This window comes from Erigeron canadensis, chromosome 2 (genome assembly GCF_010389155.1).
Source record: "Erigeron canadensis isolate Cc75 chromosome 2, C_canadensis_v1, whole genome shotgun sequence".
In the NCBI taxonomy this organism is placed as follows: Eukaryota; Viridiplantae; Streptophyta; class Magnoliopsida; order Asterales; family Asteraceae; genus Erigeron; species Erigeron canadensis.
Genome location: NC_057762.1, coordinates 38,759,908 through 38,831,996, shown reverse-complemented (window position 1 = coordinate 38,831,996; position 72,089 = coordinate 38,759,908). Strand labels below are relative to the sequence as shown.

General features: G+C 34.2%; 2 protein-coding genes, 2 long non-coding RNA genes and 1 pseudogene across 5 annotated transcripts; 3 read left to right on the top strand and 2 right to left on the bottom strand.

Moving 5' to 3' along the window:
- Nucleotides 1-23,102: 23,102 nt before the first annotated feature.
- Nucleotides 23,103-29,459, top strand: LOC122587261 (kinesin-like protein KIN-4A). 2 transcript variants are annotated; one of them, XM_043759377.1, is made up of 25 exons: nucleotides 23,103-23,470; nucleotides 23,845-23,991; nucleotides 24,104-24,253; nucleotides 24,352-24,605; nucleotides 24,715-24,893; nucleotides 24,974-25,098; nucleotides 25,230-25,266; nucleotides 25,374-25,573; nucleotides 25,660-25,773; nucleotides 25,857-25,935; nucleotides 26,031-26,143; nucleotides 26,294-26,392; nucleotides 26,476-26,589; nucleotides 26,667-26,783; nucleotides 26,862-26,942; nucleotides 27,065-27,136; nucleotides 27,229-27,319; nucleotides 27,428-27,471; nucleotides 27,544-27,641; nucleotides 27,715-27,813; nucleotides 27,884-28,105; nucleotides 28,193-28,358; nucleotides 28,439-28,594; nucleotides 28,679-28,994; nucleotides 29,068-29,459. In XM_043759377.1, exons 1-24 carry the CDS (start codon nucleotides 23,318-23,320, stop codon nucleotides 28,904-28,906), a joined length of 3,138 nt encoding a protein of 1,045 aa, XP_043615312.1. In that variant the 5' UTR covers nucleotides 23,103-23,317; the 3' UTR covers nucleotides 28,907-28,994; nucleotides 29,068-29,459. The 2 variants fall into 2 exon arrangements, with proteins under 2 accessions (XP_043615312.1, XP_043615311.1); XM_043759376.1 differs by having other exon boundaries at nucleotides 23,105-23,470; nucleotides 29,073-29,459.
- A 1,236-nt stretch (nucleotides 29,460-30,695) lies between these two features.
- Nucleotides 30,696-34,575, bottom strand: LOC122587262 (annotated as a pseudogene).
- An 18,658-nt stretch (nucleotides 34,576-53,233) lies between these two features.
- Nucleotides 53,234-53,785, top strand: LOC122586604. Its single transcript, XR_006322047.1, has 3 exons — nucleotides 53,234-53,256; nucleotides 53,340-53,395; nucleotides 53,663-53,785. It is a non-coding gene; the product is annotated as an uncharacterized LOC122586604 (long non-coding RNA).
- A 1,793-nt stretch (nucleotides 53,786-55,578) lies between these two features.
- On the top strand, nucleotides 55,579-58,274 carry LOC122586691. The gene is made up of 5 exons (XR_006322055.1): nucleotides 55,579-55,894; nucleotides 56,024-56,182; nucleotides 56,344-56,540; nucleotides 56,776-56,891; nucleotides 57,704-58,274. It is a non-coding gene; the product is annotated as an uncharacterized LOC122586691 (long non-coding RNA).
- Nucleotides 58,275-64,595: 6,321 nt separating this feature from the next.
- Nucleotides 64,596-67,783, bottom strand: LOC122586690 (probable WRKY transcription factor 7). Its single transcript, XM_043758675.1, has 3 exons — nucleotides 66,952-67,783; nucleotides 66,754-66,879; nucleotides 64,596-64,941 (listed from the first exon to the last, which is right to left on the bottom strand). Exons 1-3 carry the CDS (start codon nucleotides 67,653-67,655, stop codon nucleotides 64,779-64,781), a joined length of 993 nt encoding a protein of 330 aa, XP_043614610.1. The 5' UTR covers nucleotides 67,656-67,783; the 3' UTR covers nucleotides 64,596-64,778.
- Between the last annotated feature and the right edge of the window lie 4,306 nt (nucleotides 67,784-72,089).

Sequence of the window (72,089 nt, the reverse complement as noted above, 5' to 3'; positions counted from 1 at the left end):
GATCTGGGCTACGTCACAGTGGGCTAGTGCATCCCCACTGTGGCGCAGTGAACACTTGTACAGAGCCTCTTCTTTCGATCTCGATTACTCGTCAAACTCTGCCGTCTCTTCCACTCAATTCAACTCTCAACATCATATTGCACTTCCGGGCCAATAATCATCCAAAAATGTACCAAATGAACGCGTATCCTGTTTAGAGCCTGTAAACACTAACAAACACCATAAACGCGCCAAATGCATACAAAAACGACTTAAAACATATAGTAAAATGGCCAATAATGATGTGGGTAATGGGTATAAATTAGTCACATCAGTGGGTTATGTTGGTTTATGTCAAATGATGTTAATTGGTGCTTCAAAACATGTCTTCAACCTTCCTAGATCGATCCTTGGGTCAAAAATGAGGTTTTGGAGCGTTTTGGTTCGTGTTTGGCTGCAGAATTTCACCCAACCGCGCCGCTAGGAACTAGACTCGCGCTGCAATTTTTGGTGTCCCTCGATCAGAAGTTTTCTCGTGCCAACACCTCATGCCGCGAGGTCTCGCAGCGAGTTTTGGCCTGCTTTGCACGTCAGTTTTCAAACATACATAACTTTTGATCCGTAAGCCCAATCGAGTCATATGACCTATCGTTGGAATTGTGAGAGGGTCTAATTTCTCATGGTATAGCCCTTTTGGTCTGAAACCTTGTCCATTTCTAAAAATGTCGAATCAAATTGTCTTGTTTATACTCGAGAAGGTTGTTTAAGCGCTAGTGAGTTTGTGACTCGACTTAAACTTGATAGGCCGACTTGTTTAGGGTCTTTAGAGTTGGACTTGATTGTATTGTGATGTACATTGTTAGGTTGTGGACACGTGGCGGTTGTTGGACATTATGGCTCGATATTAACTTGGCGCTTTGCTTGGAAGCCAAGGTGAGTTCGTAGCTCTCTACTCGGTTGAGATTAGGGCTGAAAAGTATACAACCTTTGTGTGTTAACTTGTTTGTTTGTGCAATTATGTGTTTGCCTTCATTGATGACATAGTTCAATTGTGCATACGTTTGATTTCCTTGATGATGACATAATTTGATTGTGCATATGCTTGAGTGTCTTGAGTGATGACATTGTTTGATTGATGAATTTGTTGACGTGTAAATACGTGGTTGTTATATGATTATTGTATGTGCATGTTTGGTTGATTATTAGGTTAGTTGTGTATATATGGAAGACGGTAATACCTCCAAAAGGTTGGAGATGTGGTGGGAAGGCTGCGGGTGACCCTATATATAAGCATCAAAGGCCTTTCAAAAGTAGTATCGTACGAAGTATATACACATGGTGTTTTGTTTCTGGGTGGACATTGATGGTCATGAATGAACAACTTACGTGCAATTGAGTACAATGAGGTATATTACGTGCAATTGAGTACAATGAGGTACATTACGTGCAATTGAGTACAATGAGGTACATTACGTGCAATTGAGTACAATGAGGTACATTACATGCAATTGAGTACAATGGGGTACATTACGTGCAATTGAGTACAATGAGGTACATTACGTGCAATTGAGTACAATGAAGTACATTACGTGCAATTGAGGGACATTGATAGACATGTTTGGCATTATAGAACTTGTTAGACACTTATTGATATCATTATTACTTGTTCTTGTTTACTATGCGTATTTTAAATACCTTGCGTAGTTCTTTATGTGAGTACATATGTGAGGGTCATTGATGGACATTGATTGATTATGGATTGTTTGAGTATGATTGATTTATTTACGATTAAGATAGTTGTACATACATGAAAGACGATGATACATTTAATGAGTTGCAGATGTGGTGGGAAGGCTGCGGGTGACCTTGTATACAAATATCTATGATTCCTTAAATGTAAAGTCGTATGAAATGTATGTGCATTGTGTTTGGTGGAGTTTGATGGAGGGTGGACAATTGAGGCGCAATGTGTGCAAGTGCAATAAACGGGTACTGTATGTACTTAATGAGAATTGAATGACATGAGAACAATTGAGGGACATTGACGAACTTGTTTGACATTTAGAACTTAATGGATACTTGTCGATGTTAACATTTTGTGTTCTCGTGCATTACACGTGTTCTAGCTATGGTATAGTTTGTGCAATGGATACGTGTGGGTCTAGGTTGCGCTACGAGCCAATCTAAATTGAATACTTGTGCCTTTTAAGGACTTATTGTAAGTGTGTTCCTTGTTCATTATCTTTGTTCATATTGTGAATGGCTTTGGCATTAGATTCCAGTCATTTGCTCCTACGAACTCACCAACCTAGTGTTGACTTTGTTTAGTACACTTTTCAGGTATTTCAAGAGAATCCAAGATGTGTCGGTTGATTGATGCTTGTGCTAGAGTTTGGGCTTGGACTTACATGGATCCAGGATTCATTTGCCCGTATTTTTGCTTTATGCATTATGTACTTGTTTGTTGATGTTGGGTTCACCGAATCCCCTCTATTTTATATAGTTCATGTTTTACGATAATCTCATGCATACGCTATATCTTTTCAATAGTATTTCGAGCCTAGCTCGGGGTGTTACATTAATACATTACAATATATCTACAATAAATACTTGCGCGTAATTATAAAAATATATATTTTCAAATATCCTGACTCTTACAATTCGAGTTACATTTTGAGTCACGAGTCAAAAAATCAAATTTCGAGTCGAGTCGAGATTTACGAGTCGAACACTATTACTGCAACCATCTATATAATGGTCAAGTACGTTAGTAATTTAGTATAACGTGGGTTACAAACTAGCAAGGAAACAAAGAAGGGGTCCTGTCCTCAGCGGACCCACCAAACAAAAAATGGCAATTCTGACAAGTTAATTTAGCCCGTGATATACCTGCTTCAGTGATCCCCGTAGCTGAATTGCACATAGTTTTTTTATCGATATGTTTTTATATTATTCCTAATATTGATATTATGTACGGTAGTTATATAAATTGTATTATAAGAAAATTCGAATATGTTTCATATAAGATTCGTGTGTATAAAATAAATTGTGGTTAAAAACTGATAAAGAAAGCTAAATTATACTGTAATAAACAGTAATGATGAATATAGTATATGTTAGTTAGAGTCTTGGATTTACCTAATATTTTACAATCACATTTAAATCAGAACTTATATGCACAGTGGATGACAGCAGATAGCCTTGTGATTTATGATCGAAAAACTCAAAATTTTGAAATCTTCATGTTAATAACTTATTATAAATATACTTATTATAACCATTTTTTGCAACTTCATGATAACTTATAGTTATATAAGGGTTAAAGGTGTAGTCGGCAACTTTGGTAAATTGGTAACTTTTGGCAAAAAATGAGTCAATAGGAACATGCCATGTGGCTATACAAAAACTTGCCAAAACATTGCCAAAAAGAGCCAAATATGAAGGTGTAGTCGGCAATTTGTAGGATGCAATCGGCAATTCGGCATATCGGTTCCAACGTTCACTTTTCTGCCAAAATGGCCACGTGGCACTTGCCCAACGTTCACTAGCATCGGCCAAAACTAGCCGATGTAACTTGTCGATACTAGCCGATGCATGTGCTATAGCCTTGCCAAAGAGCCGATGTTAGCCGATCTTTTTTTCCGATAAAACTTGCCAACTACACAATTGGCCCTAATATATCACACGTGAATGACATCATTCACATGTAAGCATACTAAAACTACTATGAAAGAATTATTATTATTTTTTTAAAGAAATACATATCTTTATCTTTACTACTCCTTCCGTCCCATCAAATGTGTTCACTTTTAAGTTTTCAAAGTCAATTTTTTACAACTTTGACTTTGAATATTGTTGATTGTTTTATATAATACTCGATGAGAATTATACAGATGTAAACATATGTAAAACTTAATTAGTTCATATAATTTTCATCAAGTATTATACAACACAAACAAAGATATTCAAGGTCAAAGTTGTAAAAAATTGACTTTGAAAATATTAAAGTGGACACATTTAGTGAGACGGAGGGAGTATTATATAATGCAAACTCTTTTTCTTTTTTCAACTTTCTATCTTTAAAATACCAAAAATGTCTCTTTTTTTTTGTAAAAACTTTCTTTCTATAATTAACTCATATACCTAAAAATGTTTTTAATACAATACATTATAATATTTATTTTTCAACACTTAATATAATTACATTATAGAGAAACTTAATTCAAATCTCACTTTAAGATGGTTGTTAGCCGTCTCAGTAAGGGTAGTGAGCAAGTTTAGGTTTAGGGGAATGATTCTTAGGAAGCGAAACAACCTCTTCTCTTTGCGGGACTCCTTCTTAAGGTGTGAAAGTATTCCATCGGGCTTCCCGCTGAAGGATGTGTTCAAGTCGCTTCTTTTCCGCTTTCATCTGAGGCCTATAAAATCGAGCGCCAAGCAACGCCATTGTTCGGTGTTGATCGGGATGTCCTGCCCAAGGGGCAAGTCCAGATTCCTCTTTTTCACCCACCATCAACAGGAAAGTGTGGCATACTATTTCTATTATATACAATTAATGTGCAGCTAGGCTACTTATGAACTTTCTAACTTTTCTTTTATTTCAATCACATTTGCATCAATAACTACGTCGTCACCACTGCTATCACCACAGGTTGTTGCCCCCCATAACATTATCGTCGCTGTATCGTGAAGACATCCGTCTACTTTAATATATATGTTAATATGTAAATGAGTTTGTTTACATATATTATTCACATATCAACGTATCAAGCTATATGTAATTTTATATTTTTTAATAAATTATTTGTTCACTTATGACTTTTCAAATGTAATACATATTTTAAAGTTTTCGTGGTTCTAAAAAAGCATTTCTCCCAAAAATATTAGTCTATAATCAACAAGAAAAAAAAGATAATTGGATGAGAATCCCCTGATTCCATTTACCATTTAGTACTCAATTTGGTACCCAGTAATCTTACAGCCAGGCTAGTGTCAAGGTATCTTACAGTCAGGCTAGTGTCAAGGTGAATTTCAACCACTTAATAATGCTCTAATTATCTCAAATTTACCTATGAGAAGACTCAAACACAGGATCTCTCTGGAAAGTGACGGCTGGCAGTCACTAGACTGTTACCCGTTAATATTAGTCTATAATCTACACATTTATTTTTCTATGATATAAGTTGCTTCGAACCTGTTTAAATGATACTCCGTATTAAAACATGTAATATAAAGTCTTTTGAGTATTTAATGAAACAGTTGATAATGACACCGAGTAAAACTTACGGAGCAATATGAAAATTATTGTTAGATTTATATGGTAGATGGGAAATGATGGGCCTTAATTAGTTTTTAAGGATCAAAAGATGTTTCAATGTTAAAAAGTTATGAAAGATAAAAACGCTATAAAACATGTGGTAAAACTTATATAAGTTTTACATGTTAGGTCTTTTTGTTATGATTTATTATATAAGTTTTAGGTAAAATAAAACAAGTATTAAAGTAAAATAAATAAAACATCATGAAAATCACCGTGCATCATGAAAATCATCATGCATCAATTGCTTCGTGAATCTTCGTACATCAATTTAACCATGATCTAAAAGTCTAGATCTTGTCTTATTTATTTTACTTTAATATTTGTTTTATAATACTTAACCCCTATATATCTATCATTACTCTTAACACTCGGTGCTAGTTTTCCCACACCTAAAGTTGGACGTACAGTAAAACCTCTATAAATTAATAATGTTGGGACCGGGATATTTTATTAATTTATCGAGATATTATTATATCGATAAATTAATGAACTATTAATTTAAAGAGGTTCATGTATCACTTTCAAAATTTTCATATTCAATGTACATTCACACATTAAATGAAACATGAGTCCAAAGCAAATTGCTTTCGACACGATAAAAATTCGATTAATGAATTCAATCGGCTCAAGTAATTTAAACAATGTAAACTATGGAGAAGATAGTCGTGAACTTGAGAGCTTGATTACGGTATGTATTACTAGCACAAAATAGATGTGAATGAGTTGCAGGATTATCCTAGTGATAATAATGAATGTTAGTGAGGTTCAAAGTATTTAAGAAATTGTGATGGATACTGTTCAAAATCTAGTTGAGAATGATAAGTAGTTTTGAAATCGATCACTCGGAAAGAAGCATTGCAAGCGGCAAACAACTAACAACTTTTTGTTGCGACAATGTCTTAACTCATAAATGCAATGTAAAAATATAAAGATATATTCAATATAGATTTAAAGTGACTATAGATTCAGTTTTTACTAAACCATATTAAAATTTTAGAATATTTAAGAAATTATTAATTTATAATTTTGATGGGACCTATATATTTACCTTGGGGTTTCAAAAAAATTATTATCTTATTAGTTTATTGATTGGTGTCCAATTTTGTACTGGTCCCAAGTTGGGACCGACATATTATTTGTTTTATCGAGGTTATTAATTTATCGAGTATTAATTTATAAAGGTTCTACTGTATTCAACACTCGGTGATTTATTTTAAATAATCCAGTTTAAAGGCTAAAAGCCTAAAATATACTTAGGGGTTGTTTTTCTAAAATTTTGTTTTACGTTATAAGATGGAAAGAAGAATGAGAGAAGAATTGAGAGAGGAGAAGAGCTATTCTTATTATGTGAGGTATTACCACCAAAGTCTCGTATTTATAGGCTAGAGAATACATAAATATGAAAGTGAATATCTATCTATTTTTAATATTATAATACTCTCCCTTAGATATTCACAATATATTATACGCAATGTGATACTTGTTGCCTCATTAAAAACCTTACCAAAAAAAACCCAGTGGGATAAAAACTCGGTGAAGGAAAAAAGAGTGCAGCGCGTATAATACTCCTCCTCATTTGAATATCCGTCTTTGAAAATATCGAATGTCAATCTTGTATAAATGAATCAATAATCTGCCAAATTATTGCTCGATCAGGTTTGATGAAGATTGAATATGTCACCGTCTGTTGATCATATGTCGAGATTGACTCTATCATTGTTTGAGCTTGAACTATATACACCACATTATCTTCAAATGATAATGTTGAACATTACTTGCTAGTCTTGAGGTTGCATTCTTCTTGGGTGTCTTCATTATTGATCTTTGACTATGACCATCTTCATAGCTAGATGATATAGTTGTTAACGAGTGCTTGATCTCCAGGAAATCTTGTAATATCATCACTTGTGAAAAACTAAACTATTCATGACTGTGCTTCTAGCATCAACATATCCAATCACCGCAAGTGAACTCTTTTGATCAAATAATCTCATATCTCATGCATCAAAGTATGTCTTCAGTTTCATCCACCGATAGCTTGTTGATTCGGAGTCATTTATTGTTAACACATCTATAGAATGATGTAATATCGGGGATATGCAATAATCGTTAGTACTGATAAAATACATCAACATCCCATTTGCGGTTCGAAAACCGATAATAGCTTAATGAGTAAGCATTTCCAATATTGAAACTCTTTGACATTTTGTCAATATACTTTCATAAATGGACAATAGTCTCATTTAATTTATGCTCGATTTTTTGAGATTATACAACACTAAGTTGTATTATATCCATCTTTTCATGAGATTCAATTATATGAATTTGGATCATCCATTCTTTAATTATATATGAATTAATCCCCCTTGGATATCCAACTTGGAAAATTATGCCTCTCAATTGATGATATAACATGTGGGCAATTGTGCCATACACATATCTTGTTTGGCCATATAATAACATTATAATCTCAAAACCAATATTGTTCATTAGAACCATTCATACATATGTTGATCATCATAATTATGATTCATGCTCCAAGCATTTTATATCTATGTAAAACTTTAAGCCATTTTCGGGCTCTAATGATGGCAAGGAGATACAAATAGCTATTTGTATATTGCGGTATTCAAATCTACCGATAATATGATCAACCATGGGAGAAGTACATTAGGTCTTTGCGAAAATCTATTGTAGCATCATTTGCACCATATACGTCAATATATCAATTTCTCATTTCGCTATAGCACAAAGACCGATTTATATAAAGTATGCTACACATTCTTATGCATGGATTTCATGTCCATAATTTCGTGCACGATAAGAGGCTTTAAATATTCGGTAGCATTATTCATCTTGTTATTTTTAGCCAACGTATCTCAATTTTTGCACCTCATAGCATATATGCTCTTAAAATTTGCACGCATAATATTTAGCGCCATATAGTATACATAATTGTTTTCGACATCAATCTCATTTCGATTCCATGCTTTTGATTCAATGCAATACTTGACATGATATATGTTTGTAAGAGATCTCTTCATTATTCAAGTATTATCGGTTCTTTATGAACCATCATGTCTATTGTCTCTTTAAGACACATGTTTAGGTCTTTTTACCTCGACATGACCATCACATTTATTGCTCCTTTTTTTTCCCGAGGCTTTTTATTTGGAATCGATATCCTTTTGTGAGCTTGCCATAGACTCATATAAGTCATCATTTTGAGATACGATCAATTTGGAGCATTGAAATCAGTGTATATGGCTTTATTTGATTTAGTGAGCGTGTAAGTCAGTTGCCAAACTCAAGTGAATCAATCACCATATGGACCTTATGTTCATGTTAGTAAGCTCACACAATAATCACTATAAATTGTTTGATCTCTCCCCTTGAATATATTCCTCTTTTCAGATACATCTTTTTGCATTGTTATAGAATATATATCATATCCAAAATAACAGGGAGGAGCTATTTTATTTTGTTGGCATGATGCAAGAACATAATGTATAATGACTTTGCCCAAACATATAATTCAGAGTTTTGCTCCCATAATCATTTAATTTGCAATAGACGCTTAATAAGCGCTTTAAGATTCACCACCATTTACGAATACTCGCAATCGTATTAGCTAAGCCACTTTTGACGCAAACTTCATGTTGCGCTATTCATGATATATGACCATTTAGACGATGCATCGCTTTTGAATAACTAAATGGTATATTAGATGTATAGGCCACATACATCCTTTTGTATCACCTTTATATATATATAAGGGAATTCGTCCCCACTTGGCTCACGATTGGTGAATAATTGATATTTTCTGAGAGCTTATGAACTCATTATTTTGAAGAATCTACGGATTCTCTTTTGCATCATAATGACTCGGGATGGTCTAACCGGTCATGCCAAACAATAATAACAAAATCATGGTTCATAAACTTTTAGTTATGACCATATGTTGATTCAAGTGCATTTTGCATTATATAGTTCATATACAACGATGATACCAAAGTGTATCATTTACTTTTAAATGTTGTCCCTTTTGATCAAATTATATTAGCTATCGAAGTAGCTCTTTAGGAACCAACAATATGTCAATACAATGACAATCTTGAATACATATATAAATGTCTTTGAAGTGAATTAACGACATAATGTATATAGTCGTTTTTCTTTAGTCACTGATAATTTGGTCACTCATTGTGACAACTCGTGTTCATAACAGAAACACTATGATAAGTGAACTCTCATGATCATTTGATCATATAGAAGTCGATCATTGCTAGTGTCATCTTGTGTTCTTAAGAAACACTTTGATTTTTAAATTTCTATGACCATGACACATATTGATCATTCCGATCACATGTAATTGCATTCACTTTAGTGAATGGATACCATACCGTTAAACGGCTTTATAAATATTTTATCATATTGCTACTTCATGAGCATCCATGTGAAGTTGTACTCGCGTATATTTGACAAATTTCAACTTCATGTGCAACTATTTGTAGCGAGTCTTTGGAAGAATCACATGTTTATGATTATCATAGGATTCTTATGACCATTGTCACAAATTTTGATGTGCTCTTATAATGGATCTTCGTGATTATATCACACATATTTGGTGATTCTTTCTTCAAGAAAATGGAGGTGTTTCAATAACTTGAAGTTTTCATATGCCAATTCATTATAGTATTTTATGTCAAATTTTTGACATAATCACATGGATATTGATAATCCAACCAAACTTTGATCTAACAAAATCAAAAGTTGTATATTGTTGCACAATAATTTATAGTAATGATTCCCAACGAATAATCATTAAGAACTTTTGAACTACATGACGTAGTTTATTGAAATGACAAGCAATGTCAAAAAAATCGATAACTTATAGCTATTTATGCTTTGAATGTGTTCAAAGAATCACACAAGAACCTTTTGTTCTTTATTATTTATAAACTACAAGTAGTAGTAATCAATGGCATATCCATATCATTCTCTACAGAGAATTTTAAAAACAACTTCATGTCAAATAAACATACTCTAGTTATGATATTTCTTTCAAATATTTGACATAATTGCATGGTATTCGATAACCATGTTGCGTAATAAACTGATGTTATTAGCAAATCATATAATTTTTGATCCAACAAAATCAAAAATAAGTTTAGTCCATTTGACATAACATGTAGTTATGATTCTCTATAAAGAATCATTAAGAGCTTTTGATTTGTAATAATTGTCAACTAACCATTGAGATTTCTCATAATTGCAATGGGTATTTCACCGTTAAATATTCAAGCATTGACACGATTCCAACGAGTCTTTCATCGTTATGTATTTGCTTTTAAAATCCTCATGGAGGTGATGTTGGAGAAAAATCATTGATTTTTCATGCTTTTGCAAAGTGGTCTTATCCAACTTTAATTGTCTCCAAGATTATTTGGAGATTGATGAATTCGATATATCAATAATAACTATTTCCACCTTTGCAATATTTTTTTTATTGTAACTACAAAATACGAGAATATGTAGTTACTTGTAGCTCTTGCATAATAAACCTTAGTTTATTAGCCTCATATTAAATTCAATTGTCATTGTAAATAACCGTTGTTATTTACTTTTATGAGCTACAATTATTTATGCTTTGAATAAATTCAAAGAGTAGCAAAGAGCTACATGATCTTTTAACATAACTTTGATCATGTTATTTTTTATTCAATCCAAAAAGATGAAACTTTTAAGTTTCTTATGCATAACCATAGTTATGATTCACCTTAGTTAATAACGAAAATATCAATTAGTGAGGAAACCTTCAAATTTCTCATGCATAACCTTAGTTATGATTCATCTTAGTGAATAACAAAAAATAACCACATTCCCATTCACAAAATTAAAATATTAAAACCACATATGATTTCACTATCATCAAATATCACATATGAAAATAGAGGCACCAAATTAAAATAATCACACAAATATGATGCGCTTTATAATATCATCATAAATCATATATAATCCAATCTCGTGAATTATCTAAAAAATGTCCATATATAAATAACCGTAGTTAAATTTTAGCACCTTCCAATTATATATGTGAAATAGTGTGTATTTTCTGTTTATAATTTTGAAAAAAATATAAAAAATAAATAAATAAATCAAGCAACATATCCGATGCCAAGATGAATTTTAAGCAAATCGGCCCATTGGGCAAGCGACTTAACTAAAGGACTAAAACGATCATCGAGATAAACGAGTTCAACGAATTTGTTTTGTTTTTACTTTGTTTGTCTAGTTGTATACAAATAATCATTTATGTTCATGCAACACATTATATTCTTCTTCTTCGGTAATAATCCAAATACTTTTTGCAAATACAGTAAATAAAAGCAATAACATGATAAAGCAATAAATCTGACGTGATAATGTGAGTAAGAACACTTTAAAGCCTTTCTATCATATTACTTTACCATTTAACCCTTGATGACAAATCTAGCAAATATCCTCTTCTTTTAAAGTGCAAGACTACTTAATAATGACCACTCTAAAATTTTACGTAGTATTAAATTTATGCCATCTTTCTTCAAATATCCACCAACTAGTAATTAACAATCAATACCGTGTGTTAAACCAGATCTATATTTTAGCTGTACCACTTTTTCAATGATTAGCAAAAGAGTAACAAACATATGATTTTACATCCTTTTTTTTATTATGATTTTACATCATGTTTAATAGCACGTATGGATATATAATTATATATCAAGAATTCGAAATCACATAGTGCAATATCAAAGATCTATTTGTATAACACAAATAATAGAAGCATAAAAGCATATGTATTAGTTTTTTTTCATATATCCATGTCCTCAATTAAATTGTACTTTAAATGTACTTATCCAAATCGAACTATTTGTCGAGCTAAATATGATCGTAATCAAGTTTAGCTACCGTTAATGGTCAATTCAGATAAATCATTCAAACATACATATGTATAACACAAATAATAGAAGCATGAACAAAACATATATTTTTCTTATTAGTTATGATAGTCACCCAAATCCAACTACTTGTCGAGATAAACAAGGCCGTAACCAAGTTCAAATACTATTAGTAGCGAATTCGGACCATCATAATTCAAAAGAAAAAAACTTGTTTTATTCGATAACTATAACAAATATTAACAAAGATCTGACATAGTATCATAAATCCAAAACGTGATTAAAATACTTGTTGACGAATAATGATTATGACTATAATATAATATGGGTAGCAAAATTAAAGTTTTGTTAATGAAATTATAAGAAAAAATTGATTGAAACCATGAGATGAGTTGCACTTGACTTGATGTTTCAAAAAAATAAAAATAAAAATAAAAATTAACCATACCTCAAAACTTGTTTAATAATAACAAATGCCAATCAATAAGAGAATCTATTTAGTAAATCCAAAGTAATGTTCTTGGAGTTCAAAGAAATCGTATACCTCAATATGAATTTTCAGCCGAATTTTTATTATTAGGGTTTTGGAGACTTCGTACTGATAACGTGTTATAAGATGGAAAGAAGAATGAGAGAAGAATTGAGAGAGGAAAAGAGCTATTCTTATTATGTGAGGTATTACAATCAAAGTCTTGTATTTATAGGCTAGAGAATACATAAATATGGAAGTGAATATCTATCTATATTTAATATTATAATATTTTATATCATTATAAAAATTGTAGATATCAATTATTTATTAAATGACCTGTACGTTTCATCACTTATATAATGGAAACACAGATGATCAATTTAGAACGCAATTATAAATTACACCTTTTAAACGGATATCAATAATGACCGTGCATGTATTTACCAAAATAATCCTTAAAATTGTTAAAGGGAGCATTTTTTCATGTCCCAATTATATTTTTTTGAAATAACACAAGTCATCACTCTTTTTATTAAACACCTTTTCTAATTATACACATCACATACAACACAAGATCGATCAATCATCTCAAACACAATTCCAAACATGCTCTAAACGACCATGCATGTGTCACCACACAAGTCCACAATCGTTCCATACGAATAAATGTATAACTCACTAAGCATGCTCTTGTAAACTCATTTTAGGAACAAAAGATGTTTGACTTGGTAATTATGATTTGTTAGTTTGAAATATAGGAAATAGATACACTAAACAGTTTTTTCGCTGTTGACTATATATATAATGAGAGTAAAGAACTAAAGATACATATGACTAATGACTAACAGATAACCATAATATAAGATACTTAGTAATCTAGTGTCAAGTGTCAACACATGATTAACATTCGAAGAAAAAAGTGTTAGACAAAGTTAATGTTTTTTATTCGCTAAAACTTAATTTATCATAAATTTTCATTTTTTTTGAACATTAAAAATTAAATTTATTGATATGTAATCTAGCAAGATACTAGAGAGTACATATTAACGTTCAAATGAAGCAACAAAGTAAAACAACTGGGTATTAAAACAGAAAATTATTCCATTGAGGCCATGTTATCGCCATCATGTTGTTGGTGGATCGATTGGTTAGCCATTGGAAGCTGAGGCCTTTGAGTTCTTTGACAGCAAACCGGAGTGCGGGAGCTTTATTTAGAAAAATGCACTCATTTCAGGTCTTCCAGATTACCCAGCAGTATGTGAGTATCGCGAGCTGCACCATATTCTTTTTGTGGTGATTTGTGCTACAACTATGATGAAATTCCAGGAGTTCTCTTATCGACTGGGGTTTTTGAACAGGGAGTCGACACCACACCATGAGTATGGTCCATAAAGAGTCGATAAAGGGACATTCCAGAAAGAGATGGTTTGTTGTTTCATCTCTTAGATTACATAGCGAGCAAGTAGGGGATGCTATGGAGATGTTTCTGGTAATGAGCTGATCCGAAGTGGCGGCCCGGTTCATTTCTAATCTCCAGCAAGGATGTTAACCTTAAGCGGAGCTAGTCTATTCCAGGGGAAGGCCCATTGCTTTGGCCTGTATGTAGAATTTTGAAGCTTGGTCCTCATTGCCTTAACTGTGTAACTTTGAGAAGAGTCGATCTTACCTAACCAGGAGTCTTCATTATCTGAGAGTCTCATGCTGATAACTTGGGACAGCAAGAGTTGCAACTGATGAAGCTCCGATGATGTGGATGGAGATCGTACCCAATTCCATTCCCAACTTGTAAAACGTCCGTTTCCTGTGCAACGCTCATTGACCAGGCATCCTTTATACCTTTCGAGCTTGAAAAGATCTGGGTAGGATGATGCAAGTGAAGTGTCGCCTATCCAAATATCAATCCAAAATCTGAGAGATCTTCCATTGCCTAACTTACCTGTAAACACTTGATCCAAAACACAATTAAACTGGGTTAAGTGGGAACCCAAACCCGCAATGTATTTCCAGGCTCCCACTAAATTGGTCCTACAGGGAAGAGGGGAACATGCTCTCGGTGTAAAGTGAATGGCTGTGATCACTTGACGCCAAAGGCTATGCGGTTCCTTTCGAAATCTCCACCACCACTATGTTAGTAGTGAGAGGTTTTTTATTTCCAAACTGCCCAAACCCAACCCACCCGCACTCACAGGATCCATAACCCTGTCCCATGGGACCCAAGCTATTTTCCTCGAGGAAGAGGAACCCCCCCCCCAAAAGAAAGCTCTGCGAATTGATTCAAGTTTGGACAAGACACTTACCGGAGCCTTATACATGGAGAAAAAGTAGGAGGGGAGGCTGTCAAGCACCGCTCTTATAAGGGTTATGCGACCGGCAATCGATAAGGAAGAGGCTTTCCAAGTGGCGAGACGACTTTGAAAGGTTTTTATCACCGGGGACCAATTTTTGATAAGATTCATGTTTGATCCCACTGTGATTCCGAGGTAGGTGATAGGAAAAATACCTTGATTGCATGCAAGTATATCGCAAGACTGGTCACAGGCTTTAGGAGTGAGATTAAGCCCGTAAAAGCTGGATTTGTGATGATTAATTTTTAGCCCGGAAACGAAGTAGAAACAATTGAGTATCCGGGAAATGTTCTTGAGATGAGCCGGTGACCATTTGCCAATGATTATAGCATCATCTGCATAAAGTAAGTGGTGGATGCTAGGTCCGTTATTTGGCAACTTGATGCTGGAGGTCAATCCAATTGTGGAAGCACGATGCATGATGCATGAGAAGGCCTCCATGGCAATTATGAATAGAAACGGTGATAACGGATCTCCTTGTGGCACCCCCCTTTCACAATTAAATTCGTGTGTGGGGCACCTGTTGATTAAAATCGAAGACCTGGTAGAATAAAGAATACCACGTATCCACATAATCCATCTCGGCGGGAATCCCATATGTTCCATCATTGAGATTAGGAAATTCCAATTCAAAGAGTCAAAGGCTTTTTCTATGTCAATTTTAAGGCAAAAAGCCTCATGTTTGTTTTTCTTGATCCAGGAAATTATCTCATTTAACATCAAAGGCCCGTCTAAGATGTTTATGTCGCTTAGGAAGATTGACTGGGAAGGTGAGATGACCTTGCCAATTTTTTTCTTGAGTCTGTTGGTCAAGACTTTGGAGATGATCTTCCTGATGCAACCGATCAATGTAATTGGACGGAAGTCCACAAGTGATTTCACTGATGATTTTTTGGGGATTAATGTGATGAATGATGAGCCGCACCCAGGGCTCATCATAACATGTACCAAAAACTAGATTTATAATTAATATATGCTTATTAAATTAGTGACATTTATCGTTTTTGTCTTAAATGGATTGACAATTAAATAGGAATTAGGAAAACATGTTCTACTACCGAAGCACGCTGTTGTGTTTACCTGCCAGCAATTATAAATACTAAAGATAACTGACTAAAGCTCTATATTTGTTACACATAGGTTCTTTATTGGTCGTCCAATGCTAAGATCACCTAACGTACATTTGTATTTTGCGGCCATAAGTGTATTAGACACATTGATATGTCAATCATTAATCATTATTCCGGATAGGAAAATGATATATACTAATTAAAAAAAAAATGTCACTAACTCCTACCAAATTTAAATATATAAACAATTTTTTTTAATAATGATAACTAACATTATAACAAGAAATTATCTATACATAATAAGATCATAACTTTGAAAATAAATACCATAATAATTACTTATATACCCAATGATTCGTGAAGTTCTCTTAGTATTTTTCATAGCAAATTGGTTGATTAACTTTTCCCAGTTTATAATCTCTAAGTTTTCGCTCTCAATAGATCATGACTAATCTACTAAGTCTTTTTTGAGACATTGTTGATCGTAAATAAGATTTAAATAACTTCAACTTAGATAAACTCCCTTTTGTCGATGCAAGTGTGACTGAAATAGTCAACAATATTTAGTATGCAATGGTTGCATTTGAGAAATGATCAAGCTCTTTCAAACGCTTCAAAACATCTATAGGGTTGTTAAGTTCATCAATTTATGACATGTCAAATAACTTTAACTCCGTATAAATTTCATCAACATCAATATCCGATATCTTTTTTCAAACCTGAGTGTATTTTCAAGAAGGAGACATATATGACAACTTAAGCTCTTTATCCTTAAATTCCCCTCAAGTTACGTGGAAACAAAAAGCCAAACAATTTCTCGTACTCTTTGAATTGCTCGAATCTTGTCACAAGTAAATAAAACGAGCTTGATCAACAATGTATATTAAAATAGTTGACTCTAGAGTTCTCTTTGAATCAAATATATATTTATATTATAACACATCTTTTTAGCATATTTAACATTATACGTATAATATAAAACGATTTCTCGTACTTTTTGAATTGCTCGAATCTTGTCTCAAGTGAATAAAACGAGCTTGATCAACAATGTATAATAAAATAGTTGACTCTAGAGTTCTCTTTGAATCAAATATATATTTATATTATAACACATCTTTTTAGCATATTTAACATTATACGTATAATATATACTGTATAGGGGACTCTTATTTTGAGAACCTATTTTTTTGTAAGAACCGTGAGAACTCTTAAATTTCATATTGGATCACATGTTTATTTCGTTCATTCACATGTGAAACGTTATAAAAATACATGTTGCAAAAGAATTTTTTTTCAGAACCTTATATATAGTCGTTTGTCACATGTGAACAAAAAACGTAAACAAATTCGTTCACAAGTTCATAAAAGGCTATTTTGAAGGTTTCTTAAAACAATTTCTTCTACAACATATATTTTTATATCATTTCACATGTTAATCAATGAAAAAAACATGTGACCAAACATATAATTTAAGAGTTCTCATAGTTCTTATAAAATGGTTCTTAAATTAAAGAAACTCATAATATATATATATATTGAATTTTCGAAAATTTATGCTCGCTTCACAATAATGCACAGACCGGAAATTCGGTTTGCCCCTCCTCTAGGCCTCCCGTATAAATCTATAATATTTTCCACTTAATATAACTTCATAGCATATAAAAGTAAATTATGGATACAACTCCTCAATTTTATGTCCACCGCACAAATCACTCTCTATACCATAATTATTCTAGGACATGTTTTCAAATTTCGATTTATCAAACAACGAGAGTATGTACCTGCGTGTTACGGCGGTGAAATGGTGGAGGTGATAGGTCATAAAGTGTGATAGGTCATAGAGAGTGATAGCCAAATACCTTAATCGTACGGGTTCCGCCTTTTGATTTAAAAATTTGTCGAAAGTATATCGAATGACATCTCTAATGAAAGAACATGAAATTTTAAGAACACTCATATAATTTTTATAATTTATCGATGTACGATTTTTGAAATAAAAGATTTTGAATGAATTGGAGGAATTAATTATTTATAGATGAGAGAGAAAAAAATGATTAGTTGAGATTTGAAAAGAGAGAAAGAGTGTTAGGTAAATATATAATTGATATATGGGCATGTTGGGAAAGTAAACATTGAAACTTAAAATGTAGACATGAGAGATTTGGTTTATAATATACGAGAGCAAGTACCCGCGCGTTGCGGCGGTGAGATGATGGGGTGATAGGTCATAGAGTGTGATAGCCAAATGCCTTAGTCGTACGGGCTCCGCCCTCGGATTTAAAAATTCGTCGAAAGTATATCGAATGACATCTCTAATGAAAGAGCATGAAATTTTAAGAACACCCATATAATTTTTATAATTTATCGATGTACAGTTTTTGATATAAAAGATTTTGAATGAATTGAATGAATAAATGATTTATGGAGAAGGGAGAAAACAAATGATTGGTTGAGATTTGAGGAGAGAGAAATGATGTTAGGTAAATATAGAACTGAAATATGGGCATTTTGAGAAAATAAATGTTAAAACTTAAAATGTAAACAAGGGAGATCTGTTTTATAATATAGTATAGATAATATAGATAAGTTATTTTTAACCACGGAAAATATGTATACAATGCATATGCAGTGGCGTAGCTATTAAGGGGCGGGGAGGGGCGCCCGACCCCCCGAAATTTTTTTTGCGATTTAGAGGGTATATTGTTTTCGTGTAGAAAAATTTCGATATACTCGGTTTCGACCCCATTTACCCGAACAATAGCGCACAGCCCCACCAGCAGCTCACGTTTTTTATAAGGAAAAAAAAATTTAGATCCTGACCCCATTAAAAATAACCTAGCTTCGCCGCTGCATATGCATGTGAATGAAGAAAGACAAAATAAACAGAAAAAAAACAGTTGGCAGGAAGTGTGAGGACTAAGATACACGGAAGGAATGAATGGAAGCTACATTTCTTCTTCTCTGGGATTCCTATTCCTAACATCACGTGGCTTTGCGCTGTGTTTCCAACCTTTTGTCCTAACCTAACTCTCATCGGCTAAAATCATAAACGAGACTTTTAAGGTTAATTATCTCAATTTTTTTTTAACAGCAATATTATAAATTAGCAAAAACTTCGACAAGATACCGAAGTTAAAAAATATTACATCAAATGTTTAGGACTAATGAATCATAATGACCACGATAACTTAATCTTATTACACTGAGAGTACAACAATAAAAAAAATATACATAAATAATTGAGTTAAAAACGTCTTTATTAGTCTTCATCTGATTATCTTGATACTAATCATTGTTTATTGTTCATAACTTTATACATGGCTAAGGAAATCGATATAATTATACTTTTTATTTTCTGGAAAGTTATTTATCTCACTTATTCCTCTATTCATGTTTATTTTGTTATTTATTACTCTAAGCTTTCACATCATGTTTTATTATTCCTCGTATTAATTAAGATTTAGCATACTAATATACTATACATCATATCCATAATAAAAATAAATAAGATATTGTTAAAGTGCTAATATTAAATTAGATAGTAAAGAATACAAAAATTAATATTTCTAGCGGTATTTTGGTGATTTAGATCAAGTATGGATGAATTATTATATACATTATATACATTTTCACAGATAGATAGATAGATAGTAGGGACAAGTAAATGATGTTACTCAACTCTTGAGCATATATGATATATCATAAGCATCAAACGTTTAGTTTCGTATGAATATGACTTCGTATCATATGTAGATCAATGACTTAACCTCATTTTGATAACGTGACTACTAACATAGTTACTAAATTACTAAAAGTTACTGATTACGAGTATTTTATTTTATTTTTACTGATTACTTTATAAACCAGTAATCAAAACAACTAAAAGTTTTGATACATATGCCTTCCAGCTAGCTGGAACAGAATATTGGTAAACAAACTATGGAGTATAATTATTCCCGGGGAAATGGGCTTCGCGGGGTAAAGCTGTAAATAAAAGGGGCAAGAAGAAAGAGCCGTTAAAAGGGTAATTTAGGAAAGTGCGATTTAGACGCTTTACTGGCACCCCCACACCCACCAGTCCACCACCAACACCCAACACACTTTTATCTACAACCAAAGTAACAAATCATATGCCATATGGGCTGCCTGCTGCTTAAGCCTTTGCAGTGAATACCAAGAAAAACACCATACTCAATAGAAGAATTTATTTTATTTTTACTTAAATAAAACTGTTTACTAAATATTAACTTTAATCTATACAGAAATATTACTCTTATATTTATTATTAATTATTATTTTATATACAATTAGACTTGATTCTTCAAAAATTTATTGTTTGATACCAAGTTTTTTTTATTTGTCATTTTCAAATGATTGAATTGTACTCCATAGTATCTTTTTTAAATTAATTTAATTAAAGATTAATTTACTTTATATATATACCTTGTATCATCAACATGTGTATACACTTAACATACAATTATCTCAAATATATGACTTTAGAGATCGTCATTTTTCCATTAATAATAAGGGAAGTGATATTTGTATCACGTAAATTGATTTATTTAGCACAATGTACAACTTTTATAACAGACTGTACAAGTCAATAAAATGGATTCGTGATAAATATATTGATTCATGTGGTACCAATATCAATTTCCCTAATAATAACTCAAAAGTGAATTTAAAAAAAAAAATCTTCTAGTTACAATCGAACTACACGAAACATAGTTATAACAACTTAGGCAAACATAGGCTGTAAGAACAGAGTCAACATCACAAGTCATATCTTACACTAGACATTAAATTAATTAACTTGGGTACCAATAAGGGGTGTTTGGTACGAGTGAATCAAAGAGAATGAAAATGTAATAGAGAATAAATATAGTGGAAAGAGAATGATTATTTGGTAAGAGAATCGATTCCGTCGTTTGGTACAAGCAGATAATGAATATATAAAAAAATACTAAATTTTAAATAATAATCAAATTTAATACATATAACATCACTAAAACAAAAATAAAAAATAAAAATTTCCACTCCCATCAATTCTCTACATTTCATAGAGAATTGAGGGAATAGAATTGATTCCCTATTCTCGATTCTCTTTCCCATTCTCCATTACAACCAAACATGAGAAGTGTTTCTCATTCCATTTTCACCATTTCCATTCCATTGTACCAAACACCCCCTTAAGTCTCTTCCATTATTAATAGATACTAGAATAAGATATGAAAAACATTAAAAAATTAACACACTTATATTAAAAATAGTAATAGTATATATGTACTCCAAATTAAAAAAAAAGTTAATAAATAATGAATACATACATTTCTGTCTCATTTTTAACTAAAATTTTAAAATAAAAAAAAAGTTAAAAGAATATATATGTAGTTTTTGTAATTGATATATATCATAACTTGGTTTGGAGATATTAAATTGACTAACATAATATATATGTATGAGTATTTATTGCATTAACAAAACATAAAAAAGAAATTTACAATCAAAAAATAAAAATTTAATATAAACATTTAATAAGCTAGCTATTTATCTTTAAAAATATTACAATATTAAATATGACATATGACATCATAAATAAAATCAAACTTTTTTGAAGAAAAATATAGACTTGCCATATAATATTTTCTTCTAAAAATAGTTTTAGAAAACAATTCTTTTTTATTATATATAAAGAAAAGATAAAGATATATATATATATATAAACAGTTTTAACAGAATTATTTTTACCTAATAACGGGTTCTCCACGACTCACCTAACTAATATGATAACACTTAAATGATATGGTATCATTTATATGGGATGAGATTTTTTTAAGTTACCCTGCTTGATTAGTTAAGTTAGAAAATTTTTATCCGTTGAATAAAAATCAAATGTTAAGATTAAAAAAATATTTTTTTAATCTTAACCATTGATTTTAATAGGTCAAGTTTGATCTAATTTGAGTACTTAAAAAGACTCGAGCTAACATATAGTGGATACAAATTTCATGAATTCACCTAAATGATATGGTATCATTTATTTTATTAATTACACACATACATTGTGAATGTGGAGTTCGTAAAGGTCTTGCCTCTTAGACTAAAAATCAATATGGAATCCTTAATAATATAACAGTTTGAATTAATTGGTGTAATTTGCTCTCAAAGACACTAAAAATAAATAAACACATATATTTTATTTTAAGTAAAAAGTATCATTAAGGTAGATATAAGGCTGTCAATATTCGATCCAATTTGAAACCCGACTTAAAGCCTATCCGAAAAAAAACTAGGTTAAGGTTGTGAAATATTGACTCATCAACCCAATAAATTGAATTTTCAGGATTGGATTTAGGTTGATCATTTGGGTAAATAGGTTGACCCGCTAACACGAAAATATCAAAGTAAATCTATATTTTTAATATGTTTATCTTTCAACTCATTTGACTTGAAACCAATGCACAAACTCACGAATCATATTACTTGGTTGACTTGAATGCAACCATCCAACCGCATGCAGTGGCGGAAGATATGAAGGACCAAAGGGGGTTTTGGTCCCTCCAACATTTTGGACCATATTTAGCAATTATATATTATTTAATGGTAAATAAAATTTTTTTATGTGTTTTTACCCCCTCAAAAGCAAAACATAGATGCATAAAAGAGAAAACCTAAAACCCAAAAAATATTTTGACCCCTCCAGTAGCGTCGTTCAAGTTCCGCCGTTGGTCCGCATGAATCAATTTCCGCCAACACGTTCTTCCAACCCAATTTATAATGGGTCGGTGAAGGTCAAAGATTTGACCTTAAAACTTGTAATGAATTGGGTTTGGGTCAAAACCCACGAACCTAAACCCGATCCCAATGGAACCCATGAATAGTAATTAGATGCGAAGGAAAAGAGTAGAAAATGAATGAATGTAACTAACGTATTATATGAAGGAGTAGTAGACTAGATAGATAGAGAATTACAGGTTGGTGTTGGTGGCGCTGTCGTTACAGTTTATTAGTTTTACACATACATACATACTTTCATTCATCTTCTTTCTCTCTCTCTCAGTCTCTCTCCCACTCACACACCATTCCATTCCCCCTCATCATATAATATCAATTAAATTGATCTTGTATCCATTTCTTCGCCAAAATTCTACTCTCACTGCACCACACTTTAATGCAACATAACAATGGAATCACCACCACCACCAACCACCACCACCACCACCGCCGCTACTGAAGACTGTTCAGTCAAAGTAGCTGTACATATCCGCCCACTCGTGGGTGATGAAAAGCTTCAAGCTTGTAAAGATTGTGTCTCCGTTGTTCCCGGAAAACCACAGGTACGTCCGTCGGTCACTCATTACCAGCTAACTTAACCACATTAATACCAATAATAATTATATCTAATTACTTACTTTTAATCAAAAGATTCAATTTTCATCTTTACTTTTTAACAGATCCCATTACTACTAGATCTCATCACTTCACTATTTCCATTGATCTGATAAGCAGTATATTTTTCAGTAAAATCATACTAATTTTAACTAGTAATAATCATCACATACTATATATAAATTGTAAAGTTGCTAAATTGGGTAAATTCTTACTCTTAAGTAATGTTATATATCAAAAAGTGTCTAATAATGTGGTTTGGTTTCTACTGTTTTGATATTGATATTATGATTATAATTAATTATATATGAAATAAAAATAGGTGCAACTGGGTACACATTCGTTTACATTCGATCATGTTTATGGTAGTACCGGTACGGTTTCATCGGCTATGTTTGAAGAATGTGTTGCTCCTCTTGTTGATGGTCTTTTTCAAGGATATAATGCCACTGTCTTAGCCTACGGACAGGTATATTATTAAATCTAATCTAATAAAAGTCATATATATATATATATATGTATTTGTATTGTAATTGTGATTGTTTATGATGATGGTATTTGACATTTTTCAAGTTTAACAGACGGGTTCGGGGAAAACGTATACTATGGGTTCTGGCTCTAAAGATGCTTCTCAAACAGGGCTTATTCCTCAAGCTATGAATGCTTTGTTCAACAAGATCGAAACTTTGAAGCATCAAATAGATTTCCAGTTGCATGTTTCTTTCATTGAGGTTATATATTTATATACTTTTGTTAACTTTTTATATATGGAGATATATGATATGAAACATAGTTTAGAGTATTAAGTGAGGAATTTTGTTGATTTTAGATTCTAAAAGAAGAGGTGAGAGACTTGTTGGATCCAAACTCGAGTAACAAATCAGAGATAACGAATGGGCAGACAGGAAAAGTTAATATACCAGGGAAGCCACCAATACAAATTCGTGAAAATTCAAATGGTGTTATAACGCTTGCTGGATCTACTGAATGTAGTGTTCAAACACTTAAAGAAATGGCTGATTGTTTGGAGCACGGATCGTTGAGCAGGGCCACGGGAAGTACAAATATGAATAATCAGTCGAGGTTGACTAGATGCTATAATTGCATTTTTTCTTTTTTTACGTCTTTTCAATGTATCGTATTGATAGCAGTTATTCTTATGTACTGTAATTGATATTACTTTTTGATGCAGTCGTTCACATGCGATCTTTACAATTACAGTAGAACAAATACGAAAAGGGAGTTCTGGTGATAATAGTTCGAATGACGCCATGGGTGATGAATATCTTTGTGCCAAGTTGCATTTAGTTGACCTTGCTGGATCAGAACGCGCTAAAAGAACAGGATCTGATGGCATGCGATTCAAAGAAGGTGAGGCATATTGATTTTATTTTTTTCATTAGTGTGTGATGCTAAGACTGTCCTGTGATAACCCCTTTCTCTGAAAACAGGAGTTCACATTAACAAGGGACTTCTTGCACTTGGAAATGTGATCAGTGCCCTTGGTGATGAGAAGAAACGGAAAGAAGGTGCTCATGTTCCATATCGTGATAGTAAACTTACCCGCCTCTTACAGGTTGGACACAATAACAAGCTGGAGAACCTGAAATTTGTTTTTTTCCCCCTTGCTTTAGAATATGATATATCAATAGCATAGCATTTTTGTTTACTGATTTGGGGTCAATCTGTAATGTACTTTAATGGCAGGATTCTCTTGGTGGAAATAGCAGAACAGTTATGATCGGTAACTTCTATACCCCAAAATCTTTTAATGTAGTTAAAAATAAAGTGTTTGTTGTTAATTATCAAGTTTTGATTTTTACACAAACTTATAGCATTATGGTTTCCCAGCTTGCGTTAGTCCTGCTGATATAAACGCCGAGGAAACTTTGAACACGTTGAAGTATGCTAATCGTGCTCGGAATATTCAGAATAAACCTGTAGTGAATAGGGACCCAATGTCAAGTGAAATGTTAAGGATGCGCCAACAACTAGAGTGCTTGCAGGCGGAACTTTGTGCTCGTGGTGGAGGTTCTCCAGTGGAATTACAGGTATGTAAATGTGTGTAATAGGTTGAAAATAGAAGAAGTTTTTATGCCTGTAATTGCTTGACCATTAACAATGGCTTTTTGACCAGGTACTGCGAGAAAGGATTGCTTGGCTTGAAGCTACTAATCAAGATCTTTGTAGGGAACTTCATGTTTACCGTAGTCGAGGCATTGCAATTGATCACTCTGAAATGGACACTAAAGTACGTGTAATTCATCATTTTTTACGCTACCTATAAGTATGGTTCAAAGTTCATAGGTAACTTATAATGACTAAATGTTGCAGGTTGATGATTCCTTTTGTATAGAAAATGAAGAGTTAAAAAGAAGTGTTGATTCATCTGATTATCAGATGAGTGAAAGTGGTACTAACTACTATTCTTATATCCCAAGTCTTGCTTATATTAAAACCCCATTTCTCAGTCAACGACATTTTTGTTACATGAATATATTTGTGAAGGCGATTCTGGCGTTATAGATGAAGAAGCAGCAAAAGAGTGGGAGCACACCCTTCTCCAAGACTCAATGGGCAAAGAACTGCATGAGTTGAATAAACGTTTAGAGCAGAAGGAGGTGTGTCTCTTTTTTCTTTATATATATTTGCATTTTTGCTTTTAGAAATATTAAACAGATCACCAGGTCTACCAATCGAGATTATATATCTGTTAATGTGTTGGTTACATTGTATTGAAAGTTACTTATACATATTCGATTCTTTTATAGTCGGAGATGAAACTTTTTGGTGGATCTGATACTATGACTCTTAAGCAACATTTTGGGAAGAAAATAATGGAACTCGAGGATGAAAAACGGGCAGTACAGGTGATTATATTCTTACAAGCAACTTTGTCATCTTATGTGATTTATGTTTCTGTTTAATGTTAAACTTTCGGTTATCAATGTAGAAAGAGAGGGACCGATTGCAGGCCGAAATTGAAAATCTTTCAGCTACTTCAGACGGTCAAACACAAAAGTTACAAGATTTGCATTCCCACAAGTTAAAATCACTCGAGTCACAGGTATACACATGCCCATTTAGAGTGTGAAGCATACAATCTACAATACATGTTTTAACTGTTCAATTTTCACACCTCAGATTCAGGATCTCAAGAAGAAAAAAGACAGTCAGGTTCAAATTGTGAAGCAAAAACAAAAGAGTGATGATGCAGCAAAAAAGTTACAAGACGAAATACAATTTATCAAGGCCCAAAAGGTTTATATATTCAAAACCTGTATCTGTAGTACCTGTTTATATAAGTGAAATTTGGTATTAACTTATATGAGGTTGTAGGTTCAACTACAACACAGGATAAAGCAAGAAGCTGAGCAATTCCGACAGTGGAAAGCATCACGTGAAAAAGAATTGTTGCAGGCATGTATTAACGTTGTGTTGCTATTCAACATTTTTGCTTTCTTTCAAACCCCGTTTATATGAGTAATATTTATGGTGAATTTTATATGAGGCTGTTTGATCATTTCATCAAATTATTGCAGCTAAAGAAAGAAGGGCGTAGGAATGAATACGAAAGGCATAAACTGCAGGCCCTAAATCAACGCCAGAAAATGGTTGCATTCCATTCGGCTCTGATTTTGTTCATTTTTACATTATAATCCCTGAAATTGCGTTGTCTAATCTAATATAATCAATCGCCTTTTAGGTCCTTCAAAGAAAGACAGAAGAGGCTGCTATGGCTACCAAGAGGCTCAAGGAATTACTTGAGGCCCGCAAGTCAGTTCGCGACATTTCTGGTATATTTTAGCATCTTACTTGCTGTTGGAAGTACTAAAAATGCATCATTGAGACCTAGTTAATTTGCATAAATAGCCTTGCTCATATATTACATACATCTTTTACAGTGACTAGCAACGGAAACGGAAATGGAAATGGAACAAATGTACAGGTTAATGTCAGGACTAATGCAATTTTGTCACCTTTGATGTACTTTTATTAAAAATCAAGTTTCTCATTTCAGAGCAATGAGAAATCATTGCAGCGATGGCTGGATCATGAGGTGGAAGTGATGGTGAATGTTCATGAAGTTCGATATGAATATGAGAAACAAAGCGAAGTGTATGTATATATAAAGTTTATGATGATATAGATACGGGAAATATGTTGTTTTACTTAATTGGCTATTTTGCAGGCGTGCTGCACTGGCTGAAGAGCTAGCTGTTCTTAGACAAGTTGATGAATTTGCTGCAAAAGGAGTTAGCCCTCCAAGAGGAAAAAATGGATTCTCTAGGTACAATCAACTATTGGTGTTTCATACAATACTTTCCTTGAATGGAGAAACTAATATTTAACTCATTCAGGGCATCATCTTTGTCACCTGAAGCTAGAATGTCGAGAATATCTTCACTAGAGAGCATGTTAAGCATTTCATCAAACTCACTTGTGTTCATGGCTTCACAACTGTCCGAGGCAGAAGAAAGGGAGCGTGGCTTTGCAAGTCGTGGACGTTGGAATCAGCTGCGTTCTATGGCGGATGCCAAGAACCTTCTTCAATATATGTTCAATTCTCTTGCAGATGCTAGGTACGCCTTATATTACCATGTAATCTTATTTGTCCTGTTTAGAATATATAAGTTACATAAGTTACCGATATTCATGGTTTCACATAGATGCCAATCATGGGAGAAGGATGTTGAGATGAAAGAAATGGAAGAACAGTTGCAAGAGCTTGTGGGTTTGCTAAGACAGAGTGAACTACGAAGAAAAGAAGCCGAGAAGGAGCTAAAAGTAAGAGAACAGCAAACTGTGGCAATCGCATTGGCTTCATCTGCCTCGGTAATAAAATGCATCAGATTTTTCTTGACAGTATAAAATATAAGCATACGATTTCATTTCTAACTCCTTTAGTAAAACAGGGTAATTCTCACAATTCACTGAAACACGTGGCTGATGACATGAGTGGTCCATTATCTCCAAATTCTGTTCCCGTACCAAAACAGCTCAAATACACGGCAGGCATAGCCAATGGTTCAGTCAGGGAATCAGCAGCCTTCATAGACCAGAAACGAAAGGTCAAAACATCTTGATTAATTACTTCTTTGATTCTTTCTGTAGTTTATAGTAAATTTGGCTGAATATGAATATGTTGAGTACAGATGGTTCCCCTGAGTCAGTTATCTATGAAGAAACTGGCATTGGTCGGGCATTCTAATGGAAAGCTGTGGAGGTGGAAGAGGAGTCATCATCAATGGATGTTGCAATTCAAATGGAAATGGCAAAAACCATGGAGACTCTCAGAGCTCATCAAACACAGTGACGAAACAATCATGAGATCAAAACCTCGTCCACAGCCCATTTCCGACCTCATGTTGCATAGACATTAAGTTTAAGATGTTGCTAATGTATATTCGTATTTTACCTCACCCTCATCTCCAACATACATTATAGTGAAGAATATGGAAATAAGTGCAGGTAAATACCGCTTTCCTATCGCCTATTGTGTATAACATACACTTATACAAGCGTTAATTCTGACATTTTCCAGTGCAGTGTGATATATTAGGCGTGTGTTGGAGATATGTGCTTGTAGATGGTTCATTGATTTGCTGATCTTGGATAGCTAAGTTTATAATCTTGAAATATTGCTGGGGGTTGTGGCAATGGTGGCAACTTGTGAAGTCATATCGATGAGAGCTTTCTGAACATTTAAAGTTTTGAAATTTCGGTTGCTGATCTGCTATGGACTTTCCGATGCCTCCCCCAGCTGAAACTAGTGTGTGTGTTTTCTAGTGTGATTTTTTTTTTGGAAACACAAGTGTTGTAGTTTTATAGCTAATTTGTTTGTAGTGCATGATATGAGTGCAAATAATTTTGTGGAAAATTTAACATGTGAACATTTATTAACTATGGCAAAAAAAAGTACAGATTATTAATGTATGGCAACAATGTTCTCCATCTTTTTACATCCATTATATATATATATATTACATTTGTGATAATTAGATTTGAATATGATTATGTAAAATGTGTGTGTGTGTGTGTATCCTTTGATAAAACTACTTGAAAAAGATGTGTGCATAACCTAAAGGTACTAATTAAGATAGTAAGATGACATATGAAAACACCGGTTCTAAACGCAGCTCGGGTCTAACCAATCCTTGAACCAAGAGTTAGTCTTAAAACAACCTAACACCTTGTGGTTAGGGGTGAGAAAAACCAAACCAAAAAACCCAACTTTTAGGCTATGCATGAAAAATCAATTTATAAAATCTGAAAGTCTTTTAGGCTATGCATGAAAAATCAATTTATAAAATCTGAAAGTATATTTTACCGGTATATCATTATAGGAGTCGGGTATTGTAAAACAAATATTAAAATAAAACAAATAGGATAAGATCTTGGTTCTTAGCTTATGGTTAAAATGATGCACGGTGATTTTCAGTGAATAAAATCCTATTATTTAAATTGTTTTACTTTAATACTTGTTTTATTTTACCTGAAACTTATATAATATTTATGCTTCATATATATATATTTGAATCTTGACCCTTAATTTTAATCCAAAGGTTAAGATGTGCTCAACTTTACCTATAAAATTGAAAACAACTTTAGAGGATCTTCGAACAACTGCCTACCTACCTACCGACTTTGTTAATTCACAGTAAATACTAGTTATTGACCTCGCGCGTTGCCGCAAAGTATTTTTTTTACAGTATAAAGTTTTGACAAATTTAGGTCAATTATTTTAACCCAAACTTTAAAAATGACAACTAATCATCTAGCAATAACAATAAAAATATTGTAAAAGAATAATATATAAAATTAAGGTTCAAAAATGATTAATAAATTTTCTCCTTTGATTTCAATATAAAAATACCTTACTTTCAAATTAGTAATAAGTTAACATGAAAGAAATCCCCTACCCAAATACCATGTACAACTTAATAGAGGGCCCTAAAAATACATCTAAATCAAAACCATTGGCAGGTTTCAACTAGTATGATCAAAACATGTTTTACCATTCTTATCCTTTCCACTTGGACGTGCATTATTTTTCGGTCCCCTGCCCCACAACGTACGTTGCTAGAACCAGACCAAACTCTAGTTAGTTCATGCATACAAAAATAATTGATGATGATTTTCATATTAATCATCATCTGTAATTCGTAGTTGTTTTTACCTGATCATCATATCATTACATAGGACGTAAATTAGCAAAACCCAATATACAAGTGGCAACTTGTTTTACTATCTAATAAAGATCAGCTAAACCCCATTTAATTCTTCCGTTACAGCAGCTTCTTTAATCTCTTGAATCATTTTAATAACTTCCCACATTGTAGGCCTTTGCTCAGGCGAGCTCACTCGACACACTATCGCTACCTCGACCAGCATTATGAGCCGATTGTCTTCCACATCACCACCACCGTTGCCCCTCACCGACTTCACCCATTTCACCATATCGTCTGGCATTAAATGAGGGTGGTCGGATGCCGGTTTTCCAGTTAGGAGCTCAAGGAGTAGGACCCCGAATGAGTAAACATCAGATTTGGCCGTTGGCTGTTGGTTTAACTTGCGTGTTTCTGGCGCCTCGTAGGATGCAGAATCGGGATCAGTGGTGTTGGGGAGATGGGTGGAGAGTGCGGAGAGGCAGTAGTCCGATAAACAGGCTTCAAACTCGGAACCGAGGAGTATGTTTGATAGTTTGAGATTACCGTGGACTAGTCTCCATGCTTGGTGGATGTAAGAGAGGCCTTGTGCTACATCCTCTGCTATTTTTAAGCATGATGTCCAATGTAGTGGTTTTGCTCTTGTTGACTTTGACCCTGTATATGTCAAAATTGTGATTGCTCCTTACGTTTAATCCAACAAAAAGTTATGATAAATGAAAAAATAAAGAAGCTGGGAAGCACTTATTATGAACAAATATAAGACTTCAAATGATTCATATTTAGTGTCTAAAGTCTATGTAAATAAGAAATTAATTCAAATATAAGTCCAAAAATTTTATAGACATCTAGATATTACTCCATGGAGACCATTTTAGGTGAAACAAATCTTATTATAAAACAAATTATAGAGCATAAGATATATGCAAGCCGAACTCGAATAACTTGATAAAAGGCTTGGTTCATTAACCATCCCATGCACAATTACTCGAGATTATCGGGAGGTTTGTCTTATCATGTCCGTGTTAGAGCCTATTGCTCAATAACTCCCAAATTTAAACCCGGGATGAGAAACCCTAATAAAAAGTCACCCACTCCATCATAAGTAGAAATTAAATACAGGTGGTCATCCCCAAACATGCCTAGTGTAAGACTCAAATTCTGAACTCTTGTGAGGAAAGTAGTCTTATCACTATACCATTTGGAGATGGTTGTCGCAATCTAATCTATTTCCTATTATTTTGAACAAAATCTATTTTTTTTTATTTGTTTCCATAGATTTTAATTCAAACAAAATTAATGTAAAATCACAAATTTTTGTTTTTTCAAACGGCAATAATAATTATATAAGTTTAAGTTTGAAAAAAAAAAAAAAACTATTTTATGAAAGAATTTGTTCTAATTAGTTTTTTTTTTCAACACCCGTATTACTCTTTTTGCATCAAGATGAAATTTTAAATTGATACATTAAGAATGCCAAAAGTAAAGGATATAAGACTAAATTAAAATCTATACTTAGTTACTTGCCGAGAGGTATGAATTGTTAGAAGTCCAAAATATATAACGAAATGAAAGTAATCTTCTGTATACCACTCTACCATACCATCTTGTTTTAGCTATACCCAACCAAACATTATTTGTCTAAAACAAAACCCATCCCCTCTTGAATCATGGGTACAAGTTTCTTTGTTACAAGCTAGCACGTTATCCGCGCAATGCGGCGGTGGTTATGGTGGCGACATTGTGGTGGTGGAGGCGGCTGTTGGTGGTAGAGACAACGTCGAGTGTTGTAGATAATTTGATAATGTAAAAGGTCAACGGAGATATTTTAAAAAATAAAGAACTCATAGTATAATTTAACCATCAAGAGCATTTCAAACAATCCCCTCGTGTAACTTTCAAACAAGGATGTTATTTTTTCTTTACTTTATGCTAGTAGTATAGAAGTATAGATATATTCGAGGTTTATGAGTAGTATAGAAGTATAGATAAAGAAAAGTAACCCCTGGCCTTAATCAAGTTAAGTCAATGTCGTATTCTACAAAACTTGCGTAACCATAAATAACCCACCAACCTGCAAGATTCCTGTAGCTCCTGTATCTAGTGTAGTGATAGTACATTTCAAACAGTCTTTCTTTTTATAATAAGTTAATAACCCACCCTACACCTACGTGGCTAAATCACATGCGACTACTTTTTAGCCCAATGCAGCCACAGTGAGTCAAATCGTACCTATAGTTACTGAGTCAACCCAACAGTTCAAAACAAAAACAAAAACAAAAAACAAAACTTTACCGTGAATGAGAGCAAATAGACTTCCATTCGGCTGATAATCATAAACCAACAACCGTTCATCTTTAGCCTGATAATAAGCTCTGAGAGGCACAAGATTCGGATGGCGCAAACCGCCAACCGCTTCCATGTGCCTCTCAAACATTTCCTTACTAGCCAACTCCAATTTCGCCGCATCTAACCTTTTTACACACACAATCAAACGATTCTCCAAAACCGCTTTATAAGTAGTCGCAATTGACCCTCTTCCTAACAACTCCGCCGACCCTCTCATCAGCTGTTCCAATGTATACATTTGCGCCTCCCCTGCACAAAACACAAGGGCCCCACTTTTCCCCATTGCAATCCCTTTTTGTAAATTTTTCACTTTTTCTTCAAGTTCATTAGCTTCTTCCATTCTCATCACATCGGCAGCCGCCGCCATTTCTAATATCTCGTTAGTCGACATGACGTCATCATTTCCCTTTTTCTTTCCTGATCTCGATTTAATTCCTATAAATAGACATATGGTCATTGAAACAAGTACTACAAACCCAGACATCCCAACAATTATTTCTAATAAAAGTTTTCTCGAATGTTTTAATTTGGTTGAGCTTGTTTCTTGTAACTGCGCGCTCGCGCTCTGCCCCGGCACTGCTCGTGCTGGCGGCGGAGGAGCCGCGGAAGAATGGTTACCAAAAAACGGTCCTATTAAACTGCATTCTCTCCTAACAATCTCACCGCACAATTTAACGTTAGACGAAAACGAAGAAAACGTAAAAGTAGCTAATGTACGTGTTACAGGAACCGGTCCTGATAGTTTATTATAAGAAACATTGAAAATCTGAAGAGAAGATTGGTTAAAAGGCGGAATAGAACCGGTTAATTTATTTGAATCGAGACGAAGGTAGTTTAGTCTGTCTAGATTAACAATACTGACGGGAATGGGACCCGAAAGTTTGTTAAACGACAGATCAATAGTTCGTAATCGATGCATAGATGAAATGGAAAGTGGAATGGAGCCAGAAAACAAGTTATGATCAAGAAATAAAGTTTTTAAGTTGAGTAGACCGGATAAGTCGGGGATTGGGCCAGTGAGGGAGTTGGATTGAAGACTGAGGACTCGTAACTGGTCGAGATTGGATAATGTGTTGGGTGGAAAGGTGCCGGAGAGAGTTAAGTTTTCGAGAACTAGACGGGTGACTTTGGAGGAATTGGGTTGGCATTGAATTCCAAGCCATTTGCAATGGGAGAGGAAGTGGTGGTGATGGAAAAAGGGAGTTTGTTGTGGGGGTCGGCTTTGGATTTGAAAGATAGGATGGAGAGAGCGTCCGTAATTTGGGGGTTAGGGGTGAGGGATTGGAAAGTGTGAGAATGGAAAGTGAGGAGGAGGAGAATGATGGATGTGAGAAAGGAAGCTGCTGCTGGTTTCATTTTTTTTTTTTTTTAAATTGGAATGAGAGGTTTTAGTTTAGGTGGTTATTGTGGATGGGGGGAGGGGGAACAAAAGAGAGGTGAGACATGAGGGGGTGGGCAGTGAATGGGAATGGAAATGATAGACTACTATCGGAAGGGATGGGAGAATCACGTGAAAGGTTTTGGGGAGAACAACAAAAAACATACCAAACAATATACGATATTAGATAGTATATTTGAAAGATCAAAGTTATAAATTAAGAGGACTCAGTTGGATAATAAAGATTGTTTCAAACGTCTTAGAAGGTGGATTTCAATTCGTGAAGAGGTATGAAGATCGATACCAAAATTTAAATGTCATGTTCATCTTACTCCAAATTATTAATAGTTGATGAAAAATAAATTATTAACAACTATTCGCTAAAGAACAAATAATCAAACAGGCACTACGCTCGTGAAATCAAAAGAGTCATGTCATTATGTCAAATTGTCATTTGTTTTCCTCCAATCTCCAAAACATGAAATGGACAAATTAATACAGTAGTATCATTGTAGCAATAGTGTTTTTAATTATTCCTCGAAGTTATCAATAGTTTAGCACTCTTGAATATACTATTCTATCTCATTAAAGGCATTTTCAAAATTATTCATTACACTAATTTCCTAGTAAACAATCTAGTATAAACACAAATACAAATAAACAACTTCTCCGGATAAAATTGAAAAAAAATTACTCTAAAATGAGAAAGAAATAGTACTAATATTTAGTGTTTTAAAAAGATACAAAATTAATGACTTTTAAGTTATATCATGTACAAATATGGTGAGGGGACCTTAATAAGACTATAATCATTTACATACGTGAAGGCAAACCTTTTAGGGTATGAACATGATTTAAACTAGGCGTGGACGTACCATCTAAGAATGTTAACCATTTATATGTTCTACCTTTAAAAGAAAAAAAAAGTTTAAAACTTTAAGCTATATTCACTTTGTTGTAATTTGATGTATTTTATAACCACTACACTAATTGGGGTCTAGATTCCCTCAAGTTATTTCCCAAATTTGAGTCAAATTGTGAAAATCTTGACCTTTGATTAAAAATCAAGGGCCAAGATTGCTTCATGACCGTCTTCCAACTCAACTAAACTTAAGTCGGAAAGGTTTAGAAATCACATATATATGTTGCTCTCTCTGCCAGCAAAAGGTCAAGTCTATCTCACATCTTTTCTCTTCTTGCCCCTTTTTTAACGAGTTGGCACAACTCTTTAGCAATTGGATCGCCATTGACATTCCCATTAGTAGGCCTAAGTCAATGATTGATTGGGTTCAAGAGTCCATTTTCCCGTCCAAATTCAAACACATACGGGAAACATGCATCTTGTTTTGTGTGGTGGCGGTCACTTTGGAAGCATAGAAATCAAGTCATCCATCAGAAAAACAATACCTCTTTCAACGAAGTGTTTAACTCTTTTGTTTCTTTATGTTATTTTTGGATTTCTAGTCGTAATAAAAAATCTTGTCTTTTGTGGCCCTTATGGGTAACAAGTCAATCTTTCTTATTGTAATTATACTCTTTTGTTTATATTTTGGCATCTTGCCAAAACATTGTATTATTAATATCAATATTAAAGCTATTTAAAAAATAAAATAATGAAATTCAATAATTATTCTTAAATCTTGGTTTTTGATTTTCATTCTAAAGCTTAGATTACTCTAACATAAGTAACGTGAAGGAATCTACTCGTAAACTTTCAAAAAATATTTAAGATTCGTTACGCATATTTGTTCAGTACTACCATCAAAATAAAAGTGCATAATTAATACCGAATATTAATTCTATGTAACCTTACAAAGATTGAAAGATAATCGAATATTGTAAAGTATCTCATTTGATGACATTGAATTTCGAAGCACTTTTTTGTTATTAACTTTTATTGCGTTTGAATTGTTTGGCGCATAGGCGATAACAATTTAACAACCTTTCCTATTTACAACCGTCCTTTATGTCATTTCGCATAAATTGATTATTGCTCTGATCGTTTATTAGGCTATCTCTCTAATGCTAAGGATGTTTTTAGCGTGTTTGAGTTGCCACATCATATCTTTACAAATCCTTATATATCTTTACAAATCCTTCAAATCTAATAATATCTTCAACCATACAAACATCCTTACATATTCTTTTACCTCAACTAAAAACAAAAATATATTAGGTAAGGACAAGTAAGCGCATCATTCAAAAAAATCCTTAGTTTTGGACAAGCTTCAACGGCAAAGGATATCTAAGTACACCTAAGGGCACCCAAGGGTAGGCTATCTCCAATGCCAAGGACGCCCATAGGCGTAGGCGTCCTTGAGCTGCCACATCGTATCCTTACATATCCTTATACATCATTATAAATCCTTCAAATCATATAATTTTATCTCCAACCATATAAACATCCTTAGATATCCTTTTACCACCAACTAAAAACAAAAATATATTAAGTAAGAACAAGTAAGGGCATGCCTTTAGGTAAGGACATCCTTCAAAAAATCCTTAATTTTGGACAAGCTTCAACCGCAAAGGATATCCAAAAGCACCCCATTGGAGATAGTCTTATAGCTCTAGATTATTTTAAAAAAGACATTTATAGAATTATAGTTGTAGTTGATTAACAAATACTACATGTCTTATTACATTTTATGTCTTGGTAATTTAACAAAGATTAGAATTATAATCGTGCAATGCGGCGGTGATGAAAGTATTGATGACGGCTATAGGTGGCGGAGGTGGTGGTATTGACAGTGGTGGACCGACATTGGTGGTGAATATAAAAATAATTGATGTAAAAGGTGGTAGTGTAGTTATTTTAAGGGTTGAGAGATCTAAATGGTAAGTTATTTCATTAAGGTTATTATAGGTATATTAGGAAAAAAAAGGGTAATGGACGGAACCCTAGCCCCGGTAACACAATTGAATACCCATCGACCCACCCCGTATGAGCCGTATGAATTATAGGTATATTAGGTAAAGATGTTTAAATTAGTAAATCAAAGAGAAGGGTATTTTAGACTTTTTAAAGAAAAAATTTAAGGAAAAATAGGGTGATTTGTTTTATTAAATAACGAGATGGGTACCCGCGCAATGCGGCGACGGTGGCGACAACGGGTGGTGCTAGTGGCGGTGGTGGTAACGGTGTGGTTATTAGTCTCAAAGTAATTAACGTAAATGGTAATGTAGTTATTTTATGATTAAGAAATGTATCTTTTGCAAATAACTTTAATAAGAATATTATAGAGATATTAGGTAGAAATATTTAAATTAATTAATAAAGGAAATAAATAGTTTGGATAAATATGAGTGTAAAATATTTTAGGGATATATTAGGTAGATTTAGTGTGTGAGTTAAGAATGTGTTGAAAATTAAGGGTATTTTAGGTATTTTAAATGTAGAGAACTGAAAGGAAGGGAGAGTAGTTTGTTTATTAATATGAGAGATAGTACACGCACGTTGCAGCGATGAGATGGTGGATGTGATAAGTCAAGTCATAGAGTATGATAGCCAAATGTCTTAGCCGTACGGGCTCCACCCTCGGATTTAAAATTCGTCGAAGGTATATCGAATGACATCTCTAATGAAAGAACATGAAACTTTAAGAACGCCTACACAATTTTTATAGTTTATCGATATACGGTTTTTGAGATAAAAGATTTTGAATGAATTAGAGGAATAAAATGATTTATGGGGGAGAGATAAAAAAAAAAGTGGTTGAGATTTGATAAGAGAGAGAAAAATGAGTGGTTGAAATTTATGGGTATTAATGTATTATTGAATAAATAAGAGGGGTAATTTAGATAGTTTAAATCCTTAATTGAGAATTTGAAAAATGACAAAATGCTTTATAAGATAGTATTATATTATATTATATAGTATAGATAATTCAAAATAATTTTCACAAATTGTACAGAACAATTTATTAACTTATCTAAATTGTTAATTAATCGAGCACTCTATTAATTTATTGTAGAGGTTATACTGATCTTGGCTTCCTTAAAAAGCCATAATTGGAAAAGTCTCATCCCTATGCAACCGATTAATAATTAACACATGAGGTGACTTAATGTTTGTGGCAAAATCTCAGATTCACCGACATACACATCACATAATTTAAGTCTGATGAACTACGAATTTAGTTCTTTCTCAACTTAAACATCTAACAAGTATATATTAAAAGATTCTAAATCAGTTGGTTCATATAACTCGTACTTATGTAGTAGTCATTCACTCGTTCGAGGCCAGCGTGTTGAGCTAGTCTTTTAATTAAGAAAAAATAACCTCAATACCTAATTTTTTTAAAAAAATATATCAATATATCTAACTTTTTTAGGATTTTTACAAAATAACTAACAAAATCGCAATAAAACTCCAAAAATCGCAACGAGATTATATAAAATCGCAATGACATTTCAAAAATCGCATAAAGATTTAACAAAATCGCATAAAGATTTAACATAATCGCATAAAGATTTTATAAATCTCATAAAGATTTTATAAATTTCATAAAGATTTTGTACACATAAAGTTCATTATGAGGATATAAGTTATTTATGCGATTATCAAGTTCTTTATGCGATTCTGAAATCTTTATGCGATTTTTTAATGTTCTTTAATGAGATTTTTTAAGTTCTTTATACGATTTTCTATGTTCTTTATCCGATTTTCATCATCTTTATGCGATTTTCATAATCTTATTACGATTTTAACAATCTCATTGCGATTTTTCAAAATTATTGCGATTTTTGTGGGTATTTTGTTAAAATCTAAAAAAACTTGGATAAATTGATAAATTTTAAAAAAATTTTGGATATTGAGGTTATTTTCTCTTTAATTAAAGTTTAGTTTACCAATGACTGCTTAACAATACATAGAGAAATTCATATAAAACATGCTATAATACTTTATTATTACATTCCTCCAATAATCCATACAAGTATTATTTTTCTATTTTTCACAAAACACTTCTTAATGTCGAGCCTAGCTGGTTAGAGATACTCTTAATTTTAACCAAGGTCTTGAGTTCAAATCTTAAGGATAACAAAGTTTTGAGTTTTTTCCTCCGAATACTTGTACGGTTCATAGTCAATATCTCGTTCTCTGATGAAGTAATGGACCTACTTCGGGATGGACCAGGTAAAGTCTGGTTCTTACTTTAGGATGGACCAGGTGTAGTCTGGTCCCTCTTGGTGAATAAAGGATGAACTGCACACGGTGGAACACACAATCGTTAGAAGGGCCGAAGGAGAATCCTCCTTCGGGTGGCGATTCCCTCTTGGTAATTCAATCCTTGTTAGGAGTAGAATTATACGCCACGGTTTGGTTGGAACCAAACCCCGGATGAAGCAGAATATAACGTATGATATTTATGTTTAGAGAGAGAAAGCTTGAGAGTAAATATTGAAATAGTGAAAGAAGTGAATGATTTACTGTTGGTGAGCATGTGGTATTTATAGGCAAATGGGATGTGGATAATAACTAGCTCTGATGGGGCAATGGTATTATCCATCATGTAATGGGGGTGACCAAACTCAAGGCTATCACCTGTGGGTGGTCCCTCGAGTATTGGGGTTGTCCCTTGGTTAATAACCTATACCTTTTCTTACCCATTAAGAATTCTGCTTTGGTGATCCTTCTAATTAGTTGGCTCCAGATGAAGCTTGTGCTTCCTTACTGGAGGTTCTGCTTCCAAGATGAAACTCATGAAATGCTACGTCATCATCCCCCCAGTCTAGTACAGTGTTGGTTTGGCTATCGCTGTGCTAGACTATACGTTCTTGCAAGCTCTTTTTGGTTCTTTTAATAAATCAATTAAGTATTTTTTTTTTTTGCACTATATTTAAGGTATGTACCATTTTATTCTTTTTATTGCGACTTGCCCTTTTTTCATTGGCTCTTATTTTCTGCAGTACCTAACCCTATGGGCTAGTGTTGTTGATCTGGCCCATCAGCATTTAAGGCCCTTTTGGAGGCCTATATATACCATGCTTTCCTTCTCATTTCTTTTTTTTTACACACCTTTTCTTTTACCCTAAAATTTTCTCTCAAAAAACTTCTCCTCCTCTTTTTTGTTGAAGCCGCCGCCTCCATGGTGAAGGACAACATGGGAAAGGACAACATGTCTTCCACTTCTTCGACTTTAACCGAAGGTAGCCTCAAGGAATTTGTTCGAGTCTTCCATATATCGGATCAGTATCATCCTATGCTTCCTTCTCCTGGTTCGTCCATCTCTGGTGCACCTCAAGGTAAGGTTGCTCTATACACCAAATTGTTTGATTTCGCAGGCGTCCGTATACCTTTTACACGCCTGTTTCTTTCAGTTATCGAATATTTTAGGGTCCACATATCCCAGCTTACTCCACTGGGTGTGGCTAAAATTACCCACTTTGAGGTTCTTTGCCGTGCTTATGGAGGGGAACCAACTTTGGATCTTTTTCGAATGTTTTATAAATTGGCGAAAAGTGAGGATTGGTTTACTTTTGAGAGGCGCAAATTGGTTGGGAAAGGTAATCCCGCTCGTCCTTGTGTTACCGACCTTCCCGATGGTTTGAAAGATTGGAAGGATCGCTTCTTTTGGATCGACCATGTGGTGGTGCCTGTTCGGATGCACTACAGGGATGTTAAAGAAGATATATCTGACCCGTCCCCTGTTTCGTCAAGTTATGACGAGGATTTGTATACCCGATTGGTTGAGCATCCTGCACCCTTTCGTAGCTTCCCTGAAGAGGTCCTCCTTCAGACTGGGATCAGTCGTCATTGGTTCTCTCCGGATAAGGAGCCTGTGGTGTTTTTTGAGGGTGAAGGTATTTTTCTTGTTCCCTTTTTTTTCATCTTTTCATAAGTCTATTTATTCGCAGATTTATTATTTTATCTCGATTTGTATATATGATTTTTTGCTTTGTGCTACAAAAATAAATCTTCTCAAATTAATCTTTTTGCCAAAAGATACCGTGTTTTCTTTTGGTGAAAAACCTGTTGCTAATGGGGAGCGTCCTCTGTTGGAGCGTGTTCCCAATGTTCTGGTTCCCCCTTCCACGGAGTTAGTGACATTCCTTCGACCATCCACTACTCCCTCTTCTTCTGTTGTTGTGGTTGGTTCTAAAAGACCAAAAGCTTCTACTCGTGGTGACAAAGCTGTTTCTACTTCTATAAAGAGGATCCGGGTTAATCTTACTAAATCATCTGGTAAGGGATCGGAAGGTGTACCCTCCTCTGGTTCTTCTCCTTTTGAGGAGGTCCATGCTTCTAATGAAGCTGCTGAAGTTCCTCTTTCTCCCAAGAAGAAAAGCTTGATTAAAGGATCATCTGGCCCTCTTATGCCGGATCCTTCTGTGAAAAATGTCGAAGAGTCTCCTCATGTCATACGTCAGAGTTTTGGTGGTAAGTCGCTTCGCCTTTTTGATTCTAATAGTACTTTCAATGAGTTTGCTGCTGCTTTTTCTACAGAGCCTCCCGCTTTTGAAGGTCCCCATGGTAATTACCGCTTTGATGCTGATAACATTTTTGATGCAGAAACCAGTGGTGGTTCTAAAAATATTGTGCCTGATTCATCTAAGGCTGAAATTGTGGGAGGGGAGTTACCCAATGAAGATTATAACTTTATAAGTTCTGAGAGATATGTTCCATATTGGGAAACTTGTCGTGACACTTTCTTGGATAACCCTCGTGTTTGTGAAGATTATACTAATCATTTAGCCACTCCAGCCGAGTATAAACGCATTCAAACCGTTTCTGATCAAGATCTCTCTAATGAGACAAATGTTCTTCTCTACCGCTTGTGTGTTTTGCTTCCTCATGTTCGTCAAAGGTGGACCAATCGGATTGATTCTGATACACGTAGAAAACATCGATCACAGAGGCTTAGGACTCAATTGAGTGAGTGGGACAGTGACATAGAGAAGCTCAAGAAAGAAGTATCTGTTTTGCAGGGACAGTTGGATGGAGCCATTGAAGTTGAAGCACCCAAAACAAATTGAGAAATTGGAAGCACTTTTGTCTGCTTCTGGAGATACTATTTTGTCTTTGAGACAAGCTGTTGAGAGTGGCAAGGATGCTACCACTCGTCTTGCTTCAGCTGAGTCAAAGCATCAGAAAGAATTGGAGGCTGTTACAACTCAACTTCATGAGGCTCAAAAAGAAGCTGATGAGCTTTGTAAGACTCTTGGTGCAAATACTTCTGAAGTTACATCAGAGAAGGAGAAGCGGGAAGCAGAGAATGTAGCTCTTAAAGAAAAGGTACAACAATTATCTGATCGTAATGCTTTTCTTGAAGGTAAAAATGTGGAGTTGTCCAATGTGAACAAGTGGATCATTAGTGAAGGCTATTTTTTTGCCTTGGACCAGTTGCGCCAATCTTCCCAATATTTAAGTGGGATTGATAATGTTGGTAGTACCGGCAGTGCCTCTGGACTACAAGATGGTATTCGTGCCGGATATCGGAGTGCTCAATCAAAGCGACCCCTTGAAAAAACTGCTGGCTATGACCCTTCTGCTCCGGCTCTTTTTGAAGAGGCTGTTAACTCTTTCAATACCTTACGCTTTGAGTATTTTGAGCGGTTATCCAAATGTGTTGGTGGTTCCATTGAAGATCTGAAGGTTGTTTCTCCAGACCCACCGGTTGCTTCCACTCCTTCTGATGTTTAGTTTCTTTGCTTTTATCTAATGTTTGTAATGATACAGTTATCGTTCGGTTTGTCCAACAATGTCGTAGTTGGATCTTTTCTTTGAACAATGCTATTATGGATGTCATCTTTTGCTACTTCATCTATGTTGTCTTATTATCTGTTTAATTGAGGTAGCACATGTACCCTTTTATATTTGTAGCTTGATATTTTCTTTCAGGTTCTCTGCTCCTTTAAATCAGTTGCGGCAGTTTTGCCTCTTGACTGGCATTTTGAGCAGCTTTGCTTTTTTGAAATTTTGAAGATTACATGCTTTTGATATTGATTTTGCTTTGTAGCCATAAAAGTTCTTCCCAGTACCCAACCATTGTTGAATACTTTCAGCTAGATTGTTGCTTTTGTGCCTTGGAGTCTTTGTTCCTTGTTGTACTCGATATGGATTTGATTCACTATTTGATGATAGGAGGGCCTTTCTTTGTTATTATACCCAATCATAATTGAATATATGAAGCTACTCTGCTTCTTTTTTATATGTGTAGCATTCTTCTTCATCATTATCTGCCCAATGGTTGTCGAGTAAATAAGGCTAACTTGTGTCCTTCTGGAATTTATACCAACCCGTTGTTGAGTATATGAAGCTATCCTGCTTCTTTCCAGCTTTTAAGCTTTTATTTGTTAATATACCCAACCGTTGTTGAGTATATGAAGCTAATCTGCGTCTCTTTAGCTTTTGAGCTTTTATGCACCAAAGCGTTGTATATATGAAGCTGATTTGCTTCTCGGTCCTAACAGAACCTTTATTTATCATTGTAACAACTGTTGTCAAAAACATGCACCTGATTTGCTTCTAATTTTTTATAGAGCATTAATTTATCTATGTACTGACCGTGGTCGAGTATATGAAGTTGCTTTGCTCCTTTATTTATGCGCGTAGCAATGTTGTTTATTGGTGTACCCAACCTTTGTTGAGCGTATGAAGCTATTTTGCTTCTTTTTTATTTTTATTTTTTATTATGCTCGTAGCATATTTATGCTAAGTAAGTCGTTAAGGCATCCCATTAACATACTTAGCTTTATTTACCAACCTGGCGAGGCATGGTTGCTTCACCAGTAGGGAGGTTAATTAGTAGGTGCTCAACCTGTCAATGTACCAGACCGTTGTCGAGTACATGGAGCTAATTTTGTGAGGTCGCTCAACCTTACGTCATTCTTTAGGAAGCCTGCTTCCTTAGAATGGGGCTTTGAGAGGGGGCAGCCCAACCTATATATGCGCACATTTATATATTGCATCTCTTGTTCAGATGTCTTTTAGTTCACTTCGTGTGAATCAAATTGTTTATTTGATGAAATAAATTTCATCTAAGTATTTTGCCTTTCGCATGTGTTGTACCATCGTTGCGGTACCTTGTAAGCATGTCTTTGCATCCTCTGGATCATTCATGATCCTTATGTTTTCTTTTGCCAAGTTAATTGATGGGAATGTGTATGGCATTTTAGATGAGCAAAGACTTTCATGCTTATAGGCAAAGGCATCATCAATCCCGTAGGAGATGTGCTTCATACTTCATATTAAAATTATTACATGGGGGTCTTACATTGGTTACAAGAAGATTAAAGAAAAAAAGAAACCATTAAGCTTTGTGTAACCACTCACCCTAACTTATTTAGCTTACATATAGCATTTGCGAAGGTGAGTACCATGCCATGGCCTTGGAAGCTCTTCACATGCAATTGTTTTCAAGTTATAGGATCCGGACCTGAGTGCTTTCGCGACAACATATGGTCCTTCCCAATTTGGACCAAGCTTGCCTTGGTTTGCTGCCTTGCTGGCTTCATTCTTTCGGTACACCAGATCTCCCTCCTTGAAGGTTGATTTCTTCACCCTTTGGTTGTAGTATTTTTCAATCTGGCGCTTGCATTTAGCTTCTTTTATTGCTGCAAATTCTCGTCGCTCCTCCAGGAGATTGAGGTTCATCCTTAGATCCTCCTCATTAGTTTCTGTAAGACGAGCCGAAGTTCGGTATGTTGGCATGCCTATCTCCATAGGGATCACTGCTTCTGTGCCATAAGTGAGGTTAAACGGTGTTTCACCATTGCTTGTTTTTTGCATCGTCCTATGTGCCCAAAGAACATGTGTTAAATGATCCATCCAGTGACTTCCTTCTCGGTGGAGCCTTCTTTTGATTGCATCAACCATGCTTCGGTTGGCCCTTTCAACTTGGCCATTGCCTTGTGGATATGCCACTGACACAACTATTTGCTTTATTTGCATTTCTTGGCACCAAGACTTAAATGGATTTTCAACGAACTGCTTCCCATTATCTGTGACCAATGCTCCTAGTAAACCAAAACGACACACAATGTTGTCCCAAACAAACTTTTTCACTTGCTTGCCACTGATGCTTACTAGCGCCTTGGCTTCCACCCATTTAGTGAAATAATCTATGGCCACGATTAGGAATTTAAAACCACCAGGTGCTTTTGGGAATGGTCCAACGATGTCCATCCCCCACTTATAGAATGGCCATGGGGATGTCACCGATATCATCTCATTCTTTGGGCCTTTGGGAATTGGTGCGTGAACTTGGCACGCCCTACATGTCTTTATTTCTTCAAAGCATGTATGATGCATGGAGGGCCAAAAGTAGCCTAATTTCATAAGCTTCCTTACAAAGGCCCGTGGCCCCGCGTGCATTCCGCACGATCCTTCATGGACCTCTCTTACCACATAATTTGCTTCAGTTGGACCTACACATCGTAACAAAGGCCCCAAGTAATTTTTTCTATATAAGACACCGTCACTGAGGGTATACATTGGTGACTTCATTCTTATCTTTTTTGCTTCTTCACCATCTTTGGGTAGTTCCCTACTTGCTATGAACGATTTTATTGGAGTCATCCAGTTGGGGTCTTCTTCAGAGACTACCGCATTCATCTCACGTTCCTCAAGTGAGCTTCTTTCAAGTACTTCTACCCACACTTCATTACGAAGATGATTGAAGGTCACCGTTGCCATTTTGCTCAAGACATCCGCCTTTTTATTTTGATATCTCGGGATCTATTTGATCTTGAAGTATTCAAAGCCTTCTACTTTCCTTTTTATTTTTTCCAAGTATTGCTCCATTTTTTCATCTTTTGCTTCATACACTCCATTGACTTGGTTGGCCACTAACTTTGAATCTACATACACCTTTAGTCTGTTAACATTTAGCTTCTTTGCTATTCTCATTCCCGCAAGTAGTGCTTCATACTCAGCTTCATTATTAGTAGCTGGGAAATCAAATCTTAAGGCATAGCTAAACTCTTCTCCTTTTGGACCAACTAGCACCATACCTGCACCAGCCCCTTCACTGCTTGAAGCTCCATCTGTGTGAAGCTTCCATTTTGGAACTTTAGCTTCCTTGTTTGAATCATCTGAGGGGAGCTGAATTATCTTTTCTTTTGTTTCAGCCATTGGCATTTCTGATATGAAGTCAGCTAGTATTTGTCCCCTCATTGTGCTCCTGGCACGGTATTCAATCCCAAATTCCCCCAATTCAATCGCCCATTTGGCTAAACGTCCCGATATTTCCGGACGATCCAAGACTTGGCGTATGGGCTGGTCTGTGATTACTACAATTGGATTTGATTGAAAATATCTTTTCATTCTTCTAGCTGCATGGACCAGAGCCAAGGCTAGCTTTTCCAATGGTTGGTAATTTAATTCAGCGGCTTGCAAGGCCCTACTTACAAAGAAGATAGGCACTTGCTTCTTTCTTCTTTCAATTAGGAGTACTGCACTTATGGCACTTTCTGAAGCTGCCAAGTACAATACTAATGTTTCTCCCAGTTCTGGAGCAGTTAACATAGGGAGCTCTTTCAAGTATTCTTTAATCTTTTGAAATGATTCTTCAGCCTCTTTCGTCCAATGAAAATCACTTTTATTGACACATTGCTTCAACGTTTGGAAAAAAGGTAAAGATCTTTTTGCTGATCGTGCCAAATAACGGTTAAAGGCTGCTAACCTCCCATTCAACCTTTGCACGTCCTTGATGGATTTAGGAGAAACCATTTTTTGGATTGCCTCTATCTTATCTGGGTTGGCCATCATCCCTTCCTCTGTTATCATGTGCCCGAGGAACCTACCTTCAACCATCCCGAAGGAGCATTTCTTCGGGTTCAGCTTCATGTTGATGCTTCTCAACCTGCAAAAAGTTTCATCTATAACTCTCATCATCATTTCTTCAGTCTTGCTTTTAAGCACCAAATCATCTACGTATGCCTCCATGTTTCTCCCAACTTGGGGACCAAACACTTTATCTATCATTCGCTGATATGTTGCTCCAGCGTTTTTGAGTCCAAAGGGCATCTTCTTATAACAGAATGGACCAACATCAGTATAAAAGGCCATTTTATCTTCATCTTCTTCAGCCATTTGGATTTGATGGTATCCCTTGTATGCATCAAGGAAACATTTCCACTTGAATGCCACAAGAGCCTCAATCTTCTCATCAATATTGGGAAGTGGATAGCAGTCTTTAGGACATGCTTTATTTATATCTTTGAAGTCCACGCACATCCTCCATGAGTTATCTCTTTTTTTCACCATCACAGGGTTAGCAACCCAAGTTTGGTATCTTACCTCCCTCAGAATATCTGCCTCTACTAGCTGCCTTACTTCTTGAAGGGCAGCCCTGCTTCTTTCGGGAGCAAGAGTTCTTTTCTTTTGCACTTTTGGTTCAACATTTGAATGAACGTTTAACCGATGCTCTATGACACTCCGAGGGATCCCCACCATGTCTGATGGTTCCCATGCAAAAACATCTTTGTTTCTTTTTAGAAACTCTACCAACCTTTCCTTTGTTCTTCGAGATAGCTCAGCTCCAATGGTAACGAGTTGGTCCGGGTAATGAGGGTGAATCATTACCCTTTCTTCTTTCACATTACGAGATTCCTCAGTAAATTTTAAGTCATCTTCTTCAATTCGTTGGCATTCATCTACCTTTGCCATTTCAGCCCTTACAATGGCTACTCCCCACGGGGTTGGGAATCTCATTTCTGCATGCGGAGTGGAAATTACTGCTCCCAAAGTTCTCATCCCTGACCTTCCTATTATTATATTGTATCTTGATGATGGAGCTCTTACTACCACGAAATCCATTTCTTCAGTTCGACATAATGGAGGTTCCCCCAATGTAATAAGCAAAAGAATTTGCCAAAGGGGCCACACGACCTCCCCTGCAAATCCCACTAATGGTGCCTCAGCCCTTGTCATTAACTGTCTGGTTTGAGCAGGGAGCTGGAGGAAGCAATGTTCATACATCAGCTCAACAGATGCACCTCCATCGATATAAATACGATGGATCCTTTGATCCCTGATGATTCCTGTGATGATCATTGGATTGGCAGTCAAATCCACCATTCCGGGGGGAGGGAATGTGATGGGAGCGTTCATCCAACTTTCAGGTATCTTTCTTTTCCTTGACTCCCCCATTTGACTCCTTCCAAACATCTGAACCTCTTTCATCTTTCCTCTGTTGTCTCTTTCTTTGTTCCGGGAGCCACTTTGTCTCCCACCTCTTGCACCTTTATTCTCCTCTTTAATTTCTCTTACTAAATGGGCCAACTGACCAGATTTCACGGCATCTTCTATCTGCCTTTTCAATTGCCAGCAATCATTGGTGTGATGCCCTTTGTCAGAGTGGAACTCACAATACTGCTCATTCCTCTTATTAGGATCCCCCATCATTGGTCGGGGTCGAATGAAACCAACTCGTGCATCTTCGGTGGCCAAAATTTCGGCCGGTGTTTTGATTAAAGCGGTATAATGTTCATGCTGCCTCACATTAGCTGGAGAATAAGGAGTATTTTGACGACGCTCAGACCTCTCGGTGGAGGAGGTATATGCCCTTCTATTATTGAATTGGCGTGATTGCTTGTTGTTGCGTCAGTCTGGTGCTTCATCTAACTTTGCAGCTGTGATAGCTTCTTTTGCTCTAATGTGAGCTTTAACCACTTCCATCATTTCTTTCACAGTATCAGGAACCTTTGTATTTAATTTTTCTATCAATTGCTTGGATTTGATGCCATGCATAAAACCTGACACCCACATGGTTTCACTTGCTCCCAAGATCCGCATACTTTCCAAATTGTACCTTTCCATAAATGCGGTGAGGCTTTCATTTTCTCTTTGACGAATGTTATGGACTTCCATCGGGTTTCGGGTGTATTTTTGTTGAACCATGAAGTGAGTGAGAAATTTTTACCTCAATTCTTCAAAGCTATCAATGCTCCCTCCTGCTAAACTATCATACCAAACTCGGGCAGAACCAGAAAGAGTTTGGCCAAACATGTGGCACCACACAGGCATGGACCATTGTTCCACCTTGGCCGCGCCAGAGAATACTCCCATGTGGTCATCTGGATCTGTGGTACCATCATACATTTTCACATTAGATGGCATTTTAATCTTGGAGGGAAACTGGAAATCAGATATTCTTTTGGTGAATTTAGAAGCTGATGTGGGGCAATAAGGTGCCGACAAGTCTTCTGCTTCAATGAGAGGCGTTTCCTTCCTTGTGGGTATGAATACATAAGTACCAGATGTACCAGGAGGTGGTTCTATCAATTGGGTGTGACCCCTCATCGGTGCATTGGGTGTGACAAACCCTTCTGATGGACCACCGATGTTATGATTTGGAACTTGATGGTCCCTACTTGATCGAATTGGGGTTTCTTCTCCGAAGCGCAACCTCGTCGGAGCTACATCTTCCTTCATATAATTGTGCATCATCATGCTTAGAGTAGCAAAGTTGCTTCTTATGAACTCTGGAATGATTGGATCTAGATCCTTAGAGGTGCCGGGACCTTCGGCGTGAACCACATGTTGGGAAGGAGGTGGACCTTGTGGACCAGGGGTCTCAACCTCCGTCTGGTCCGGAGCAGCATTAGTGGTCCTCGAAGGATCTGGTTCAAAGGGTGGTGTGAGTTCCATCGATGCAAGTGAACCCGAACTTGTGACTTTACAAGTGTTGGGGTCCCACGGATGGCGCCACTTGATGAAGTAATGGACCTACTTCGGGATGGACCAGGTAAAGTCTGGTTCTTACTTTAGGATGGACCAGGTGTAGTCTGGTCCCTCTTGGTGAATGAAGGATGAACTGCACACGGTGGAACACACAATCGTTAGAAGGGCCGAAGGGGAATCCTCCTTCGGGTGGCGATTCCCTCTTGGTAATTCAATCCTTGTTAGGAGTAGAATTATACGCCACGGTTTGGTTGGAACCAAACCCCGGATGAAGCAGAATATAACGTATGATATTTATGTTTAGAGAGAGAAAGCAAGAGAGTAAATATTGGAATAGTGAAAGAAGTGAATGATTTACTGTTGGTGAACATGTGGTATTTATAGGCAAATGGGATGTGGATAATAACCAGCTCTGATAGGGCAATGGTATTATCCATCATGTAATGGGGGTGACCAAACTCAAGGCTATCACCTGTGGGTGGTCCCTCGAGTATTGGGGTTGTCCCTTGGTTAATAACCTATACCTTTTCTTACCCATTAAGAATTCTGCTTTGGTGATCCTTCTAATTAGTTGGCTCCAGATGAAGCTTGTGCTTCCTTACTGGAGGTTCTGCTTCCAAGACGAAACTCATGAAATGTTACGTCATCATTCTCTAAGGTACGTGCAAGATTTCACTATTATATGATAAAGTTTCTCTGATGTCTTATATAAACTGAATGTTTTGAATAAATAAAATAGCAAATTGTGACTGTCTTACCAACTTAAAAGCAAGCTAGCTATGGGAGATAACAATGGCTTGTAAAAAAAAAACGATTTCTTCACTCTCTCCTTCACTGCATAGCTCAAAAACCAATATCGATTCACAATATTTTCTAACTCTAATAATCTCCACAATCTGGAAAACCAATACCGCTTAGCTTTAAAACCGATATCGATTATGGAAGTCTTCAATGGTGCCATGCACTTTCGTGGCAATTAAGAACAAAAGATCGATAAACGAGCAAATGACAATATATGAGTATATGACTCAAAGGACGACATATTAGAACTCGCCATCACAAAATAATATTGCTTGTACACATTTGGGTCATTGGGTGTTCTCAGAGATGAACAAGAGTGGAGACATGCATCCCGATCATGTTGTCTCATATAAGATAAAAAGCTAAAAGTTGACCTTTTCAAACACACTACTGAACACTTGGCAATCTACAAACAGAATAAGCTCAATAAGCTTCATTTTAAGTGTAACATGTAACATTATATTGTTTTACTTTTACCATCCATTTAAGTATCTAACACACAGCTCTATGATGTGTATGACATATAGTCCAAAATTGTAATATGACAATTGACATCTCATGGAACATGTAGTTAGAAAGTAAAAGTACGTAGAGAAAAAATCGAACATTTCTCTCTCTTTTTGTTTTTTTTTTCTGTTATGTCATCTGAATGTTTTATTCGATTTGGTAGCGATATAATTGGATAAGTGAGAATTGCATTGCATATAAATATATATTATTAAACTGAAAAATGTTATAAACAAGTATTCTTGTTGACTTGTTGGAATGCGAATATTTTTTCTTTTTCATTTCTGGGTTTGTTATTCGTCATTGGAAAAAGGCTTTTGAGGCTGATATTTCTAATTACAAAGCCAATTAACATATTCGGCTTAACACAAAGCCAATTAACGTATACTCCGTATTACTCGTATCTTTTAGTAGCCCAAGCATACTTCTTAAACTCTTACGAGTCATGAGTCGATTCTTACGAGTCGCTGTTTGAGCTTGGACTGAGTAACGACTCGCAAACTTATAATTATTGTAGTTTGATATTATGGTTATATTATATATCATACTTATTTTGCTACATTATTTTGCGTGTTATCTATTTAGTTTTAATCATTTAATTGCGAATTTGGAGATAAATTGAAGTTTATATCTCATAACTATTGAATATGTAATATTTTAGTAAATTTATTAAGATAACGAGCTTATATTTTGCTTCTAAAGACATCACATATATATAATTATATTATATTATGTAATACTTAAAAATGTCTTGACTCTTACGAGTTGAATCATGTTCTGAGTCACGAGTCAAAAAGTTAAGAGTCGAGTCATGTTTCGAGTTACGAGTCAAAAATTACGAGTCAACCACTATGCCCAAGTGCCCAAGACTATAGATGAATTCACATATAAGAAACTCTGGTAGTCTTGTGTTAATCTCTACTACATTATAAAGTATTTGTTTTCTGTAAATTTTTTCAACTTTTCAACTTTTCAAAAATGTATACTTAATAATATATAACGTACAATACATCTATATACATCTCAACAAATCATTTTTCTCACTCCTCAAAATCTCAACCACTCATTTTTCTCTTTTATCCATAAATCATTTTATTCATCTAATTTATTCAAAATAGTGTATCTCAAAAACCGTACATCGATAAATTATAAAAATTATATGGATACTCTTAAAATTTCATGATCTTTCATTAGAGATGTCATTCGACATACTTTTGACGAATTTTTAATTCCGAGGGCAAAATCATACGGTTAAGGCATTTAACTATCACACTCTATGACATATCACATTCTATGACCTATCACACTCTATGACCTATCGCCCCCACCATTACACTATATGATCTATCGCCCCCCACTATTGTACCGCCGCAAAGCGCGGATACTTTGTCTCGTTGTTTAATATCTTATATATCTATCTAAAGTTATAAGAGTAGAATCAATGCTGCAAGATTATGAATTGATTAGGGTTTAATTTAATTTACTAAGAATTTATGATTTGCATCTTCATTATCTCGAGCTGCAGTAAATTTGTGGGTTTGATTTTAGTGCAGTATAAATGTTGAGGGTTTGATTATTATTACTGTAATGTATATATGTGCATGAATTGATTATTATTATTGAATGATGTTTCAGCTTCTATCTATATATATAAAAGTTTTATGGTGTGTGAAGGGTCGCCGATTTACTACCTTTGTTGTTGAAAGATTGAGTCTAATGGCATATTTCATTAATGAGCATGGATACACGAGTAATCCATCTGTTCCCTCATATATGTATATTTATTTGATCACAATTTTTTATTTCCTAATCAAAATCCCTAATGTCTATTCATTCAGTTTAATATTATATATAGATGCAGGATTTTATTGAAGGAATGGCCACGGTTAAATCTCTAATCAGGTTCCTTTGCTTTCTTTTCACATATACACACATATTATTAACACTTTTAAATCTCTTGATAAGTTATTTGGTTGATTGTTTAGAAAATGAGAGATTGATGAAACTTTATACAAAAGCAATCACCAAACCACCGAATCAGGTAAAACCACTTCATTGCTAGAATCTACTAGGTTTTTCCTATATCATTAACCCTGCTTTATGTATGACCCTGACTTTTACACCAACTCATTTTTCATGTGTTCTAAAGGTAAAAGTATACTGATTTTGTATGTTCTCTTCTATGTGTTTGATGTATTGGCATGTCATTTGATATGTATGTGTTTTAAGCACTATAGTCTTATGCTATAAAATTTATAGGTACAAAGGTATTATAACCCAATTAATGTTTACTTCCGTGGTCTCGCAGATCAGGAATACGATAACAGCTGCGGGTCGTGTATGGCCAAACAAAGTGTCTACTACTACGAGTTTTACCTAAGAATAACACAGAAGGTTGCATTTGTAATCGATAGATTGTTGGCAAGATAGTAGTTAACCCGTGTTATACGGTATGTCCTTTAACATATTGTTTGAATCATTATTATCATATTGACATTTGTCAAATTCTACAGGCTCCTATACAAGTACCTCTAAAGGGGCGACTTTCACCTTTAAAACACTAAGAATGAATGAGAAATTTGGCCATGAAAGAATTGAATGCAACGATCAGAGCGCAATCTAAAAATAAAAAAGTGAACAGATGCAACCTTATGTTAAATTTTGGATCCCCAATACTTGCAAAACCTGGAAGCGGGTAACGGTGAGAGTTCAGGTACCACCAAAGATAATCCAACATAAAAAAAGAGCAACACGTAGAAGAATGAGGGCGAGAATGTAGCCTTGGTTTGCGGGGATACCCATGATAAAGTGAGTCTAGAGAAAGGCTCGGGTGCAGGCAAAGTTTTTGAAGCAACAAGTGGTGACGTGGTCGCAACTAAAAGTGTAGTTCAAGATGTGACGACGGTACCAAAAGGAGAACAAAACACGAAAGTTCATTCCAGTGTCAACCATTCCAGATAAGTTAAATAGTGGCCTCGGTACAAGTGCAAAAGGCTAGGGGTAGTGTAAAGTTTTTGAAGCAACACGTAGTGAAATGGTCGCAACTAAGAAATGCAGTTCTAATGTGACGATGGTACCCTTTATCAGCTTTTCTATCATAGAGAATTTCTGTAGATGTTGTCAAACACAAATTTGTATCGATGAAAGTTGACCATGGGCCAGGAATTGTATTCTCTGGCAATCAGGTATCTTAGTTTAACCCTTAGAAATTTTGACCCATTGACTTATGATGATGGATTGAGTTGGGTTAATGCAATCCAAACAGTTCATAAGAAAAATTTAGCCTAAAGGAAAATGTGTCAATCCACTTGGAAGTTGTCCAAAGTCTACTGTTATCCACACAATCTCCTTATCGTTTTTACAAATATTTAGATTGTTATCTTAACCAAATGATAATCTTTTAAAAACATGATTAACAAGTTCATTAATATTTTCCAGTTTGTAGATATGGACCAAAAGGTGCTACCGGATCATACAAACCTACGAGGCACGTGATAAACTTGACCCATACCCTTTACCCAACCTGGCCGCCCATGCGGGTTACCTTTAGTTTTTATGGTTCATGAAATTATTAATCTATGTATTGTGTTCATATATCACTTTGTGCTCATTTCCTGCCCATGGTTTCCTATATGTGATCACATAAGTTCTTTGATGTATTACAGTTTGCAAGAAGCAAGCATGACGTTGTATCCGAAATGAAAGTTGAGTTAAGCTCCTGTTTCATTTATTCTCTGTCTTTTCAACGTTTTTACATAGTCATTGTTGCTAAGAGTGAAATTCTTGACCCATTAACTGGTCAATCCGGGTTAGAATCTATCTTAAATGGGGAAAATCAAGATAATACCTAAAATGGAGATAGAGTCATTATTGCTAAGAGTGAAATTCTTGACCCATTAATTGGTCAATCCGGGTTAGAATCTATCTTTAAGGGGAAAAATTAAGATAATACCTAAAATGGAGATGTGTCAAATGGATCAAACGGGTGAAATCTACATGGGTGGATTTTTAGTACATAATTAAATCGCTATATTAAAAAATTATATATTTTTGTTAAGGGATTTACCAAGAATGCTATTATTTCTGTCAAAGAAATTTTACATGTTTAACACAACATTGATTTGATGGTGCCAAGGGTTACCCCTGATTGCTTTTATGTTTCATTTTTTATTGTAGTGTTTATGATCATTGTTTTTTGTTATATAGAGTGTTGTTTATGTTTAAGTTTACAGAGCTACCCAAGCATATGAGGTTTTCAGTTACCCAGAGGAGCGTGAGATATATGATCAATATGATGAAGATGCTTTGAAGGAAGCACTTCTGTCTCCATGAACTTACCTTCAATACATCGTCGGACTATTATTGGTGCATTAAAAACTTGAATATCTATGTCCACGTAGTAACAAAAGGAAAAGTAGACAGAGAAAAAGAAAAGACGTTCACTGTCTTAAAGTTTCTCTAGAGGATCTTTACAGTGGGACTGCCAAAAAGCTATCCCTTTGCGCGTAATGTGATATTGTGATCTGCTCTAAGTGCAAGGGTTGAGTCATGTGTACCTTTATTTCTATATATTATCAGTTTCTTCAACGAATGATGCAAATTTTACATGAAACTTGAAGTACTCTTTTGCAGCAAGGGGTTGAAATAGTTTCTTCAATGAAATGTGCAGGATGCAAATTTCCATGAGACGTCTAGGACCTTCTATGATCCAACGAATGATGCCAGTATGCCACCATGTAACGAATATATCAGTACCAGAGAATAAGTTATAAAAATTAAGTTACGTGTTGCATCTGCTATTACGAGAACAATAGTTGAAGCTGTTCAGGTATATTCCACCATACATTCGATTGTTATGAAACCCCCCACCATACATTCTGTTGAAGGCTTCTCTTTTTGCTTAAATTTTGTTGATCTTGCGGTGCCTTGAATGTTTCAGGTTGTATTTGTTATATGTGTATTAGAAATAACTTTCGTTGGTTTATAAAGGTTTCTTATATTACTGGACGGTCGAAGATTGATGTAGGTAACTGTGCTCTGTCCACGGCTCTCCACAGTTCCCTTCCATTGGTTTGCAATATTTCGTAAGTTGATAGTAGGAAAAGAAAATAGTGGAAGCTTGAGTGTTGTAACCTCAGTTGACCTAAAAGAGACATGTACGGATGTACCTTCTTTTCAAGCTCTTGGTATGCTTCAATGTAAATTAGTTTGAAAAACCTTTCTTCATCATGATAAATATTAAGTACTTGCATACATAATAACGATAATGAAGGTCAAACTTAGTTACATATCCATTTTACTCACAAAAACAGAATCATCAATTGGTAATTTTTTGTTTCTTACTTTCTTAGTGTAACTGTCTATGCTTATACAGTCACGAATCTCAAGTTCAGTTACTAATGACTTTTTGTGTGTTTTTAGAATGCTAATGGGGATTTCTACTAGAGACGGTCTTTCCGTGATGAATTACGTGTACGAATTTAGGAATTAGAATGAGTCATGGGAGAAGCCACCAAAGATTCTGATTTCTCTAAGAGGTTACCTCTCATTTCTTTTCTTTTGTATGCAGTACGGAGTATAAATGATTCATTTAAACTAATGTCTTATCAAGCACCTAAGCCTGATTTTGTACATAAGGAAAACATTGATTTCTCATGGTGCTAAAAGGCAAGGGTCGGCTGGGCTTGGGATTGGGTTATAACAAGCTGGTTTTGCTATAAACGGTAGTTAAAGAATGTGTCCTTAATATAAATCTTTTATACGAGTATATCTTATGTGTTGCAGTTCCATGGATAACTTTACTTTTCTTTACTTTGACCATCCAAAACTATGCTTCCATGTCCCGCTACGATAAACCATGTTTTTGTTTTGACAGTCTGAATGCTATAACTATTATGTACCTAATTAACCAATTATCACGACACCTCCTTCATCCTCCAATTCAGCAAAACCGCGATCAGCGACATCAGACCAATACCTTAACATTTCCACACGACTCCTAACATCCTGTTGAAATCGGGTAACCAACAGACTGATGGGTTTAATTTAGTTTTATGGGTCGTTTATTAATGGGTCGTATTTCACTAAGTCCAGCTTGTGGTATTAGGCCCAAGCTCTTATGTGTCGGTTATCTAGTCCAGTTATATGTTTGAAAGAGTCGTGTTTGAAAGAGTCTGTAATTTCACCCTGTTTGTTGGTTAGTTAACCGATTTTGAAGGTGAACGTGGATGTCGTGTTTAGTTATTTCAATTGATGGAGTCGTGGATATGATTTGCTATATCTATAAATATGGCAGCTTTATTATTAATAGAAGTATCAGAAATTGAGAGTCTATCACTTTCTTTCACAGACTTGAGATTGGATCGGTTGGCCTTACAAGTAAAAACTTACGAAGCCAACCAATATCCTGGGAATTCAAGATATCAACAATGGCATGATAAGAAGACAACCCATCACCCTGAATTACTTCAATCAAACACAAGACCTCAATCAATATCCACCCAATCATAACATTGCTCATATCCTCCAAAACCTCATCCATATCGTTATAGTCAACAATACCGTCATCCGCATCCTGAAACCTGCCCCTCAAAATCGTGATCAATCTGTTCGTTTCGCGACATGCATTCCCAACTGGAACACCAACCCTTAGAAACTCTCTCAAAATAGCTTCGTCCAATTCTAAAACTTCAGCCAGTGTCGTCACAACCGTTCTGCTCCTATCACTCATATTGAACACATAGCACTGCCGAAGGTGAATGAAATCCCATGACGACAACTCAGCCATCACTGACGTTATCGTTACTTATACCTTTAATACTTTACGTTGGCATGAACGATCCAAAGAATTGTATCTACTTATATAGAAGACCAAGGTGCATGCTCACCATTTAAATTAATTAAAAGAACCTTTTCGGTAACGAATCCATCTCCTACCCTTCAAATTCCCCATATTACAATTCATATTTAAGACACATTAAAATAACCTTTCGGTAACTAATCAATCTCATACTCTTCGAATTCTCCATATTAAAATTCATATTTAAGACATTTATGAGTTGAAATTATATCCTCTAACACAATGATATTATTATGTATAAAAAAATGTTTGTGAGAGTTAACATCAACTGTCCTTTTCGCTTATTATAGTTCTAATGATTGTAACATGAAGTGGCCAGTGAAATGTTTTCCATTATATATATGTGATACATCAAAGTTACTTACTTATTTGTTGGATCTACATGTTATTTTGGAAGTCATATATCCTTATATAGAAATGATTTTTAAAATATCTTTGTATTCTTATGATCATATTTATCATTTATTTTATGTATTATTAATGGACTAATGGGGTGAATTGATTTTTTAGTTATCAGTTAACTAACCATGGCAAACAACAACAACCCAAATATCACCATTGTTGAGACAAACATACCAATGAAAAATCACATACTTAGAATAAATCATTTTCAAACAACCCGCAAACAATCAAAATAATAATTTAAAAATACAACTACTCCAAGAAAACAAATAAATTTCATCCCGCCCGTGCATCACACGGGTCTTAAGACCTCGTACATAGAAAAAAGATTAAATAAATAGTTAAGGCTTAACATACTACTTAATACTTATGAAACTTGCCACAAACTGAGCTGAACCTTTTCAATTCCTTCACATTTTATTTACGGTCAAAAGAAAAATATGATGATATTAATAGATAAACATAAATTTATTGGGCCTTAAAGTGGGCTTTTAAAAACTACATACATTGGGCTTAAATGAACAAATGGTCTCTTATTATATTTAATTCTCGGTAGTCCAAAATGTATTGGAATTTCAATTTATTTCATAGAGAAATCCTGAAATTTAATTCAAGTGTCTCTTGAACTTATAATTCATTGACTATCATAATGAAAACTCAAAACAAATGTGATGTTTCACACATGATGAGATGTCTAACAAAATGGTGATTAGATTGTAATTTTAATGACACCTGTAAAACGAACTTATAAAGATGATGTATCGCTTATATAGCATACCCCATCATGGCGGAATAGGGTACTTTTGATGGTGATACAAGTATCGCTTACAACACTTCAATAACAAGCTCTTTTTTATAAACAAACTTACTTCAGAAACTATAGCATGTCTATCCATGACTTAAAAAGTCAAAGCTAGGCCACAACAAAGTCAACATGCAATATTGTGATAATAGTGATATCTATTTCGATGTTGTGGTCCTCTCTGTGCACATGTGAACCATATATAAGAACCATATATAGTCGATGTCACATGCCACGTTTAGACCATTCTCCCCACACATTTCACATGCCAACTTTTTGTCTTTTAAAACGATCTTCTAATCTTCACTAATTTTATGAGATACGACACTTTTAAAGTTGTTTTATACTACGTAGATTATAGTATTTTCTAAATAGCCACATGCACTGAATCCGTCTTCAAGATTGTAAAAAAAATCTGGGGTCTGGCTCGAAAATAAAAAGTGGTCTCTAATACAACGAGTCAGTGTTAAAATATAATAGCATAGTATAACGACGATAAACATTTTCAAATACAAAAACAAAATTTGAAAATAAAAATAAACCTAGTTTATATTATCAAGTAAATCGTGCAGCTCTCCTTGCATTTTTTAAGCAAAGTTCCCGATCAATACATTGTAATCCATACCCTCCAGTATATCGCTCTCAATAGAGATCATTGCTAAGCTATTCATAATATTTATTAAAATATAAATAAAGTGTAACAATAACAATAAGCTCTATAAATATTAACAATAAAATCTAACTAAGCTATTCCTTTAAATCAATAAACAATTAAATATTAAATTAAATACCTTTTAAATAAAAGGATGAGACAAGGCTGCAACTCCTGCAAGGATGGGACACGAGTAATTGAGTATGCGAATGGCGGCACCAAATTTGTCAAAGACTAGAGATGTTTAATTGATTTTAATCTTTTATATATGACCAATTGGAGATAGTTGGAAACAAATAGCTAAAGAAACAAAAATATGTCAGGCTTAAAGTACATAACCCAATTTTGTTTCACTGGAACAGCCCCACGTATTCATATATGCACCGATTTCCTACTAAAAAATGTATATATATAAAACTGTTTTTAAAAAATTATGGGCCCCAAAAAAAAGTTGGCCCGGCTCTCAAGCACCACTTGAGCCATGAGATGGCCGGCCCTGACCTCATTATAAGAGATCCTATCTTCAAATACTATTAGGTATAGATCTATAATTCTGAAGAAAGTTGGGGGAAAATTCAGAAGCTATCATCCACAATTCCACATTCATATCAGTATCAATTTATCTCATCGATCCATATTCGTGAATATGTTAAAGCAGATCCATATCCAATTATCCACTGGATTGGACATACATTGTCTTATTTACTTTACAGATAAATGATATACTTAGAGCGTGTTTAGTTGTAGAAGATATCTCTTGTTTTTGATCAAAATTGAGTTTCTATAAAAGGGTTGAGATCTTCTCAAGTTAGAAATAACTTGAGGGGTAAAGTTTAATGATCTTGACAATTGATTTAAAATCGATGATTAAATTCGAAAATGATAATTGAATCTTGACAATTAATTTTAATCCAATGGTCATTAAGTTTCTAACTTTATCCCTCAAGTTATAAGTAACTTGAAGGAATCCTCACCCCTTTATAAGAAAATGGAAAACACCATTTTCCATTATATAACATAAATTTGGAAAACATCATTTCGGAATGTTTTTTATTTTTCATTTTCATTTTTACCTCCCCATTCCCTTCACATCTCCACTATGTATTTTAGCTTTCTAATATGTAAAATGAAAATATCATACTATAATTTTGAAAGCCTTTTTCAGAATTTTCAAATTAACTGGAGACTGAAAACCCATTTAATTTTTAAGAAAACTTTAAATATAAAATTAGAAAACCATTGGAACATCTTTGATTAATTATTATTTGTTTCAAGAAATCCGGTTGAATATACGGCAGTGCTACGGGTAGAAAAAAGAAATACTTGCGCAATAAATTTTATATTTAATGAGACCTAGCTACAATCTAACAATTGACTAAAAGGATCATATCTGATTATTAAGTAGTCGTATATAGGATGAACGTGACAGCCTATTTTGACTTTCTATTCGTGTCCGTGGTCCCAAATCCATTTCTTTTTTATAATAATAAAATAATAATGAAAAAATGTATCGTAACATAAACGACGAGGAAACATATTACACAATTGAGAAAGGGAAAATTCCTAAGCAAGCCCAACAAGAAACTTCGTTTCGTGAACTTAGAAACCAATGATGAAATTCAAAGCAGAAAAGATAATATCATAACAACATTTAGGACGTCTAGGAGAATTAGTGTGGTTTGGGATAAATAGATTATTAATCAATCCTATTGTTGCGGTTAGTAATTACTCCGTAAATTGTAATGGATAGGGTGGTTGGTTATTTTGGCTTTTGCTTTTTATTTGGGATAACGTTGTTGGTTATTTTTTCGGGGTTTTGCTAGTTAGCTTTTGTATGATGAATTTCATTGTCGTTCCAAAAGAATAAATCCAGTATTAACATGAATGATCAATTTGTTATAGGTTTTATATTGGTTGGTTTCAGGACCAATATATGAAATACAGTATATCGCATGTAGCATTTAAACACCCGGCCTCCAATTTTATACTAATAAACTACCAACATGAAAACTAAATGGTAATTGGAATTGAAAAAATAGAGCATTTTTGAGGACCAAATTTATGACACCGATAATATTATGCATACGATAAGGCTACAAAAAGAGTAAATATTGAGTTGAAATATTTTCCCGATGTCGACCACGTCTTTATACAAATTCAACGTTAAATTACAAGATAATCTAAATGCGATAAGAACCATCCGCGATCATTACATAGACATAATTAATATTTATTTAAAGAACAATTATTGGCTTATTTGTCAATATACGAAAGAGATGTTTAGAGGAGTTTATTAAACATGATGAATAACACTTTTTATGATCGTTACAAACTTACAATAAATCATACATTCAATTTACAAGTCCCATCAATTTTATCATAATTTTTTTTAAAAAGATTGTATCATATTTGTTCAAATATGCAATTTTTGAATATGCATAACTATCATTATACCCAATATCTTAAATTTCATATATATTTAGTGAGGTTGGGTATTATAAAACAACTAGTACTATAGTAAAACAAATAGGACAACATTTTGTCCCTTAGATCATGGTTAAATTGATTCACAAAACAATTGATGCAAGATTATTTTCATGATGTACGGTGATTTTCGGTGAAGAGAAACCTTTTGTTTTATTTGTTTTACTTTAATACTTGTTTTATTTTACCTAAAACCTATATTTATGTTTATTTTAACTTATAAGTTTTTATTTTAATACTTAGTCACACTTGTTATATTTACAATTAATTTATTTAGTTTATTTAAACTCATTAGTTTTAATTTTAAGAGGAAAAGTTAGGTAAAGCATGCAGTTTCTATTTTAGGTAAAGCAGGGGGATTATGTAAAATTCAGGGGAGTTATGTATGTTTATTAAATTTAAAGGTTTAATTTGTAACTTTTTTTAAAGTGGCAGTACCTAAACTTAGGTAAAGTCTGCAGTACGGATCATTTTCTCTGATTTTAATTATGAAATCACAAACAAGTTTATATAAAAAAAAAAATTTTATTGTAATTTAGATTATAAAAAGTTATACGTTAAGTTGTCATTACAAAACTAACTTTGTAACAATATTTTGCAACTGATTGATACTTTTTTCCAAAAAGGTAAATGTAACAAAAAGTAGTATTTTCTTTAAAATCATATTTCGTGTGCTACTAAGTAGCCAATAACTGACATTACGTACATATCATACATTGATCGACTTTACTTGGGATATGTTTAGAGTTGTGACGGAATTTGGATACTTATTATAGAGGGGCGACTTAATAAAACATAAAATTTAGCTTTGTTAAAGGGACGAATATGTAATATGAAAATTAATTTTAAAAAACATAAACAATTAGTATTAAAAATTAAAAAAATTTAGAAAGACTGGACCCCTTTGACCCCTTAAAAGTTCCATCCTTGAGAGTTGGAGTTGTTCTACTTTTGAGAATTAAGCAATGCCAAGGAGTGTATGTTGAATATATAATTTAGTTGATATCTTCCATGGGTTACGACTAAACGGCTTTCCTTGAAATTAAGTCGTAAAAGAGATAACTTGCATGCAATCTTGCATCGTATCATATTTGAGCTATATATGATGGGTCCTATAAGCGTGAAAGGTATGTGGAATATATAACTATATATGCGACGCGACCAAGAATTATACTAATTCTTTAGGTAAATATCTCTTGTGAGAGTACGAGGAACCACTTTCAAAGTTCACGTACATGTGATGTATGATGTGAGTATGTGAGACTTTGGGGAATAAGATACCTCAAAATCCAATCCATTTTAACATGAATGTTTGACTTTTGAGGCGTCGATTTTCTTCCAATTTTCCCACCATATATATCGATGTATGATCGAATAAATCGTATGTTTTTGATGGTATGCCTGATTATTGCCTGTTATGTGCTTGAAAGGCTACGTTATTTTATTTCTTATTTTTAATTACATATAGGTTACTTTTGAAAATATCATAAGAAACTTCTCCAACACACCAAGTTAGTGGGGATGAGACTTTTAGGCTATTTCCATTTCCGATTATTAATATTATCATAACCTTGAGTGACACTTGAGGATGACACCAAACTAACATTAATCAGGAACAAATTTCTTATCAGATATATATAGATTTTTGTTTCAATCAAGTTGGATGAATCATGGAATTAGATTTGATCTTGTCTGGTTTTATCGAGTTTGATACATCATGAAAATTGTCCATAACGTATGCACGTGTGAAGCTAAAATTCGGCCACGGTTGCCCAATATCATATCTTAATTTATACGAGTATATATGTTTAGTTTCTCAATATTTCTGATCAACATGTTGGTTATATTTCTGAATTCTGATCACAGGGAATCAGCGACTAGTTCTTGCTTGATTGAATAGTCCAACAAGTGATTTCCTTCTAATAATAGAAGAGTTTGATCTTCGAATCTAATATTGGCAATTTTTACTTCCATGGAGAACTAATAAATAGACATTGGAATCGATATACATTGAACAAGATAGATTACAGAAAAGATTAAAATTAAGAAAGAAAGAAAAAGAAAGTCTAATTGCAAATCAAATGTTCTTACTTGTTGACAATTGAGTCACACAAGTATCATGTCTCCCTTAATAACTTACAATAGTTTCAATTAAATTTTTTTACATTTAGTTTTTTCATATTAAGTTGTGATTCAAAAGACCACAAGTAATTCACGTAGTTCAATTAAGAAGATTCAAGAACTATGGCCGCTGGTGTATCGTGGACGTTATGAGAATGGTTGTGTTCGCCTTCGTAGGTGACTATTAGCATTGCAGCATCATCCAAAGCCCTTTCAACATGCTTCCTTGCAGGACAACCCCTAAGACTGCTACATTTGTAATAACCCCTATATATTTATCATTCAAACACATGTATAACATTGTTAAAACACATTAGTTGGAATACTTTGACATTAACTAAAGTTATCAACTGCAAAATTCTAAACAACAACCATCCAAATGAATTACCTGATTCTAAAGCTAAAGTTGTAACATAAAGAACAATAAAGTGGAGTCCATCATGGTAAACATTAGTATATTATTTTTGTTATTTTAACAATGTGAATAAGGTTATTGGATTCTTTAGGCCTACTCCATTATATTTAAGTACGAACAAACACCATCAATATTTAAGAATTTAATAACCGATCACTTGGTTGTATAAATTAAAATTGAGGTAAGATTTGAATTAAAATTATCATTAATCGTACCAATGAAAAGAGAATTCTTAGGACAAATCTACCCATCAATATTCGCCCACAAAAACAACAAATTTACGTCACAAGAGTATGACTTTCTTTTCTTATTTATACTATATAATTAAATTATAATCATAATATATGATTGTGATTAGCTTCTTTTTTTTTACCTGATTTATTGATTCACAATATGTTATATATTTATATATTAGTTTTAAAACAATGAAAAAAATGATTGATATGACTCAAAAATATACTCAAATAGTCTTAAAAGAACTTAAGATTAAGCTTATATCTTTGGTCATGTATAAAAGTCAAAGGTAGATACGATAAGTTTATTTATGTCAAGTAGCTATTAGGCTTATTTTTAGGATATCTATTTTAAAAAAATACTAAATAAAGTCTTTAAAGCTTCATTTAAAGTACATAAAAAATTTGTACCTTTCAATATCAAAAGTCAACTCCTGAAATTAATGGTAAGTATATAACTATTTAATGCACCTCAACGAAAACCCTTAAAGCTTCGTTTAGCAAAAACCCATTTCTTAAAACTAATTGATAAATGATACATTTACAAACTGTTTATAAACGTAATGTTACAAACTGACATGACATGTGAATTGAACCAATAAAATTTGATTATGTTTTCTCTCCTCTTTATATTCCTAATTTGTATTGGTGGGTGAAAAAAATTATAAAAGTTCGTTTATATTTTGTTTGTGAGTCTAACCCCTCTTAAACTAATTATCATTGGGGAAGCCATGAGTATTCTGTCTATATCATAATCAAAAGCCAACTACTCTTGTAAAAAAATTAATATTCTATTCTATGCTTGAAATAAAATGAATTGAAAAATGTAAAGTAATTTAAGAAACAATACTATAAGGAATTAATAATAGTTTTGTTTTTTAATTAAATTGCCTCAAGATGAAGACAATTAATATATAATAAGTGTTTTAAAATGCACAAACTCTCCATAATAAATTAATTTCCAGTTTTCCACCGAGAGCCCAAGGGGAATGTAAGTTGACATTTCTTTCCAATCGTTGACTCTTAATTTATTTTTTCCTACAATACACTCCACAATTCCAATAATTGATGAGAGGGATGTGTTCCATTTAATACTTTGATGATCTAGAAATTTCAACTTTGTAATAACCAAAAATAAAAAAATATATATAATATTAAAAAAAAAAAAGTCCTCCTTAAATTACCAATTCACACTTAAATTACCAAAATACCACCACGAGCAAGAGTCAAACGTTCACACTCAATGTTTTGTCGAAAGCTTAACATTGACAATTTAATTATTACTCTTTCAACAATGATGTGTGATCAACCACCAATTTAGTCAACCAAATTAATTTAACTCACTGAGTTAACCATAACTCGGTTTCTCCGATGAAATCAAACTTACTATTAACAAGAAATTAAGATTAGATATATATATATAAAAATTACCTCGGATGCGGCGAACCCTTGATCGGTTTTTGACCGTATTTCCTCCACGAGTAATCGTCCGGTGGTATATCCGCCATCTTCATACTTATCGCCGGCACTCGCACCACTCGTTTCATCCTTGATTTCCTACATATGTTAAAACAAATCAATCAAAACCCAATTAATTATATTTTATATATAATATATAATTGCAGCTACCTTTTTTTGGAACAATGACAACGGCCCGATGAATTAGCACACTTAGTATGGGAATCATCCATAGAATTACATTTCCTTTTCGACAATGAAGAAGTCAAATTGTTTGGTTGACCAGAAGACGAAACTTGAGAAATATTCGTGATCTGAAAACCAGATGAAGACATCGAATGCTCTGTGTCTCCGGTCAACGACGACATAAATGAATTCGACGCCGCCGCAAAGTTAATAGTAGTCACCGGAAAATCCTTCCGGTCAAACGACCCAGATTTCACTAACGGAAGTGGCGGTAACCGTTGCTGTATCGGTGCGGGAGAATATACTTTTTCCGGCGACGGAGAATACACTTTTTCCGGCGCCGGGATTGTTTTCTGAGGTGGGGTTGTAACTGGACCGCGTCTGAACCGGGCGTGTCCGGTTCTGTTACGGTCCAGTAGAGAAATGAACTTTTTGAATTTAGTAACCGCCACGTCTGCGACAGCTAAGTAATCTGGATTGTTAGAGGATGATGAAGGCAACGACGTCGTATTGGGTTGATAAGATTGCGATTGTGATTGCGAGGAAAGTAATCTGATGAGATTTTCGACGCTTTGGAGACCCGCAGTTGCGGCTTCTTGAACCGAAATTTCTTCCATTTGGTTTGTAAGAAATTGGTTTTTTTGGTTATTATTTCTGTACGTATTGCTGTTCATTAAATCGACCGCCATATTAATAAAAACGATCGAATTTAGAACAACAACTTCTGCATCCAGGTAACAAAAAAATGAAATGAGGGAGGGGGGGATAAAGAGAAGTGGTTGGTTATATGATGAGACTTTGTGTGGTCAAACTAGTTATAACCAAATAAAGAGAATGGGGTTTACTTGTGGAAAATATATAAAAGTGGGTGTCCAAATTGTCAAAGAAAGAACTTCAAAATAGACAGTCTTTGGGACAGGTCTTTTACAGTTTTACCCCATGAATTGGTTTTGACATTTTAATGCCAAGAAGCATTCCTTGGGCTTTGCTTGTGCTTGACTTGTAGGTTTTGGTTTGAAAGTCTTTTCTATTTATGATTTGCTTTTCATGATTGAACTAAAATTTGTTAACAAGTTTGGTACATTTCTTGTTTTAGAAGCTAAAGTTTTTTATTCCAATGTCAAATAAGTAACCGACTGTACGAAGGTTTCAATATAAGCAAGGCAATTATAATTGCATGCTAATCATCACTAGACGAAGTGGATCAACAAATCCAATTCCTCCCATTTAGAGCTTGTTTACCCCCCTTTTGGATCCATAACACGAACTTCATTTGTATGAAGGGATTAAGGATTGGCTCCTTCACAAGTCGCGTAAGGCTAGATTGGACTGAAAATCGGCCAACAACTCAGACTTGGGTCAACTTTTCGATCAAACTCGGCCGACTAGGGTCAATCTAATATAAATTATGATGTTAATTGAGACGATAATTTCAAATTTGATGTAAATTTTGATCTATATCGTAGTTACATCAAAACTCGGGTTTTAACTCTTATGACGAAAGTCTGTAACATCAATTTACATCATAGTTTGTGTTACGACAATAATGTTTTGTCTTAACGCTTATCACGAAACATTGAAACTATTGTCTCAATTCGGAATTTAGCCATAGTAAGTAACATCAAATATAAGAAGAAAAAACTTGTAATTCAATTATTCCTGAAAACAAATTTACATAATGTTAATCTATTTTATTCGGGTTCTAGTTTGGTTCATCAGTTCTCACCATCCTGGTTTTACCATTTAACGCTAATCAAAACTAAGACGATGCTTTTCCAATATCCTAAATCCATTTTTTAAACTTTTTTTTTTTTTTTAACATTAAAATCCGTTCTACTTGATGTTATGTTTATCAGTTTCTACTTTCTAATTTGATTCATTGTTTCTTACCATTCCAACTCACGCACCTTAGTCGCAAATAAAATACATACATTAGTTTCAAGGTTAAACCGTAGTCAAAGCGTGCTCATATATAACAATAATTTAATATTTCTTCTAGATCATTCAGTTTTGACTAACGATTATATATTAGTTGTATCAAACTTGGTTGTGAGGCGTAAAACACGCAATAACTCAAGCACAACAGAAATTAAACAAAACGGAATTAAATATTTTCGGTATTTTCTGATTTTATGAAACAAAACCAACAAAAACAAGACAATAAAATAAAATGATAGATAAAAGAATCCACCACCAAAATTCGTAAAGGCTAAGCCACCGGAATCTAGGATAAAGAAAACATTCCAACCCACCATTATGTTTGACAAAGGCCTAGCAACCACAAACATAGATAAATGAATCGAAGATTTAAGATCTCACCACTATACTTGATAAAGGACGAACCACCACAAATATAAATAAAGGGATCACTACAAACCACCAAGATCAAAGATCTATAAAGGTAAATGAAGATTTTGGATAAGAAATAGAGACTGCTCTATTAATTTCATTCAACAACATAATCTGACTGCAATAAGAAATGCCCTATTTATAGCCACATAAACTATTTCCTAGGAGTTATCAAAATAATAATAAAATAATCTAAAAGCTGTTATGCGAAAAGGAAAACCACTAATTTATTAGCCAATGGAAAATGGACACATAAAGTTTCTAAAAAGATTCTTTTTGCAAAAGGGCCCACAAACCGTTAAAAATAACGTGGGCACTTATTCCTTTGTTGTCATCTTCTTTAGACAACTGTCATCCTTCCTTTATTAGACCCTACAAACATGCGTTAGAATAAACTTTATTAAGGCAACTGGAAAAACTGAAATCTGGACTTCCACTGGAGACGTACATCTGGAGCATCCATCTGGAGACTGGAGCTAGTCACTGGAGTGCTTCAGTAGAGAACTTCACTGATGGATTTCTGATGGTTGTATTTGGAGCTTCCTGCCACTGGAGAAGTGTTATAAGTACTAGTGGCTGAACTGGTTCAATGAACATTTGTCTGAAATGGGCTATCGCTGGCAGAATTAGCATGGCTTGTTCAGAGGGCATCACTTGCTTAGATTTCTGCTTCAATTCAGATGACCTCTTCAGTTCAGAAATGGATTTCAGCTCAGAATTTAACTTCATTTCAGAATCTTCTCTTATCTCATAAATTTTCAACAGTTCATTTGACTTGCTCAGTTCACTGGCGCCGATCAGTTCATTGTATCTGGTCATTTCTGCATCAGGTTGATTTAGTCTATTTGGTCCGTTGGGTAAACGGAGCTCCTTGACGGCCCGTTACTTTGTGATTTCGTTATATATGTTTATTTTCGTTGCCTCTGCTTTTGCGAGATATATAAGGCCAGTTGCAACTGAAATGAGTAAACTAGTTATTTTCTCCTTGCTTGTGAGTTGTGACTTTGTTTAATTACTTATCCGTTTGTGCTTCTCTTCAGGACTCCAATGATTTCATTTGCACCTCCTGTTTGGAAATTCAATGGTTACTTCCCTACATTTTGTTCGCAGCAAATTATAAGGTCAAAATGCATGTGGGTTGTTTTGTTTAATCTTCAGGCGATTTGCAAGTTATAATGTATTATTTATCGAACATTCATACCTCAATAAATTATAGTCAAAGGTCAAAATGCACGTGGGCTGTTTTGTTTTATCATCTGACAATTTGCATAACTATGATGTGATATTGATGCGTATTTGTAAAATGTTTTTGTAAAATATATTAGCATTGTCAATATATGTATGCACGTATGCATAAGACGTACATAATAAATTGTAAAAGGTTTTTTTTTAAAGGGGTACACGGAATCAAAGTTTGAAGCCCAAAACACGGTTTAGTGACTTTAGTCTTAGACATATTCTATGTAGATTTAAACTAGGAAAATTAGTTTGTGTGAGAATAGAGATTAGCTAGAGTATAGAGCTAGGCTTTTCCCTCATGGATACAATTCAACTTGTAACAAACCGAAAAGGCTAGGCAATTAAGCAAGGATTTTGGGTTCCTCTCTTCTCTTCTGGTTTTGATTTATCTTTTTTTTCTTTCTGGTTAGAGTACTAAAGGCCTAACTTCATGTAACTTTGTTTGGGGTTTACTTAATTGGGTGTTTTGATCGACTACCAACAAAGGGTATTCTTGGGTTCTTTTTCGTCAAAGCACAACAGCTGCAAAAAAAAACCCTTATAAGTTGACACTTACGATCGATTTTTGGTTTAGTAACAAAATTGGAATGGTATAACCGGCCCTCATTCATTTGTGCAAGTCTAATTTTCAAGATATATTACTAAAATCTAACAATATCTAGTGGACACGTCCATCTTCATAGTATATAGATTAACTCAAATTATGTTGTGTGGTTCGACCTATCTTTTGGAAAGTAATTACTGTCATAGAGTTAGCTCTTCAAGTCAAGGACAGACCCATTGTTTGTTAAAGCTTGAGAAATGATATTTAGTTTTACAATTATTGTATGCAAATCTCCTTACACATGTAATTCTAGTACATCTCTCCTCTTCTCTTATATAAATAAAACAAGATTGTGATGACATCGATATTTTTTAAGAAAATCTTATTTAACATCATTAGACTTTTTCTTATTAATTATTTATTTTATATCTAACTAATTATGACATTATCTATGAATTTTAATTTTTAGTCCCATCTTTTAAAAGTTTTTAAAACTATCAAGTATATTGTAAAATAAGCCTAATGTATAATAACTTTTTTTTATGATGTATTAAAGGTTGAATCTTCTCTTTTTATTATAGTATCATTGATAACTTGCCATTAAAAATATAGACATTTTTACCTTGCAGGATCTATGCTTCATTATGATAATAAACATGTATTTACGAAACTTGTTTAGAATACCCGGGTTAAACCCAGGCTAATTAGCTAGTAACGAAATGAAAAAAAATAAGACACGATAGGTGTTACGTGTTATCATCTTTGTGCAAATGAAAATAACATGCTTAAAAGGTAGGAAGATATGGCATTATTTTTATAACAGTTCCAAATATATTATGAATCCAGTTTTCCATTATTATATGAAGCATTAAGCAATAAGCAGGCGAAAGCAAAACCATCCCAAGCTCGCTTAACTTGTAACCCAGCCCAGTGTTAGTTAACAAATTTTCTGACTACAGAATACCGGTGTCGCCAGGCCCATCATGTGGGA

Bases quoted from the DNA above. Each gene is read 5' to 3' on its own strand.
- LOC122586690 (XM_043758675.1), bottom strand. From the start codon at position 67,655: ATGGCGGTCGATTTAATGAACAGCAATACGTACAGAAATAATAACCAA. The intron at 66,880-66,951 runs GTAGCTGCAATT...TAACATATGTAG, and splicing joins TGTCATTGTTCCAAAAAAAG to GAAATCAAGGATGAAACGAG. The intron at 64,942-66,753 runs GTAATTTTTATA...ATAAATATATAG, and splicing joins AAGGGTTCGCCGCATCCGAG to GGGTTATTACAAATGTAGCA.
- LOC122587261 (XM_043759377.1), top strand. From the start codon at position 23,318: ATGGAATCACCACCACCACCAACCACCACCACCACCACCGCCGCTACT. The intron at 23,471-23,844 runs GTACGTCCGTCG...AAATAAAAATAG, and splicing joins TTGTTCCCGGAAAACCACAG to GTGCAACTGGGTACACATTC. The intron at 25,267-25,373 runs GTAACTTCTATA...ATGGTTTCCCAG, and splicing joins TAGCAGAACAGTTATGATCG to CTTGCGTTAGTCCTGCTGAT.